This window comes from Heterocephalus glaber, unplaced genomic scaffold, assembly GCF_053883595.1.
Source record: "Heterocephalus glaber isolate CG9 unplaced genomic scaffold, H.glaber_assembly_v1.0 deba00001550, whole genome shotgun sequence".
Lineage (NCBI taxonomy): Eukaryota > Metazoa > Chordata > Mammalia > Rodentia > Bathyergidae > Heterocephalus > Heterocephalus glaber.
In genome coordinates, this window is record NW_028258343.1 from 5,310,322 (window position 1) to 5,382,410 (window position 72,089).

The following is a 72,089-nucleotide window of genomic DNA, read 5'->3' on the forward strand; positions in this document are numbered from 1 at the left end:
TCCCATAGATTCCAATATATATTTTTTCGGTCCTGGGGATTGAACTCGGGTCCTTGTGCTTGCAGGGCAGGTGGTGGAACCACTGAGCTAAATCCCCAGCCTGAATATGTTGTATTGTCATTGTCATTTAATTGAAGGAACTGTCTGATTTCTTCTTTAATTTCCTCTCTGACCCATTGGTTATTCAGAAATTTCCATGTGTTTATGAAATTCTTGTGGTTTCTTTTGCTATGGATCTCCTATTTCATCACACTATGGTCTGATATTATACAGGGGATAACTTCAATTCCTTTGTACTTACTTAAATATGTTCTATGAGCGAGCATGTGGTCTATTTGGAGAACAACCCAGGTGCAACTGAAAAGAATGTGTATTCTGATTTTGTGGGGGTGGAACACTCTGTAAACATCTGTTAAATTCATATGTTGAAGAGTTTGAGTTCTAGTATTTTGTTGCTTATTTATTGTCTAGTTTATCTATCTATTTGTGACCGTGGGGTACTGAGGTTCCCCATTACTATTGTATTAGTGCTTATTTGATTTTTCATGTCCATTAGTATTTGTTTTATGTAGTTGGGCACACTAGTGTTTGGTGCATATATGTTTATGATTGTCAACTCTTCCTTTTGGATTGTTCCCTTTACAAGGATGTAGTGTCCTTCTTTGCCTCTCTTAATCAGTGTTGTTTTGAAATCCATTTGCTCTGCAAAGAGGATAGCTACTCCTGCTTTTTTTTCAGGTTCCTGTCACATGGTGTATTGTTTGCCACCTTTTAACTTTCAGCCTATGAGCTTCTTTTTGAATTCAGTGTGTTTCTTGTATGAAGCATATTGTTGTATCTTGCTTCTTGACCCATTCTGCCATTCTGTTTCTTTTGATTGGTGAATTGAGACCATTAACATTGATGGTTATAACTCATACATATTGACTTATCATTGTCATGACTTTTTCTTTTTGTTGGAGTCTCCCTCTTTGTGTTTAATTTCTTGTCATGCCCAATGGCTTCATTCTGCTGGGCTTCATGGGATTGTGATTCTCGTTGTCTTTTCCTAGGATATTATCTAAAATTTTTTGGAGCGGTGGTTTGGTATTCATGAAGTTCCTAAAGTGGTCTTTGTCATGCAAGTATCTTATTTCTCCATCAATTTTGAAAGATAGTTTTGCAGGGTACATCAATCTGGGTTGGAGGCTGTTTTCCTTTAGTGTTTGGAATACATTGCCTCAAGCTCTTCTTGCCTTGAGGGTTTGCATTGAGAAGTCTGCTGTGATTCTCATGGGCTTTCCTTTGTATGTGATTTGTTTCTTTTCTTTAAGTGGTTGTAGAACTTTGTTCTTCTGTTGGGTTTCTGGAATCTTAACAATTACATGTCTATGTGTAGATTTTTCTTTTGATCAAGGCTAGTTGGAGTCCTATATGTCTCACCTATCAGTATGTCAAGTTCTTTCCCCCTGCTTGGTAAGTTTTCTTTTTTTTTTTTTTTGGTAAGTTTTCTGCCATCACTTCTGTCCTCACATTGGCTCATTCTACTGTGTAGACTTTCAATAGAGTTTTTAATCTCCTGGAAATCTGTTTGCATCTGTTTTATGGATTCCATTTGTTTCCTGTGTTGGAATTCCATTGTGTTCCTCAGCTCCTCTATTTTTTATCTGTGTCCTCTCTAGATTTATTAATCATGTCTTGCACTATGGGCACAATCTCTGCTGTTACCTGAGAAATTATTTCTGATTTCATTTTTTCCAGGTCCTTTTCTTTGCCAGTTCAGGGAATCCAGGTTGTTGAATATCAGTGTGTTCCATCTCCTTTCCATTTGGGATTGCTGTAAGTGATCTGGAAGTCTGGTTTTGAGGCTTGTTTATGTGCCTTCGAACGGGGGCAGGGGGGTTCTGCTGGCACCCACGCGGCTCACCTCCTCTACAGTGGGAGTGGTGGTACGCTGGCCCTTCACCCTGTATTTTTAATACCTACTGTGATGGTTGATCCTTAGTTGAATAAGTATTTTGTTGCCAAACCTAAAAACAAAACAAAATAAAACCCACCAAAAAACCCCCAAACTGTTTTCTTGTCATTATTTTTGAAGTAAGCAACTTTAAAAAACCTGAATATTAAGCTTTCAATCAAATTGATCTCTGCATTGCATTCTTATAAATTGCAAATGGGCACCTCCATGTGCACATTACTTACCCATGACATTATCTCTGCCTGGAATTCTCTCATCAGGCCTGTTGGTGAATTCCTACTCATCCTTTGATTCTCAGCTAGAGCAGTGCTTCCCTTCCTACTATCTCCCTTGCTCTTCCTACCCACCCAACCTGAAACAACTTCCTGTAAAGTGATTACTCAGCACACCCTTTATTTCTCTTTCATGTCACTTATTAAAAGTATGGATTTTTATTTTATGGGTTGTCATTTCAACTAGACCGTAAGCTACACATGAACAATTTATATATTTGGTTCAGTATTATATTTCTAGCATCTAGCATAGTGTCTGGTTTAAATCAGAGTTGCAATAAATAGTTATGAAATTATATGAGTTTTTTGTTTTTTTATTATATAAAATATCTAGGATGAATTGTGTATAGCCTTAAGGGGTGAATAGTGTTTCTGAGGCCCTCAGAATAAAAAAGACAGTGTTAGGGATGGGAAGGCATGCAGAGGTTTAGAGTTTATGGTAATAATTTTCTTACCATAGCATATACAATAGTATTTCTATATTAAATTTTGCTTAAGATAATTCATGACAAGAAACTATGTATTTTATCAATAATGCTATTAAAGAAATTTACACATTGTTAATCAATTACATTATTTTTAGGAATAGTGGTATATATGGTAAAAAATGCAGACTATAATTTTTCTAATTTTTTTTTAATTGACAGAAAATTGTATATACTTATCATGTAAAACATGTTTTGATTTTTTTTTTTTTTTGGTACCGGGGATCGAACTTGGGAACTTGCGCTTGTGAGGCAGGTGGCAGAACCACTGAGCTAAATCGCCGGCCCCAAAACATGTTTTGAAATATGTATACATTGTGGAATGGCTAAATGAAGTTAATTAACTTTACAGATTACCTCACATACTTATTTTTTGTGGTGAATACACTTAAAGTCCACCCTCCTAGTATATATCAAGCGTATAATACATCATAATTAATTATAGTCACCACCTTACGTTTCTTGAATTTAGTCCTCATAAATGAAATTTTGCATCCTTTGACCAACAAGGATATAAGTTAGGTAGCTACATACATAAATTAAGTCTCTTATAATAACATCCACAAGGTACCCAAGCATTGGTTGTTGCATATCTAGGGCTCAGGATAAGAAAGTCATTGTTTCAAAATATTGCTAAGTAGGAGGAAAAGCTCCAAAGAGCAGTTGAAAGGATATTTCATTCAAGGAGTTACTAAATTCTGGTCCTGATGGTACTCAGGTATGCCCCTACATTTGGTCTAATTTTAGAACTATCAATTTGCAATAATAAATAAAAATGAATTTTAAAAAATTTAAATTAAAAAATCACCTTGCTCTTCAAGACTCTCTAAATTAATTTAGTGTTTAAGTAACCATCAGTTGCTCTGGCATGTGTTCAAGGATGATCATGTTTAGTCAGGAAGACAGTGTCCTTTATTTGCTTTAAGCTATAATAGGCAGTATGGATATAAACATTTGAAAGTACAACAAGCCAAAGAATTATGTAATAGGAAGAAAAGCAAACACATAAATAATCAAATGAATGCATAAATATTTACAGAGTTTAGCTGCAACGGACATCAAAATAAAAAGAAATACCTTCTTTTCCTATTTTAGCCAGGAATCCCTCAGGTAAAGAGATCTTCTAGGGAATGAAACTGATATGATAAAGTAGATCTTGAGGTAAAATATGTCAGATACATTCTAAGTTATTTCTATGTATTGATTTACCTTGTTCTTAAACTAGCTGTAATGGATGGCATGTTGGGTCACACATATTCCCTTACAGGATCAGGGCATCCACTCCCTTGTCTTCTGAGGTGTTATCTACTGACAGCTCACAGCCAAATCCCTTCCTAGACATCACACTTGGCAGGAAGGAGCTACCTGTGCAAGGATATGTCCATTTTTAGGAACAGTCTCTATCCAATGACTGGTCCATATCCCTTCAGAGCCCTGTGAGATTAGCTGAGACCTCTGTTGCAGCTGCTGCACACTTCAAAGTCTCCCTCTCCTCCATCTTTCTTCTCTTACTGGCTTCTCGTGTTCTAAGAGTACACCCTACACAAATTTCTATCTCAGAATGTTTGCTGGGGAACAGATAAATAACACTGAAATTATTATTATTATTCCCATTGTACAATTAAGGACTATGAGGCAGAGAGGAAGTGCAGTGTGCTCACAGTTAAACCATTAGGATCCAGACCACAGAGTTCTAGGTCCAGAAGACATGTGCTCCGCTATTATACTGTCTCCAACAGGACTGTGCATATGCTGGCTCTGCTGTCATCTTGAATTTAATCTTCCTCTGTGTCCTCTCACCTTATCCTGTTACAGTCACACTGGGTTTCCTTCAGTCTCCTTTGTTCATCATGAATGAGTGAGTGAATTACTAGAGGTTCAGGCAGTGGGGCTCTGATATTAGGACCTTGGATTGAGATGATTAGAATCTACTAGAGCAAGAAGAGGATGGAGAGAAAGGTAACTGATATTATGGTTAATAAATAATAATTTATGAAATATAAATCTGAGATTCTCAACATGGGAGGAAAGCATTTTGTACTCAGCACAGTATTAATTTCTTATTGTGAGGCTTATTGAAAATAATGTTTATGTCCTTTGGAAACTTATAATAATTTTAGAAAGAGAAAAAGACCACACAAGAAAAAAAAGGATAATAGAAAATAATGTAATATGTAACCAAGAGCAAGACAATGTGTCATGTTGTTAATATATTTGTGAGAGTATGTAATGAAATTAGATTTATTTCTACAAAAATATGGTGAGAAGAAATTAACCAGTAAAATTAATTGAAAGTGTTGACTTTGTATTGCATTTTTGTAATTGAAAAGGAAAGGAAAATCCTGATGGAAGAAACAGGTGGAAATCAGTGTGAAGAGAGGATTGTCCCACTCACAACATTTCTATGAGATGGGTGCTATTATCAAGATTCATAAGAAAATTGACATTTAGAGAGGTAACACTATTTGCTTGGGCTCACTAAGCTGGTGGGCCATGGAGCTAGGACCTGAGCCTCAAAAAGAACTAACTTTTGGGTCACAAGGTCTATGGTGATATGGTAGAACAGATGAGCCAGGTGTATATTAAAATTGGAGGCCAGAAGAGTTTAGATAAATCCATTAGGCAATTGAAAGCCTTCATAATCAGGAAGAAGCATGGTTTAGAAGTTAAACTGATAAGAATTTAATTTTAGCTCTAGTCATTACTGGAAAGTTGCTTACTGTCTTAGTTACTTTCTTGTTGCTGGGACAAACTACTGGACACCCACAAGTAAAATGAGGGAAGGTTTACTTTAGATCACAGTTTATGGAGGTTTCATTTCATAGTCAACTTGCTCCAAAGCAGAGTAGAATGGCAGAGGAGCACTGCAGAAGAGAAACAGTCCATGGCATGACAGGCAGGAAGCAGAGAGACTTCGTTCTTCTTTCCCTTTTTATTCCAACCAGTCTACAAGCCTATTGGTTGATGCCACCCACACCCAAGGAGGGCCTTTCCTCTTCAGTAATTCCATCATTCACACAGAACTATGCTAAACCAAACAGTGGACTAATCCACATACATGATCCAGTCACCTCCCCAAAGCTCTACCTATGAGCATGTGAGGCTTTGGGGTGACATCTAGATATAAGACATAATACTTAGTTATTCTAAGTCTCAGTTTTCTCTATTGTAAAGTGGAAATAACAAGACAACTGTTAGTCAGGATTAAATATAATGTATGTAAAGCAGTTTTGTTTGTGTAGCACCTAGTATGATTATAACAGATACTCAGCTGGTCATTGGTGTTATTTTAGTGAGATTCTTAAGCTACAGACCTGGGGATTTAGCTCAGTGGTGCTGTGCCTGCCTCGCAAGTGCAAGGTCCTGAGTTTGATTCCCAGTACCAAAAAAAATTAACTTAAGCTACACTGAAAATATCTGGTAAAGATGAGAACAGAAGGCAAAGAAAGGAAAATGGCATTTGAAGAAGGTGATAGCTATATGATATATTACGACTAAACTAGGATGGGATACGAGGACTAGAAACAGAGAAATATAACAGCAATACTTAAGATTTCCTAGTCATATAAAGAGAGGTAGTAAAGGTTGGCTAAGCTGGGCAATGGTTGTGAGACATAAAGGAAAGAGTAAGCCCAGGTGACATCACTGAGAAAGAATCAACAAGATTCTGTGCATAAAGGGCAAGAGAAGAGACAGTGAAAACCAGATTGATAAGCAGAAGACCACAAGGCTGAGAAAGAAATTACTATTGAGGGGAAAAAAATGGGGGAAGGGAGGTTCAGTACTTGTTGAGGTGAAGGTGAATAACATATGTGAGAAAAATAGAGAAGAATCTGACAAATGGAAATGAAATTTTTAAAAGTCAATGATTCCATTAATATTGATCTTAAGAAGGTGGGATTTCTGGTTGAAGATTTTCTAGCTATAGTTCTGAGGAAAAAAGAGCTCACAAGTGTGGCTTCCTGGAACAGGTGTCATCTTTGCACGAAAAGAAGCCACAGCCATAGGATTGGGCGAGGATATCACAAGTTGGATGGATTTACAATAAAGAGGACCATGGAGATCACATGATGGAAGGTTCTGTCTTCTCACAAACTAAACCCTTTTCTAGGTGGGTTCAGTGGTACACATCCTGTGGAGCATACCAATTCAAGACTGACCCAGTGATTTTCCATGTTTTCATTTTGGAAATTGTTTCAGAATAAAATTTTAAAGTCATTGCATCTCTTCTATTCTTTTGCTTTAGGAGCAGCATAGTGCAGTATCTTGCCAACACAAAGAGGTTAAAAAAATAACCCCCAACTATTTCTGTTTTTCCAAATGGCTTAATAAAGAAGCCGCTTATTCTTTTTGGAGGAAAATGACACTTCACAGGGGCCAAATATATTTCTGTAGATTGTGAAGTATAATAATATTATTCCATTTAAGTTCTTTATGCTCACAGTATAGGGGCCAACCTGACCTTATACCACCAGGGCAGTACAGGAAGAAAGATGCTGTTGCCAAAATGCTCTTACCTAGAAGAAAAATGTCACAAATAAGCAGTTTCCAAAAACTCCAAAGAAACTAGGAACATCATTTTATTTCTTTAAACTGATGAATTTGTAAATTGAGAAACTATAGGGAGCTGGAATCAGGGAATTTGCAAGTATCAGCCATGCTGAGTCAAGTGGCCTTTCTCAGAGTTTAAAATTTCTTATGTTCCAATAACAAAGCTCAAATCCCTCAGGCAACTAATACTAAAATAATTTCATTATAGGCTCATTAGAGGAAGATAACTTTGAGCTCCTGAAATGTATTTATTGTACTGAATATTGGTGATACCTACCAGAAGATTTTCCTAGAATTTGCCTGCTCTAAGAAACCCCAGATTTTAATTAAGGCCCACCTATGTCCTTTCTTTCAAACTAAGAAAGTAAGATGAAAAACAAAACCCCAGGAGAAGCTTCTCCTTAGTCCATCTGTGAGCCATAATGTTGTCTATTAATGAGTTTTTAAGTCTATAGTGAAAAAATTATTTCTGCATTCAGTAAAATATATTAGAAATGGAAGAAGGAAGAACTCAAAGGCATACTTAAAATTCAGTTAGATTGGCTGCGGGGTTGGCATAAGATTAGCTTGCATGGAGACTTTTTTCCTCCCCTTAAATGTTCAAATTTTATTCTCATCATTAATATAAATGTACATGCTGAAAGATCAATAAATGCCTGGAAGCTTTTTTCTTTAAATGCAATTTTTCCTTACTTAAGGAAACAAAAATACATTTGGGAAAGAAATAAAATACAATTTCATGCCCATTGACCAGGCATACAGTCATGCTACCTGTAACTCTCCTGGGGTACATTTCCTATATGAGGATTCCAAATTTTTATTCTGTAATAGATTCATTATGCTCTGCTTGACTCAAAAGGGCAAAATATAGCTGTATTGTTTTTTTCATTGATGATTGCAGTGCATGCTGGTCAAATTCACATTGGTATAAAACACAGGTCCAACATTGTAGAAGGCCACCTTCCCAAGTGACAGCATCACACCTTAGCAGTTTCTCACGGAGACCTGCCCCTCCAACTTTTCTGATCCTCCCAGGGGTAAAGGTCTAAGATGGCTCATTTGTCTCGATTTTCTTATGTTGAGGTTACATGAGAGTCTGTAAGTCCAATCCAGAGTCCTTTTTAAGATGATGTTTTATAGGGATAACCATGTAAGAAGAATCCCCTGGTGGTGGTGGTGTGAGGAAATAAGGAGAATAGTGTTAAATTCTTGTTGAGTATAAGGCCTTGCTGGTGCCACCGAGCACTTCTGCTATCTGTGAAAGAGGAAAAACATCACCTAAATTATTTTTACTTCATGGCCTTCTGTACATGAAACAAGAAAAACAGCATTTACCTCTTACATATTACGTGCTAAATTGTTTCTTCATTTACTTGTGCATGCCCCAAGTCTCCTTTGCCTGGAATTAATTAGCAGCAATCTTTGTCTTTACCAGTACCCAACACCGTACAAAAAATAGCTTGCTCTGAGAATAACCAAGCTAACACTGTATTTCTTCTTTGGAGAAAAAAAATTTTTTTTTTTGGTACTGGGGATCGAACTCTGAAAAAAATCTTTTTTTTTAATGGACCAATACAATGAGAAAGGTTGATAGGATGCTACTTTTAAAATCTAGTTGTTTAAATATATGATACAGAAAAGTCAAATCCCCAAAATTCCTTTGTTCTGAAACTATTTCTTTCCACCAGTGTGAACTAGATACTTTGTTTGCTTCCAGCTTTTAGTTTTGTTTTGCTTTTCTGGGTTGATTCTTTGATGACCATACTCATGCCAAACTAGAAGGCTGTCCTCTTTTTTTGCATACTCTTTTTCTTTTTTTTCCCATTAAGTTTATTGGTACATTTTAGGTATAAAATACAGTTACATTCATCATTGGATCTTGTAACTTTACATAAGTATCTTGGTTCTTATTTTTTTCCCCTTCCCCTGCCCTCCCTTCACCCCCTCCACCCTTCCCTATTTGCAAAGACTTTGTTTCCATTTTTTTCCTTTTCTCATATTTTTTCTTTTCCCTTTTTTCCTTTCCTCTACCCCCCCACTTCCCCTTCTCCTTTAGACCTTTACTTCCTATTACACAATATCAATTATACATTTTAAAATTACAATATCAATATCTAGGAGACATTACCACAGATTTTACAGAATTTAGAAAGATATAGAAAGCATATTACAAAAATCTTTTTTGAAATAAATTTGACAACTTCTAAGAAGTACCTTGGAAGATAAATTAATGAAACTAACTCTGGAGGAAATATAAAATTTGAATAGCACCTATTAAAGAAAGTATATTCCTAGCTTGAAAACCTACCTATATGACAACAACAGTCTCGTATACATTTTACCTGATAAATTATATCAAACAATTAAAGCAGAAAAAAGAAGGAACACTTCTCCCCTCATTTTAGGAACTCAACATTGTTCTAATCCTAAAACTGGATAAAGATAATAGAAGAAAAAAGTATGACCATAGGTAGAAATTTGTTGCATGCTCTTTTTCCTTTGCATTATTGCTAGCTTAAAGGCAGCCTCCTTCCCTCAGTAACTCACTATTTATTTATGTATTGTTTATTTAGCAATACGGATGAGAAGTGTTGTTATTTGCACATATTGTTTTGCCTCTCAGTCACTTATCTGGTCTATTTTTATTTTATTTCTTTATAGGTATGCACTTGCTTATTAACGTTTCTTCTAAAATATAAATATCCAAAGAGTATATGTTTTTTCTAGATTTTGCTCAAGTTTAGCTGTAAAAGCAATAAAAGAATTGTTTTAGTTTGTTGAAACAGTGGCTTGAGAAGTTAGTGAAATAGTAATTGCTCGTTGAAAAATCGTCAAAAATGCAAAAGTATAAAAAAGGGCACAAAAAAAGCTTTATATATGTTCCTACTATGTCTTACACACTCCTAGAGGTAACTATTGTTAACTGTCTGGTATTTATAGTTACTTTTCAATGTCTGTATCAATTTATATATTTATCTCTGTCTATCTCTATGTCTTTGTATCTATGTCTATCTCTATCTCTGTCATCTCTATCTCTATGTATGTGTCTCTATCATACATATATTTTGAGCCAATCTAGCATGCTCTTTATAGTTGATTCTCATTATTCACAGCAGTTATGGTTTATAAAGTTATCATAAACACTTAATAAGTGAATACCGAACCATTGCTCCCAGGGGAAATAAAGAATTAGGTTCTGTGAGCCTCTGGTTCTAACATTTTCTCCAGACAGTCAATCAATCAATCACCTTATTCTATGCATATTTATGTTTAAAAATAGTTTATTCAATGTATATTGTCAATTGTTTAACATTGAACTCACGGCCAACAACACTATAACCTATGCGTAAATGAAGCTTACCTGATACATGCGTTTTCTCCATAAGGCACATTGCAGACCTCTTACGTTTAAGAATACTAGACAATACTCTATCATATGTTTGGGGCCATTTAAAATAACAAAATTAACTACAGAAAACATGACATTAAAAAAATCATGAAAAAGACACTTGCTTACAATATATGAACTAGAACAAGAAAGCAGAATGTGGCCTTGTTCTCCAACCTCAGCTAGAATGTGCATGCCTATGAAAGACTGAGAAAGCATCATGAGTATATATGTTGGGGTTACAAATAAATTTTAGTGAGTAGGCAATCTCACAAATGCAGGATCCATGAATAATGAGAGTCAACTGTATATCTTTCTACAATGTGTTTTTTTCCCACTCAGCAATAATTTATAGACAACCTTTCATGCTAGTTCGTATGGTCTTTAATTCATTCACCTCATGCTTGCTGAGCACCTACCAGGCTCTGAGTTTAGTGGTAGGACACTGCTTAAAACAAAACAAAATAAAGTCTTTGTTCATAGACCTTAAGTTTATTATTGGTATGTAAAATAATGTTAGGTAGTGGTAAGTGCTCTGCGGAAAAAGAAAATAATGTAGGCGTAGCTAGAGAGGTTATGGAAGGCCTTTTCTGATGAGCATGTACATGAGATTTGAATGACTCAAAAGAATCAGCTGAGCAGAACAAAAAACTAATGAAGATAATGTTTCAAGACACCAAGCTCTGGCCCTGAAGCCACAGGAAGCATTCCTTGTAAAATTGCAGAGTAAGATAATTTTAACAAGACTGCTACCTTTCTCCCCTTCTGCTTTTCTTCTGGCATGCTTCCTCTTGTAATGGGGACACTATATGGTAAGAAAAAAACCAAGGGTCCAAGGAATGGTTTTTGGTGAGGGTTTTCAACCTCTGGAGTGGCCATGGGATCTCTTCTCTGGCTTTCTTTGGGGTCTTAATGCGTTTAATTTTCAGCCAAAGACACTTCAGTCTCTGAGGATCTCTGTTTTCCCTTCACCTGTACGCTCTTGTGTTGTAATTGCCTAATCTACCTATGGCTTGGGGTCTTGTTGGTAGCTCTTAAAGCAGACCATTTTTTATCCTTTGCCTTCCTCAGTTAGAATCACCACTCCCTCACTTCCATGTCTCAAAAAGTATACACAAACTAGAACATTCTCATTCCTTTGCTATCATGGATTGCTCTCTAACTTCCAATGTATAAGTCTACTCATCTAGTGTGAGGGACCTTGGATTTAATATGAAGTAGTGGTGATCAGGGGCAGTGTCTAGCTCCAAAGAATAGATATGAAAGAAATGAGAAGGAATCTGAGGAGGGTCTAGGGGAACAGGTCTGGGGTCATCCTATGTCTAGGCACAAATAGACAGTGGACAGCCAAGAGAGACTGGAAAAGTGTGACTGAGTAATCTGAGTGCTTCTTTCTTACTGACTGGAGTCAAGTTTAGGAAACTGCATGCTGATCCTATTAAAATGTTGAGGGTTCTTTCAACTTTTTGACATTTCACCAGAGGGATGTGTTTCTCCATCTCACTTATTGGTTGAGAATGTTGAGAAGAGGAGGAGAGAGCTGCGATGCTGAGTTCTGCCTTCCTGGGCTCCCAGTGGCTCTGAGGTCAGCAGAATACTTGGCATGACCACTCCTGCCAGCAGACATGAATGATAGCTTGCCCCTGCACCGATCAGTATTACCCATTGCAAAGTCAATTCTCACAAAGTCCCTAAGCTTACTCACAGCTCGACTCTATTACACTTTGAAGTATAAAGTAATTGTCAGTGTACACACTAATTATCTTCAGCATACTCACAATGGCCAGGCCAGTTGCCATCACCTCAAATTATCCTTTACTGACCATTAAGCCCAGGATCTGGAGTACATGGGATAGACATTACTGGTAGTCTGCCCAGAGCTCTTAAGAAACATTTCAATTGTCTGTGTGCTCTTCACAGGCTTCTGTGTTACTCTGCTTTGGCAAACCTGCACCTGACTCTCTTAGAGGCTGAGCCTGGGACTGTGTGAGCCTCTTTGGCAATAAGTGCAAAGAGTGGGAAGTGCCTGGGAGTGTAGATCTCTCAAGAGTAGCTGTGATCCAGGGACAGTCTTGTGTAGGAGCAGAAAAGCATGACTTTCTTGCCTTCAATTGGGACAAACTCTGAGACAAAGTATATATTCCACACTTTCTGTAGGATCCCACTGAATCTACACTCTGGGACTTTTGCTGGAAATTTCACCCTTTCTTTGTTTTTCTCTTCATCATTTTCTTTTTCTTTCCTGATCATCATCATCATCATCATCATCATCATCATCATCATCATCATCATCCTTTTTTCCCACAGTTCTTGCTTCTTCTTCCATCCCCTTCCTGGATTCTCCTGGGAGAACTTCTTAATAAATTACCTGAACATAAATTCTTGCCTCAGGGGTTGGTTATGGGAATTGTGGTTATGGGGTGGTTGAGTGTAAGGTGAGGGGTTAAACTGAATACTCAAAGAGAAGTTATGGTAGAGAATTCCATGTCCCCAACCATCATGGTGGAGGCTTCAGAACTCAGTCTAGGCACTGACCTTGATAATGCCATGGTCTTCTTGCTTCTGGATGAGACCAGTGATTCCTCAGAACCAGGGCCCTGTTGGTAGGGTTAAGTCCAAATATTCTTTCCTATACTTGCAATTTTCCCCGAGATTACAATCTTTCCTTTTATTTCTCAACTTTTTAGGAAATTTCCTCCATGAATGGACAGAGTTCCAGAAAATACTTCTGGTCATTGGCTGGTTCCCACACATTTGACTATTGTCCAGAGTCCCCATGGCTGGGACCTACTTGCTGATTTGGAACTACTAGTGTTGATGATTTCTAAAATCATGTTTTAATTGGTTATGTCCATTTCTGAATAGATGTCAGAGTATCAAATGGTAGATTTCTCTGCAGGGTTCCCATCTGACACTACTTGAGACCTTCTTCCTCCCAGTCAGCAGTGTGGTGAAATTTCTAGCATGGCCCCTGATTACTGAATTTGTGAGAAAAGGGGTTGTGTCTACTTTAAGTATTAAATACCTAGCATCTTTTGAAGATCAAAGTTTAATAAATATATATTGAAAGAATAAATGAATTAAGCATTCACCTAAGTCACTGTATAAGATTCTATCAAACCCTAATCTCTTTGTTGGCAGGTCCCAAACCTTGTTGCTGATACATAAATAAAATCTAAGATATGCTCAACAAGTTGAATGAAGTAGCTTTGACAGAGAATGGATGCGTACATGCATATGCACCCCAAATTCTCAAGGCAGCATAGTGCAAGATAATGAGTTTGGTCAGGCAAACCTAAGTTGATATCTTATTCCTGTCACTTATTTGTAACAGGCACCAGTTGTTACATTGAGCTACTACATGCAAGGAGTAACCTAAGCACTTAAGATAATTTATTGTTTAAAACTCACTACAACCCTATGAAATGGAGAATGTAATTGTCACCCCCATTTTAGAGATAAGGAAATTGAGATTAATTGGCTCCATATGGAATGGCAGAATTAGGTTTGAACCCAGGAAATTTGACACTAGAGGACATGGCTTAGTATTGGCAATACCCAGTAGGTGACGATATGACTTAGTGAGGCTTAAGTGGGATAATACAGGTAAATGGTTTAGCAAGAGGTCATCCATGCTAAGAAGCCAATAAATAAAGGGAAAAGGGCAGAGAACCCGTTGCCTTCTGTTTTTTGTTTTTGTTTTTCTCTAAGCTGATTTTATTTTTTCAGCTAATTTTTACTTCAGAAAAATTTATTTTCAAACATTTAATTATTTTCTAAAGTAAAGAGATTAATACCATGTACCCCCACATATTCCTCACCAGCCTCAGCAGTTATTAATTGTATGCCTCTTTCCATATTATTTTGAAGTAAATCTCCAGAATTATATTATTTCATCCATAAATACTTCAGGGTATATATCTAAAAAATAAGAATTATTTTTAAGAGTACATAATCAACATTTCTGAGGCAGGGGATATAGTTCATAGTAGAGTGCTTGCCTAGAATAACCCTCGCTTTGATCTCCAGCATCAGAAATAAAAACAAATAAAACAAACAACCTGCCCCAAATCCCACAGAAACCATTATTCTGTCTACAAATGATTAATAGTAATTCCTTAACATTGTCAAATATCCTAGCCCCATTTCTATATTTAACAAGTTTGTGTAAATTAGGATTATAAATAAAATTCATACATTCAAATAGGTTGCTATATTATGTTCCTTTTCAGCTATAACTGTCTTCTTCTACAATTTCTCCTATAGTATTTCATTAGGAAAGAAAAAGAGTGTTTGTCCTGTAGGTCTGTTGGGCATTTCTTACCTGACATGAATGATCTCATCCTCAGGGTGATTTTAACCTGTGCTTCTGTTCACCCTATTTCCAGTGTATTGATGGTTTTATCTAGAATCTTAGTTGTATCACTTATTTCAATTTGGCAAGATGGCTTCAATGGTATTGTCTACTTCCATCAGGAGGTATACTGGTTCTGATTATTTTCTTTTCAATAGGTTGACAGTTGATTATTATACCTAGATTAATTACTTTACTAGGATACTCTATTATACAGATGGCTTCTCTATAGACAAACTTTCCTAATTAACTATTTGGTTACCCTGAATTACAGATCTTTTAGGGAAGTCAGAATAAATTCTTGATTCCATCCTTTTATTCATTTTTAAATAATACATTTGTTCCCTATTAATTCATGGATTTAAACTTTTTTAACCACTCTTATTTTTTTCTTTTTATTTACTTATTTATTTTTTATTTTTCCTTTGGTACCAGGGATCGAATTCAGGACCTTGTGCTTGTGAGGTAGGCACAGTGTCACTGAGCTAAATCCTGGCAACCACTCTTATTTTATTTTATTTTATTTTAACCACTCTTATTTTATTTATTTATTTTTAAATTTTTTTTGTATTAAATTCTTTTATTGGTACATTGTAGGTATACAACACAATTACATTTCTCATTGGGAATTGTACCTTTACATAATGCATCTTGCTTCTTATTTTTTCCCCATTCCTAGCCCTCCCTTCACACCCTCCACCCTTCCCTATTTACAAAGACTTTATTTCCATTTTTTCCATTTCTTATCATTTTTCCTTTCCCTTCTTTCCTTTCCCCTGCCCCTCACACTACCCCTACCCCTTTGGATCTTTTCTTCCTATTTTGCATTATCGATTATTCATTCTAATCATTGGTACATTTTAGGTATACAATATAATGACATTCATCATTGGAAATTTGCACCTTTACATAGTCTCTCTTGGTTCTTATTTTTCACCCTTGCCCAGCCCTCCCTTCAACCCCTCCAGTCCTCCCTATTTATAAAGATTTTTGTTCCTATTTTTCCATTTTCTCATATTAATCCCATTCCCGTCTATCCTTTCCCCTAGCCCTCCCACTTCCTTCCCCTTTGCCCCTTTTCTTCCTGTTTCACATGACCTATTATACATTTAGTCCTTATTTACACTTTCAGTTTCTCACACCAGATAAACTATTCAGTATTTGCACATGTGTGTCCTATTTATTTCATTTAAGAGTATTGCCTTAATGTGCATCCACTTAGCTATAAATGTCTCTAATTTCTCATTTTTTATGGCTGAGTAGTGCTCCATTTTATAAAAAAACCACATTTTCTTTATCCAGTCTCCAGCTGATGGGCATTTGGGCTGTTTCCAAGTTTTAGCTATTAAGAACTGTGCTGCTAAGAACATGAAATCACTCTTATTTTAAATGTGACACTTCAAATCTTTAAGAAAATTGACAGGGTATGCCCCTTAGCTAGACTTACCAATTGTTAAAGTTTTGCTACATTTACTTTCTCTCTCATAGTATATATTTAGTATGTATGTATAACTACCTTTTAAGTAAGTTGCATCCATTTCTGATCAAGTATGTTGCAGACATTATGGTGATTTATTCCTAAATACTTCAGCATATATTTTCCAAGGACAAGGACACTTTCCTACATGATTATAATATTATTATCACAAGAAATAAATTTAACATGAAGTAATAGTATTTAATAATTAAACCATATTCAAATTGCTTCTTGTCCCAGTATTGTCTTTTGAAACTATTTTTTAAAATATTCAATGAAGGCTCATGCATAATATCTCATCACATCCTCTTTTACTCTTTTGGTTATTTCCTCTTGCTGGCATAGAAATCAAGGTTTGCCTGAGCCAGAGCTTACAATCCTACACTATGCTGCCTGAGGCATGGTGTGTTTGTATTACACAGGTGAGGCTGGTTACTTACTATTGCATCATGTTGATTTATCTTAATATTGGCGAGTTAACATAACATTCGACTCTTTGGTCAAATTGAAGTCTGCCAGATTTTACAATGGCAAGGGGAACTCTTCCCTTTGTAATTAATGAGAATATGCCATGTAATATTTTTAAGATTGTTTGGATTTTATAGCCTCATGAAGTATTAGCATCCATTTCTGATCTTGCCTGAATCAATTATTGCATTTGTAGTTGTAAAATTGTGATATTTCTAATATTAATATATTATTTATAGCTTATTCTCTTCTATGAATAGGGATTTCCATACTTTTTTTTTTGAGTAACAATGTGGACACATGGATTCTTTTTATGATTAAATGTACTGTAACCTAGTACCATCATTATTCTTTTTCACGTTCACATTATTTAAAATTTGACCACTAGGTATCCCTTCAACGCAACTACAGTATTAGTATACCCCATTAGCCTTTCAGTGTGTCCTTTTTTATGGCACAGCTAGTTGGACTCACCTTGTTCCTCAGTCCTTGAGTCAGTAGCTTTCTAAAGAGACCTAATTCCGTTTCATAAATAATGATGTTTACGTGGTTCCATCACCTGCCTCGCAAGCACAAAGACCCGAGTTCAATCCCCGGTACCAAAAACAAAAACAAAAACAAAACAAAACAAAACAAAAAAATAATGATGTTTAGAAGCTGTAGTAGCTCTGTGTAGTGCCATATGCCTAAAAACCAAACAAGCCAGGAGGCTGAGGCAGGAGGATTGCAAGTTTGAGGCCAGCTTTGGCAATTTAGTGACTTACGGAAACCCTGTCTCAAAATAAAAAAATTAAAAAGGGGTGGGGATGTAGCTGAGTGTGAAGGCCCTGTACCACAATTCCCAGTACCACAAAGAAAAAAAAAAAAGGAAAAGAAAGAAAAATAAACTGTGATCTAGTATAAAATGTGTTTATTGCTGTAAGAATATCATCATTTTGTGCCTTTTCAAGTGTAAATTCTACTAAATTAGTAATTCATACTCAGCAATCTTAGGGTTCTTCACTTTGTCTCAGTCAATATTTGTTTCTTCTTTTGCCCAAAGTGTCTCATTCTCAAAAAATTCATAAATTTGCTCATTTGCTCTCTTTTGTAATATATACATAAATTTTTCAAATTCTTACATCAGTAGCTTTCAAAACAGATCTATAGTAAAGTTAAAAAATTTCTTCATAATCATTGTGTTTTGCTCCTTGTCTATCTCTAAGATACGGGTTCTCAACCTTGGCACACTTGGCATTTTGTGCTGGATAATTCTTTGTTGTGTAGGATTGTTCTGTGTGTCATTCAATATTCTGTAGCATTCCTAGCCTCTAGAAACTAGATGCTAGTACCTCACACCCTGGTTGTGACAAACAAAATGAATACAAACATAGTTAAATGTGCACTGTTGTGTGTGTGTGTGTGTGCGTGTGTGTGTTCATGTGTACACGGGCAAAATCTCCTTGTAAGAATCATTACAAGAAAAAAAAAAAGAATCATTACAAGAGAGCACATATTTCCTGACTGCTGTTTTCAAAAGCTACTGGAATTAATTTATTTTCCTGTCCTCTTATGTCATTGATTTGATATCTAGTTTCATTTATTCATTTCTTTCTGTTTGTATTCACTCTTAGAATTTGCTTTTCTTTATTATTTTAAAATTAAATTTTATTTTCTAGGTAAAACAACTGCCTGTTTCAAAAGTAAAAATGTACATTATGAAATTATTTGTTCAGTAAAACCTGACTTCTATCCCTATCCCTGCGAATGTTCGAATCTGCCATCTAAAGGTTACTATTTTTCATGAATTTCTGGCTTATCTGTCTTACACACAACCTAGGATACTATATATTATACTCTCTTTGAACCTTGATTTCTCAACTTAGGAATATATCCTGGAAACCACTCCAAAAATTCGTAGGAATTTTCCTTACTTTTTTGTGTTGCTTGGTATTTCTTTGTGTGACTGTTTCATAGTTTATTCTGCTATCTTTTAGGAATGGGCACTTAGGTTGTTTCCAGTATTTGGCTGATACTACAAATAATTCCATAGTGGCTATCTTTATACATATGTTGTTTTGGATTTATAAAGGTCATTTCTGAGGTAAATTTTTAGAACTGGAATTGTTGGGTCAAAGGGTAAATGCATACATAGCTTTGGTAGATTTTGCTCAATTCTCCTCCATAGGGTCGGTACCCGTTTGCCCTTCTACCAGCAAGACATGAAAGAATGTGTTGTCAAGTTATGAATTTTTGCCAATCTGATAAGTGAAAAGTAGCTGTATATAGAATTAGTGTAGTTTTGACTTGTATTTCTCTTATCATGAATGAAGATGAGCATCTTTACATATATTTGTATCCCTTTTTTCCCTTTTTGGTGCTGGAGGATGAACTGTCTGTTTATGTCTTTTCTTATATTCCCATTAGAATTTTAATTATTTCCTTTCAGCTATTTTTAGAGATAAATATATTGAATAGATTAGGTCTTTATTTATGATAAATGTTTTACATATTTTCATTCTGTTTGTCATTTGTCTTTTAACTTTAATTTTGACTTTGTTTTGCTATGCCACATGATTAAAATCGTATTTTAAATATTTAGATATGCTCATTGTATTTTTTTCATATCTGGATTTGAACCACAGATGTTTTCCCTCACACCAGGATCTGAAGATATTAATCCATGTTTTCTTCTACTTCTTGAAAGATTTTATGTTTTTCATTTACATGTGTAATATATTTGAAATTTCAAATATGTAATATAATAATTTGAAATTGATTTTTGTGGATCTAGCTTTATCTGTCTTTCAAACAGTTGTATTTTCCTCAACACTATTTAATAGAGTCTTTATTTTCCCTATTGACCTATAACATTAGTTTCACCATCTATTTGGCTCTCTCTTCTGTTCCATCCCAATGCCTATCTCTCTGCTTATACTAGAACACAATGCCTTTTTTTTAATTGCGGAGGTTTTATAGTGTGCTTTCATATTTGGTGGAGCTAGTTCTTCCTTCATTACTTTTTTATTGGTAATTTGCTAGATATTCTTGCATATTTGTTTTTTCCATGAATTTTAGAGTCATCTTGGCTAAATTCCACAGAGATTTATTGCATGCTTATTGGGATTGCATTACATTTATACATTTACTGGAGGACACATGATTTATATCTTCATAATGTTGAGTCATCCTATCCAAGAGAAGTGGGAGACTTCTATTCCATGAAGTCTGTTTGGTGTCTTTCAGAAGTATTTCACAGCTTTATGATTTTCTTCATATGTTATATTTTTCTTGTTGTTTACTCCTAATTATTTTATCTTTTTATGGTCCTTGCAAAGAAATTATATCTTCTAATTGATTATGGTATGTATATTTGAAGGCTATTTTTTTCATTAATTTTATTGGTACATATTAGGTATACAATATGATGACATTCACCATTGGGAATTTGTACCTTTACATGATATATCTTGGTTCTTATTTTTTTCCCCATTCCTCTGCCCTGCCTTCAACCCCTCTATTCCTCCCTATTTCAAAGACTTTGTTTCCATTTTTTCCTTATCTCATATTTATTCCTTTCCCTTTTTTACTTTCCACTTCCCCTTCCCCTTTGGACCTTTTCTTTTCTATTTCACATGTTAATTTCATATCCTGATATCTTACTATGTTATTACTTATATTTTATCATTGACTGGCTAAGGATTTTCAGGGATTTCATCATATCATCTACAATGAGATACAAGAATGCCTTGTTTAACAACCTAACTGTTTAATGACTATTCCGACTTACGACCCACCTCTTGGACTTATGATATGATTTTTTCTTGTACAGTTTTGTATATTTTGTTTATAGAACCTCAGTGTCTTTTTATACAGTATACCTTGTTTATACAGTACTGTAATTTTTGCTGATTGGATTGTACAGTACTATACTTTTAGGTTCTATTATACATTACAGTACTGCATGTAAGAGTTATACAAATAAAAGCAAAGTCATCAAGTTGGAGTTTCCTTTGACCATTTTTCTTTTTTCAGAATATTGTAAGGTACATACTATATACAATTTCTTATAGGAACAGAACTTGGTCATTAAATGAGGATTGTCTATTTTAAGCCTTGCTTTCCAATTTTTATGTCATGTCTGTTTGGAATCTCCTCTTGACCTTTTGCATTTTCCTATGCCACCTTTGTTGTTAATATGATTCTCAAATTATCTTTAAGTTTATTTTTCCTTATGGCATCGGAATTAACACAAGTGTGATGTATTTCAGGCTTTACACCTCCCTAGACATAAAACAAAGAGTGGATCATGTGTCCCAACTGAAGTTGCCCCCTCATCTCCAAAATAGATTTTCCACTTTATTCCTAGGTGTTTCCTGGGTGTTTCTACAGCTTGGCTTTATCTCTAACTTTTCTTTCTCTTTCTGCCTTGATATCTTATCAACTGCCAATCCATGCAGATTTCACTTCTGAAAGGTTCTTCCTTTTCCCCTGTATCTCATGGGTAGTCCACTGAGTATGAAGGCTCAGACCCACTGGAGACCCCTAAGGGGCCATCCCAACTTTAAAATCTCATATAGAATTGGCTCTGTTTTCTGTTGCTGCTCTATTTCCACCTAACTTCTACCCCATCCTAACTCCCACACTGCCTGAAAGAGGTTCCTGAGAGTGCTCCTCAATAAACTTTCTGCCTCAACATCTGACTTTCAGAGTGTGTTTCTTGGTATCTCACACATGGCATCTCTTTCATGCCTACTGCTACCACTCAGACTTAGTTCTGCATTATTTCTCCCTTAGCATATTGCAAAAGCTTTATGACTGGTCTATCTGCTCACTGACTACTCTTCTATAATCACCCTACACAACTGTGGGCAAATTATTTGAGCTATAGCCTAGCTCTAATTAGGCTATTTTTCTGCTCAAAAACCTGGTGACTCCCAGCCTAGACTGTTTGACTAAGTTCTTAATCCCTATTGTAACTTTGAAGGCTCATTCCAATTTAGACCTCACTATTCTCATCTCTTTTCCTCTATTCCAGTACAAGTATTCTATACTCCCTTTAGATTTGACTACTTGTTGCCCTAGAAATCTACTGTAAATATGACTCCTTTCTACATTTGTATCACATTTTCTCTTTTATTATCTTTTCTTTATAAAATTCTAACTGTATTTCAAGGTCTGTTTCAAATACATCTTCTCCATAAAGATTTTCCTTATACTTCAATCCAGTGCCACCTCTTCTTCACTAGTCATTACAATGCATTTTGTACTTATCCTTGGTCTTCATTTGGTTATATTCATTATGTACTATTTCACTATTTTACCACTTTCCTATCCTACCTGCACTGATAAAATATATACTTCAGACATGGTTTTATCTGAATCATCTTTGTATAACTTATAGCAACAAGCATCATCCTTAATTCTGAAGTTCAACAAATTATTAATAAATCCAAATGGATTTAAACTACCAATTTGTTTGACATTTATATGAATGCCTTGTATCTTTCTAGTATCTTAAGTTTGAAGTGGGAGTGTTGGTCTAATGTAGCGCAATATTTGAGATTTTTTTAGTGAAATTATATTTAACCAATCAATTTTTCCAGTGCAATTTTCATTGGAAGAACTTAAGATTCATTCCTTTAAAAAGTCTCTAAGGCTAAGGATGGAATGTGACCCCATAGGTGATGGTCCTGTCCTGTGAGACATAGGCGGGAAGTGTCAGGAATTTCTAAGGGTGGAGAGAAAAGCCATAGGACCATGTGATTAGACGATGTCACATCAAATCCATGGTGCAACTCAAAATACAGCTGTGGGGCAGGAATCTGGAGCCAATCATAAGCTTCTTTATCTCCATTTTCCATCTTACAATGGAGGTGATATGAGTTTTAGTTTCCTTATTCTTTACAAACAACTTCACCTTTTCCTTTTTTCCATGTACCTTAGCCTTATTTTATTAACATCTCTTTTTCAGTCAAGTGAGAAAGTCAATGTGGTGACATTTTGGCACATTTTCCTAAACACTGTTGATTGATACATGACTCCAGTTAGAGCCACTGAAAATAGGGCGTTAGTTAAAAATAAACTGTTGGTATTAAAAATACTATTTATGGAGGCAATCTGTGGAGAAAAATATTAAATGGGATATCACATACCTCAGATATATTTAAAATTTTATCTGTTTATTTATGTCATATTATTTCTCAGAGTAAGCTAACTACAAATAGTACAATACTAGAAAGGTAACTTCTCATTTTTAGGGTATAAGGTGGTGTTTGCAAGAAGCAGAATGTGGTAATAGATGTATGGAAGAGTATAGGATTGTGTTTACATAGGATCTCCCATTGAAAGAACTTTGAGTGCTTCATAAGCATTGCCCTATGAATCCATGCCATATCATTTGCAGGTGAACAGTCATTAATGTCATTTAGCTAGTGAAGGAATTGGAAGAAAGATGGCTTGGGATTCACCAATCATTGTTCTATGCGACCACATAGATAAGGCCTGCCTAGCCTCCTGATTCTTGATGCTACAACAACAGTTGCATAAATGATATATTACTATTTTGATTTTATGCTGTTGTCATTTTCTCTTTTAGTATTAGACTGTTAAAGTGTTCTCACATAGAAAATTTCACAGATGTTTTGTATTATACTCATAATATTCTGTGTCATTCTTTAAACTTCTACTAGACTTCTATTATTGTAGTAATCTTTCAGGGATTTGCTTTACCCTATATATTTAGAGGTTACTTTCAGTCATCCCAAGTATACAGCCGCACTCCCGGATTTGAGCCAAAACTAGCTCTAGGTTGGAAGTAGGACACAGTATAAATTCAACCACCAAACAATATATGTAAATTAAAGTAAGTCATAACAGGACACTGACCACTGATATCAGTAAGAAATGGCAATTGACCTAGGAGGGAGGTAGGCATGCTACTTATGGTAGTTTGCTACTGGTATTAAGATATATGAAGGATTTTGAATAATTTCAAGAGAACAAAAAAGTCATTTAAATAACAGACTAATTTATTAAGTCTTATTTCTAATTCTTTGTCACAGTAGTCTGAGAGGTGCCCTCTTTCTTGGGTAACTCTAAGACAAGGAATGAAATGGCATGGGTAAATATACAAGGTCATTTTTTTTTTTCTTGGTACCAGGGATCGAACTGGGGACCTTGCACTTGGGCGGCAGGCGCCGGAACCACTGAGCTAAATCCCCGGCCCTACAAGGCCATTTTGATGTGCTCTATTTTCATTCAATTAGAATTAAGTTGTAATTGAGGACAGATTTTGTATGAGTTAAGACATTTGCAACAGTATTTTAAAGACAGCCAGAAATGTTTTTTTTTTTTTAAAGTTTCTAAATCAATATATCTCAGAAAACAAAGAACTCCTCATTCCCTGCAACAGGGAACAAATTATCTTCTGTTCGATATGTGTACGGTTCTTAGCATTTCGGCGAGGGAGATGTATGTAGGCGTGCTGACAATTGTTGGAAGGTTTTGACATTGCTGCTAATGATCTGTGGACAGGAACACCTGGTAATAGTGACCGAGGTGAGTGTCCCTGGAGAAGGAGGCATGGAGGCCTCAACGAGGCCAAGATTGGCCCAGAACATAAGAAAGGGTGCCAATGAGAGCCCTATTAATTGTCACTTGGAAAGTTTTTGGACCTACATATTTTTGGACTCTATTCGGCATGGAATCATGTTCAGTTTGTTCATCTTCTTTATGGCCATATATCAACAACTTCCAAGGAGAAAACCTAATCACACCCTTTCTGCAATCCTGTAATAGAGCCTTTAACAGCACAGAGTAATTTGGACCTGGTGTTCATTGGATCATTTTCATTGTGCTGAATAATTTTTGGCCTCATGGCACTTGAAAAACATGTTTTGGAGACTCTGTCTAATATTCTGGATGGGGTGATTTCTAAAAGACTCAATCTTAAACACAAAGCAGAGCTGTAAGGCCAGTGATTATTACTGATGCACCAACTTCACAGCTATGCTGAACATGTACAGTGATAGGAATGCTCTAAGCCCATGCTGGGTTATGCATCTTTCCCTGTATGTTAATGGAAGACAGCTAAATAGTGTGTGTTACACATTTTTTTTTTTTGGTGCTGGGGATTGAACTTGGGTCCCTGCGCTTCCGGGGCAGGCGATGGAACCACTGAGCTAAGTCTCTGGCCCTGTGTTACACATTTTTAATCTTTATCCAAATAAACAGCTTCTGCAAAAGGTATTTGATAATGACAACTTATGTCTACTTCTTCATTAGCAGCTTAAAATTATGAAATATTTTATACAAATAAAATGATAATTATAATGAGTAAAGTAACAATAAAAGTTTTACCTCTTTGTTTACTGCCTAGTTTAAGAAAGAACATTTTGTAATTTCTTTGACATTCCCTATGAGTTACTTCTTCTTCTTTTTTTTTTTTGTTTAAATTCTTTTATTGGTACATTTTAGGTATACAACACATTTACATTTATCATTGGGTGCTTGTATCTGTACATGATGTATGTTGGTTCTTATTTTTTCCCCACTACCTGTGCACCATCCACCCTTCCCTATTTACATAGACTTTGTTTCAATTTTTTTCTTTTCTCATAATTTTTCCTTTCCCTTCTTTCCTTTCCCCTTCCCCTCCCACTTCCCCTACCCCTTTGGACCTTTCCTTCCTATTTCAAATTATCAATTATTCATTTTAATCATTTTAATCCTTATTTACACTTTCAGTTTCTCACACTAGAGAAACTATTCAGTATTTACACATGTGTGCCCTATTTATTTCACTTAAGAGTATGGCCGCAATATACACCCATTTAGCTATAAATGTCTCTAGTTTCTCATTCTTTATGGCTGAGTAGAACTCCATTTTATAAAAAAAATACATCTTCTTTATCCAGTTGCCAGTAGTTGGGCACTTGGGGTGTTTCCAAGCTTTAGCTATTACAAATTGTGCCGCTATAAACATGGGTGCACATATATCGCTAGGGTATGATTCTTTTGATTCTGTTTTTCCCATTAAGTTTATTGATACATTTTAGGTATAAAATACAGTTACATTCATCATTGGGATCTTGTACGATTACATGAGTATCTTGGTTCTTATTTTTTTCCCCTTCCCCTGCCCTCCCTTCACCCCCTCCATCCTTCCCTATTTACAAAGACTTTGTTTCCGTTTTTTTCCTTATCTCATATTTTTTCTTTTCCCTTCTTTCCTTTCCCATAACCCCACTTCACCCTGATCCTTTAGACCTTTACTTCCTATTACACAATATCAATTATACATTTTAAAAATTACTATATCATGATCTAGAAGACATTACCACAGATTTTACAGAATTTAAAAGGATATAGAAAGAATATTTAAAAAATCTTTTTTTGAAATAAATTTGACAATGTCTAAGAAGTACCTTGGAAAACAAATTAATGGAACTAACTCTGGAGGAAATATAAAATTTGAATAGCACCTATTAAAGAAAGTATATTCCTAGCTTGAAAACCTACCTATATGGCAACAACAGGCTCATATACATTTTAACTGATAAATTATATCAAACAATTTAAGTGGAAAAAAGAAGGAACACTTCTCCCCTCATTTTAGGAAATCAACATTGTGTTAATCCTAAAACTGGATAAAGATAATAGAAGAAAAAAGTATGAACATAGATAGAAATTTTTGTTTCACAAAACAAACTATTAGAAGTCAGATCTGGCAGGATGTAGAAAGTGGTTTTAGTATAGGGATGGCAGTGTTGGCTCAGCACTGGAAGACCCACCCCCAAAAGTCATCATTTTAACAGAGGAAAGGAAAAAGCCATATGATCCTGTCACTAGTTGGAGAAAAAGTATTGGACTAAATTCTACAGGTGTTCATGGAAAAGCTGTCAGGAGACTAGAAGTAGAACAGAACCTTCTCAACAGATCAAAGACATGTACTCCATACTTCCAGCAAAAAAGTCTTATACGAATGGAGAGGTTACAATGCTTTCTCCTTAAGGTGGGGAACAAGGGTAGATATAACTACTCTTCATCTGTCCATTAAACTTTGAAACCTAGGCCCAAACCAAAATAGTCTGACAATAAAATGACACAATTAGCATAGGATTGGCAAGGTAGAAGCAAAATCTTTACATGTAGATGAAATGATCATCTACAGAGAAAATACTAAGAAATCTCTAGGAGCCCCTAGAACTTGTATTTGAATTTAGCAGGATTCGAAAACACAAGGTATATATAAAAATTCAGGTCTATGTATACTTGCTATAAATGAAGAATTGGATATTGAAATTTAAAAGTTATGTAGGAGTACAAAGGACCTAGAAATGTAAAAAGAAAAGGAAAAAAAAGCAGTGTTGGAAGACATTTATTACATAATTTTAAGACTTCCTCTAAAGCTATAGTAATCAAGGCAGTGTTGGTGTAAGGAAAGACATATAGATCATTGGACTAAAACAGAGAATCTAGAAATAGAGCCACACATATATGGTCCACTGATTTTTGAAAGGTTATTTAACATTAACATGTTATAGAACATGGCTTTATATGTCAAATAGGATAGGCTGTAGTATTCGGTTATTTTTTTTTTGAAAAGGAATAAACAAAACTTTATTTGTAGACAACATGATCATCTAAGTAGAAAATCTTCTAGATCTAATAAATGAGTTTAGTAAGCCATGAGCTAAAGCTCAATTAAAAATATTTCTATAGTATTAGCAATAAACAACTGGGATTAAAAATTAAAACCAAACAGGACTATTTATAATAGCAGCAAAAGAGAAGTATTTATTATGTATAAATCTAAGTTTACAGTATACCAAAAACTAGAAAAGATTGGTTTAAGAAATCAAAGAAGACCCAAATAAACAGAAAGATATAATGTTGTTGAGACAATTCTAATTGACAAACAGCTCAACACAATCTTGAATTTCAGCATAGCCACAAAGATCAATGGAATAGAACAGAGTACAGAAACAGAGCCATGGGAACATTGTCTATAACTGATTTTTTTTTTTTTACAAAACTGTAAAATACAGAAAGGATATCCTTTGTCAACAAACAATGCTGGAACTGTATATTCAGACAAAACAATACATTTTGAGCAATTCTTTACTCCTAATAAAAAATTAAGTCAAATAGATCACTAACCTTTATAAAATTCTAAAATTTCTACAAGAAAACATTAGAGCAAATCTTTGTGACTGAGGCAGAATTGTTTTTAAAGAAACATGCCAAATTAATATTTTTAAAGTGAACACTACAGGCGGCCAGCGTTCACTCACTTCGTGAAGGGGCTCACGGGTCTCAGTCACCTCCTTAGCGGCCGGGCCTCGGGCTTCCGCAGGCTGGGGGAGAAAGTGGGGAGGGAAATCAAAAACCGAACTCGCAGCTCGTGCGGCATTCCGCGTGGGCGGTGCTCGCGCTCTAAACATTCGGACCTCTGTTACTATGGAGGGGAAGATGGAGGCGGCGACTGCGGCCCTCCCCGCTGAGTGGATAAAGAACAAGGAGAAATCAGAGAGAGGTAAATTTGGGCATTTATGCCGGCTTCTCAGTGAAAATAAAAGCCATGATAGTTCAACTTACAGAGATTCACAGCAAGCTCTCTATGAATTGTCCTATCATGTCATTAACGGAAATTTATTTCTATTTATTTATTTATTTTTGTATTAAATTCTTTTATTGGTAGATTGTAGGTATACCAGACAATTACATTTCTCATTGGGAATTGTACCTTTACATAATGGATCTTGGTTCTTATTTTTTCTCCATTCCTAGCCCTCCCTTCACCCCCTCCACCCTTCCCTATTTACAAAGACTTTATTTCCATTTCTCATCATTTTTTCTTTCCCTTCTTTCCTTTCCCCTGCCCCTCACACTACCCCTACCCCTTTGGACCTTTTCTTCCTGTTTTACATTATCGATTATTCATTCTAATCATTGGTACATTTTAGGTATACAATATAATGACATTCATCATTGGAAATTTGCACCTTTACATAGTCTCTCTTGGTTCTTATTTTTCACCCTTGCCCAGCCCTCCCTTCAACCCCTCCAGTCCTCCCTATTTACAAAGATTTTGTTCCTATTTTTCCATTTTCTCATATTAATCCCATTCCCTTCTGTCCTTTCCCCTAGCCCTCCCATTTCCTTCCCCTCTGCCCCTCTTCTTCCTATTTCACATGACCTATTATACATTTAGTCCTTATTCACTCTTTCAGTTTCTCACACCAGAGAAACTATTTGGTATTTACACATGTGTGTCCTATGTATTTCACTTAAGAGTATTGCCTCAATGTGCATCCACTTAGCTATAAATGTCTCTAATTTTTCATTTTTTATGGCTGAGTAGTACTCCCTTTTATAAAAAACCCCCACATTTTCTTTATCCAGTCTCCAGTTGATGGGCATTTGGTCTGTTTCCAAGTTTTAGCTATCACAAACTGTGCTGCTATGAACATGGGTGCACATATATCACTGTGGTATGAATCTTTTAATTCTTTGGGGAAGATCCCCAGCAGTGGAATAGTGGGATCAAATGGGACTTCCAGTCCTAGTTCTTTGAGGTATCTCCATACTGATTTCCACAGTGCTTGCACCAGTCCACACTCCCACCAGCAGTGGAGCAGAGTTCCTCTTTCCCCACAGCCCCACCAGCATTTGTTTTTGGTCGATTTCATGATAGCAGCCATTCTTTCTGGAGTGAGGTGGAATCTCCTCGTTGTTTTCTTTTGCATCTCTTGAATGACCAGTGATGTTGAACATTTTTTCATGTATTTATTTGCTATTTCTACTTCTTCATCTGAGAAATGTCTGTTTATTTCAGCTGCCCATTTTTGGATTGGGTCTTTAAATTTGGGAGGTCTGATCTTTTTAAGTTCTTTATAGTTTTGAGATAGTAGACCTTTGTGTGAGGAAGAGCAGGTGAAGATTTTTTCCCACATTGTGGGTTGTCTCTTCACACTGCTGGTGGTTTCTCTTGCTGTGCAGAAACCTTTTAATAAGAAGAGATCCCACTTGTTGATTGTTTGTCCTAGTTCACGGGCAACTGAGGTTTTGTTCATAAAATCTTTTCCTACACCGATGTCTTCAAGGGTTCTACCTAACCTCTGTTCCAACTGGTTCAGAGTTTCTATTTTAATATTTAGGTCTTTAATCCATTTTGATTTTAGTTTAGTGCATGGCAAGAGATACAGGTCTAGTTTTAATCTTTGGCTAGTTGAAGCCCAATTTTTCCAGCACCATTTATTAAAGAGGCTATCTTTCCTCCAGTGAGGGTGTTTGGCTCCTTTATCAAAGATGAGATGGCTGAGTGTGTCTGGCGTTGTTTCTGGATCTTCTAATCTGTTCCACTGGTCCTCAAGTCTGCTTCTTTGCCAGTACCATGCTGTTTTTTTATCATGGTAGCTTTGTAGTATAGTTTCAGGTTGGGGATTGTGATACCCCCTGCCATGTGTCTGTTAGCTAGAATTGCTTTTGCTATTCTGTGTCACTTCTTGTTCCAAATGAATTATTGGATTGTTTTCTCAAGGTCTATGAAGTATGCTGCTGGGATCTCAATTGGAATTGCATCAAATCTATATAGCAGTTTTGAAAGTATGGCCATTTTCACTATATTAATCCTTCCTACCCACGAGCAGGGGAAGTCTGTCCATTTTCTGATATCATCTTCAATCTCTCTTTTCAGAGTGCCATAGTTTTCAGAGAAGAGGTCTTTGATTTCTTTCATTAGGATGATTCCTAGGTATGTCAGTTTTTTGGATGCTATTGTGAAAGGAATTCTTTGCCCTATTTCTCTCTCAGTGAGTCTGTCATTTGTGTAGAGGAAAGCTATTGACTTCTGTGTGTTGACCTTGTAACCAGCTACTTGGCTGAATTTGGTTATTAAGTCTAGAAGACTTTTGGTGGAGTTCTTGGGGTCTTCTATATAGAGTATCATGTCATCTGCAAATAATGACAATTTGACTTCTTCAATTCCTATCTTTATTCCTTTTATTTCTTTCTCTTGTCTAATTGCCATGGCTAATGTTTCCAGAACTATATTGAACAAGAGTGGTGATAGTGGACATCCTTGTCTTGTTCCTGATTTTAGTGTGAAGGATTTCAGTTTTTGACCACTTAGTATGATATTGGCTGTTGGTTTTTCATAGATGGCTTCTCTCAGTTTGAGGTAGAGACCATCTATTCCAATTTTTTGTAGGGGTTTTATCATAAGTGCATGTTGGATTTTGTCAAATGCTTTTTCTGCATCTATGGAGACAATCATATGGTTTTTGTCCTTGGCTCTATTGATATAGTGTATTACATTGATTGAATTTCATATATTGAACCATCCCTGCATCCCTGGGATGAATCCCACTTGATCAGGGTGTATGATCTTCTTGATGATCTTCTGCATTCTGTTTGCCAGTATCTTATTAAGGCTTTTTGCATCTATGTTCATTAGTGAGATTGGCCTATAGTTCTCTTTTTCAGATGGGTCTTTCTGTGCTTTGGGGATCAAGATGATTCTTGCTTGCATTAATGAATTTCGGAATATTGCTTCCCTTTCAATTTCATTGAAGGGTTTAAACAGTAGTGGCAGCAGTTCCTCTCTAAATGTCTTTTAGAATTCAGCAGTGAAGCCATCAGGGCCTGGGCTTTTCTTAGTTGATAAGTTTTTAATTACGTTTTCAATTTCATTTGTTGATATTGGGTAGTTCAGAGTTTTTAGGTCTTCTTCGTTCAACTTTAGTAATTCATATGTGTCTAGGAATCTGTCCATTTCTTCTGTGTTGTCCATCTTATCGGCATATAGGTTCTGGAAGTAGGTATTGATGATCCTCTGGATTTCTGCTGGGTCTGTTGTCATTTCACCCTTTTCATTCCTAATTGCATGGATTTGGGCCTTTTCTTTCCTTTTTCTGACAAGGTTGGCTAAAGGTTTGTCCATTTTGTTGATTCTTTCCAAGAACCAACTCTTGGCTTCATTGATTTTTTTGTATCATTCTCTTAGTCTCCATTGCATTGATTTCTCCTCTGACCTTTATAATTTCCTCCCTTGTATGAGCTTTGGGGTTGTCCTGCTCTTGTTTTGCTGGAAGCTTGAGGTTCAGCATCAGGTTGTTTAATTGGGCTCGTTCTGTTTTCCTAATATGCGTATTCACTGCTATGAATTTCCCTCGTAAGACTGCTTTCATTGTGTCCCATAGATTCCGATATGTTGTATTGTCATTATCATTTAATTGAAGGAACTGTCTGATTTCTTCTTTAATGTCCTCTGTGACCCATTGGTCATTCAGAAGTGTGTTGTTCAATTTCCATGTGTTTATGAAATTTTTGTGGTTCCTTTTGCTATGGATCTCTAACTACATCACACTATGGTCTGATAATGTAGAAGGGATAACTTCAATTCCTTTCCACTTACTTAAACCTGTTCTATGTGTGAGTATGTGGTCTATTTTGGAGAATGACCCATGTGCAGCTGAGAAGAATGTGTATTCTGATTTTGTGGGGTGGAAGACTCTGTAAACATCTGTTAAGTTCATTTGTTCAAGAGTTCGATTGAGTTCTAGTATTTCATTACTTATTTTTTGTCTAGTTGTTCTATCTATTTGTGACAGTGGGGTGTTGAGGTCCCTGACTACAATTGTTTTAGTGCCTATTTGACTTTTCATGTCTGTTAGTATTTGTTTTATATAGTTGGGTGCACTAGTGTTTGGGGCATAGAGATTTATGATTGTCATCTCTTCCTCTTGGATTCTTCCCTTTACAAGGATGTAGTTCCTTCTTCATCTCTCTTAATCAGTGTTGGTTTGAAATCTACTTGATCTACAAAGAGGATAGCTACTCCTGCTTTTTTTTGGGTTCCCGTCTCAGGGAGTATTGTTTTCTACCCTTTAACTTTCAGTCTATGAGTTTCCTTTTGAATTAAGTGTGTTTCTTTTATGTAGAATATTGTTCGTTTTGGTTCTTGACCCATTCTGCCAGTCTATTTCTTTTGATTGGTGAATTGAGACCATTAACCTTGATGGTTATAACTGAAACATATTGACTTGTCATTGCCATCACTTTTTCTTTTTGTTGGGTTCTCCCCTTTACATTTAATTTCTTGTCATGCCAGATGGGTTCATTCTGCTTTGCTTCATGGGGTTGTGATCCTCAATGTCTGTTCCTAGGCTATTGTGTAAAATTCTTTGCAGTGCTGGTTTGGTATTCACGAAGTTCCTAAGGTGCTCTTTGTCATGAAAGTATCTTATTTCTCCATCCATTTTGAAAGATAGTTTTGCAGGGTACATCAATCTGGGTTGGAGGCTGTTTTCTTTTAGGGCTTGGAATATGTCACTCCAAGCTCTTCTTGCCTTGATGGTTTGTGTTGAGAAGTGTGCTGTGATTCTGGTGGGCTTTCCTTTGTATGTGATTTGTTTTTCTCTGACTTCTTGTAGAACTTTGTTCTTCTGTTGTGTTTCTGGAATCTTAACAATTATATGCCTATGTGTAGATTTTTTTGATCAAGGCTATTTGGAGTCCTATATGCCTGACTTATCTGTATGTCAAGCTCTTTTCCCCTGCTTGGGAAGTTTTCTGCCATTATTTCTGGGAAGAGATTTTTTTATGTCATCTCCACTCTCTCCTGTTTCTTCACTGAGCCCAATCAGTCTTATGTTATTCTTCTTTGCATCATCTAGCAGCTGCTGGATTGATTTCTAATGTTCCCTTATAATTTTGAAGCCATTTTTCTTTTCCTGGTCACTAATTGCAATCTTATCTTCTATATCTGAAATTCTGTCCTCACATTGGCTCATTCTGCTATGTAGACTTTCAGTGGAGTTTTTCATGTCCTGGAAGTCTATTTGCATCTGTTTTATGGATTCCATTTGTTTCTTATGTTGGGATTCCATCATGTTCCTGAGCTCCTCTCTAGATTTATTAATCATGTCTTGCACTAGGGGCACAATTTCTCCTGTTATCTGAGAAATTATTTCTGATTTCATTTTTTTCCAGATCCCCTTTTGTTTCCAGTTCAGTGGGTCCAGGTGGTTGAGTATCAGAATGTTCCATCTCATTTCCCTTTGTGGTTGCTGTAGGTGATCTGGAAGTCTGGTTTTGAGACTTATTTACATGTTTTCTCATTTTGACTGTGGTGGGGGGCTGGTAGTGCCTGCAGGGATTACCTCCTCTGAGCTGGGAGAGGTGGGACAGGGGCCGGGAGCAGCAGTAGGGATGGTGACCCAAAAGCCCAATAACAGAAATGTAAAGCACAAACAGGCATCAAATGTTCTTAAGAACATTAGTGAATTTCATGAGGATGTGCCCTCTATTCTTGCTGATGTTTTCTGTATATTAGATATTGAGACAGATTGTTTAGAAGACAAAAGCAAGAGAGACTATTTTACACAGTTGGTATTAGCATGTTTGTATTTTGTTTCAGACACAGTTCTAAAGGAATGCCTAGATCCGGAAACATTGGACTCATTTGGACTCATTAAACAGTCACAGCAATTCAATCAAAAGTCAGTTAAAATCAAGACAAAACTCTTCTATAAGCAGCAAAAATTCAAGTTGTTAAGAGAAGAGAATGAAGGGTATGCCAAGCTGATTGCTGAATTGGGGCAAGATTTATCTGGAAATATTACTAGTGATTTAATCTTAGAAAATATAAAATCTTTAATAGGATGCTTTAATCTGGATCCCAATAGAGTTTTGGATGTCATTTTACAAGTGTTTGGATGCAGGCCAGAACACGATGACTTCTTTATATCTTTATTAGAATCTTACATGAGTATGTGTGAACCGCAAACACTGTGTCATATTCTTGGGTTCAAATTCAAGTTTTACCAGGAACCCAATGGCGAGACTCCATCGTCTTTATACAGAGTTGCAGCAGTACTTCTGCAATGTAATCTTATTGATTTAGATGATCTTTACGTACATCTTCTTCCAGCTGATAATTGCATTATGGATGAACACAAACGAGAAATTGTGGAAGCTAAGAAAATTGTTAGAAAACTTACAATGGTTGTATTGTCTTCTGCAAAACTTGATGAGCAAGAAAAAAGAAAGGAAAAAGAAGAGGAGAAAGTAAAGAAGCCACCTGACAACCAAAAACTTGGTTTGTTGGAAGCTTTGTTAAAGATCGGTGATTGGCAGCATGCACAAAATATTATGGATCAGATGCCTCCATACTATGCAGCTTCACATAAGCTAATAGCCCTTGCTATTTGCAATCTCATTCACATAACTATTGAGCCTCTCTACCGAAGAGTTGGCATTCCTAAAGGTGCTAAAGGCTCACCTGTTAATGCTTTGCAAAACAAGAGAGCACCAAAGCAAGCAGAGAGCTTTGAAGATTTGAGAAGAGATACATTCAGTATGTTCTGTTACCTTGGTCCTCACCTTTCTCATGATCCTATTTTATTTGCAAAAGTGGTGCGCATAGGCAGGTCATTTATGAAGGAGTCTGATGGAAGAAAACAAGATAAAGAGAAAACGGAAGTTATCCTTAGCTGTTTGCTAAGCATTACTGACCAGGTACTACTTCCATCTCTTTCTTTGATGGACTGCAATGCTTGTATGTCTGAGGAACTATGGGAAATGTTTAAAACATTTCCTTACCAGCATAGATACCGTCTGTATGGCCAGTGGAAGAATGAAACTTATAAGAGTCACCCACTTTTAGTAAAAGTTAAAGCTCAAACAATAGACAGAGCCAAATATATCATGAAGAGGCTAACCAAGGAAAATGTGAAACCTTCAGGAAGACAAATTGGGAAGTTGAGCCACAGCAATCCAACCATTTTGTTTGATTATATCCTGTCACAAATACAGAAGTATGATAACTTAATAACACCTGTAGTAGATTCATTGAAATACCTCACTTCATTGAATTATGATGTCTTGGCCTATTGTATCATTGAAGCTTTAGCTAATCCAGAAAAGGAGAGAATGAAACATGATGACACGACTATCTCCAGCTGGCTTCAGAGTTTGGCTAGTTTCTGTGGTGCAGTTTTTCGTAAATATACGATTGATCTTGAGGGTCTTCTGCAGTATGTGGCCAATCAACTAAAGGCAGGCAAAAGTTTTGACCTGCTTATATTGAAAGAAGTGGTGCAAAAAATGGCAGGAATAGAAATTACAGAGGAGGTGACAATGGAACAACTAGAGGCTATGACAGGTGGTGAGCAGTTGAAAGCTGAGGGTGGTTATTTTGGCCAGATCAGAAACACTAAAAGATCCTCTCAGAGATTAAAGGATGCACTGTTGGACCATGATCTTGCTCTTCCTCTCTGCTTACTTATGGCTCAGCAGAGGAATGGGATAATCTATCAGGAAGGTGGAGAGAAACATTTGAAACTTGTGGGAAAGCTCTATGACCAGTGTCATGATACCCTGGTACAGTTTGGTGGGTTTTTAGCATCAAATCTAAGCACAGAAGATTATATAAAGCTAGTGCCTTCCATTGATGTGCTCTGTAATGAATTTCATACACCCCATGATGCAGCATTTTTTCTGTCTAGGACAATGTACACACACCACATTTCATCAAAGTATGATGAACTTAAAAAATCAGAAAAGGGAAGTAAATGGCAACATAAAGTTCATAAATACATTACATCATGTGAGATGGTGATGGCTCCAGTCCATGAAGCAGTGGTCTCCTTACATGTTTCCAAAGTCTGGGATGACATCAGCCCTCAATTCTATGCCACATTCTGGTCACTGACAATGTATGACCTTACAGTTCCACATACCAGCTATGAACGAGAAGTCAATAAACTTAAAGTCCAGATGAAAGCAATTGATGACAATCAGGAAATGCCTCCTAATAAAAAGAAAAAAGAGAAGGAACGTTGTACTGCCCTTCAGGACAAGCTTCTTAAAGAAGAAAAGAAACAGATGGAACATGTACAGAGAGTTCTACAAAGATTGAAATTAGAAAAGAACAACTGGCTTTTAGCAAAATCTACCAAAAATGAGACCATCACAAAATTTCTACAGCTGTGTATATTTCCTCGATGTATTTTTTCAGCAATTGATGCTGTTTACTGTGCTTGTTTTGTTGAGTTGGTACATCAACAAAAAACTCCAAAGTTTTCCACAGTTCTTTGCTATGATCAAATTTTCTCTGATATAATTTACACAGTTGCAAGCTGTACTGAAAATGAAGCTAGCCGATATGGGAGATTTCTTTGCTGTATGTTAGAGACTGTAACCAGGTGGCATAGTGATAGAGCCACATATGAAAAGGAATGTGGAAACCATCCAGGATTCCTTACTATATTGCGGGCAACTGGATTTGATGGTGGAAATAAAGCTGATCAATTAGATTATGAAAATTTTCGACATGTTGTACTTAAATGGCATTACAAGCTAACCAAGGCATCAGTTCATTGCCTTGAAACAGGCGAATATACTCACATCAGGAATATCTTGATTGTGCTAACAAAAATACTTCCTTGGTATCCAAAAGTTTTGAGTTTGGGTCAGGCTTTGGAAAGAAGAGTGCATAAAATCTACCAAGAAGAAAAAGAGAAGAGGCCAGATCTATATGCATTGGCTATGGGCTACTCTGGGCAGTTGAAAAGTAGAAAGTCATACATGATACCAGAAAATGAGTTTCATCACAAAGACCCTTCTCCGAGGAGTGCTGTTGCCAGTTTACAAAATGGGCCTGGTGGTGGGTCTTCTTCATCATCAACAGGAAGGTCATCTAAGTCGTATGAGAGCAGTAATGAGAAGAATGATAAATCAAGGGAGAGATCTCAGTGTGGTGTGAAAGCTGTTAATAAAGCATCTAGGGCCACACCTAAAGGAAATTCAAATAATGGAAATAGTGGCTCTAACAGTAGCAAAGCTGTTAAAGAAAATGACAAAGCAAAAGGGAAAGGGAAAGAAAAAGAGAAAAAAGGAAAGACTCCAGCTACTACTCCAGAGGCCAGGGTACTTGGTAAAGATGGTAAAGAAAAACCAAAGGAAGAGCATCCAAAGAAAGATGAAAAAGCAAGAGAGACCAAGGAAAGAACACCTAAGTCTGACAAAGAGAAAGAAAAATTCAAGAAGGAAGAAAAAGCTAAAGATGAGAAATTCAAGACTGCTGTCCCCATCATAGAAGCAAAACTGACTCAAGAAAAGGAAAGAGAGAAAGAGCCGTCGAGAGAAAGAGATAGAGCAAAGGAAATGAAAAGAAAGGAAAATGTTAAAGGAGGAGAAAAAACACCAGTTTCTGGGTCCTTGAAGTCACCCGTTCCCCGATCAGATATTGCAGAACCTGAAAGGGAACAAAAACGTCGCAAAATTGATACCCACCCTTCTCCATCACATTCCTCCACAGTAAAGGACAGTCTCATCGAACTCAAGGAGTCTTCAGCAAAGCTCTACATTAATCATACTCCTCCACCACTGTCCAAGAGTAAGGAGAGAGAAATGGACAAGAAAGATTTGGACAAGTCAAGGGAAAGATCCCGAGAAAGAGAGAGAAAAGATGAAAAGGACAGGAAAGAACGGAAAAGGGATCATTCAAACAATGACCGTGAAGCGCCACCGGACTTAATCAAGAGGAGGAAAGAGGAAAATGGAACGATGGGGGTTTCAAAACACAAAAGTGAAAGTCCTTGTGAGTCTCCTTATCCAAATGAGAAAGACAAGGAAAAAAATAAGTCAAAATCTTCAGGCAAAGAAAAAGGCAGTGATTCATTTAAATCCGAGAAGATGGATAAAATCTCCGCCGGTGGCAAAAAGGAGTCCAGGCATGATAAAGAAAAGATAGAAAAGAAAGAGAAACGGTACTGTTCAGGAAAGGAAGAGAAGAAACATCATAAGTCCTCGGACAAGCACAGATATGGGTATGGACAGACCCCTAAGCTGAAGGTCTCCCAGAGGAAGATGCCAAAGCTCCATGCGTCATTCTCAGAATGGTATCTCCCATAATTAGGAGCTTCTGGTGCTGTCCATTTAATGGGAATCTGCTTTAAGTCAGAAGATGAATATACACCACCATCCTCTTGACAAGACATTCCAAAGTCACTGATTTTCAGAACATTATTTTCACCTCCAGGCAGTTTCTAGCAGCAAGGTCCCTGTGCATACAATTTTTACTCAAGATACTCCACGCAAAAACAGCATCTAATGAAAATTTCACTAACTGAATTTTAGTTCATCCTTCTTTCTCAGGAAGGAGAGGAAATCTCCCCCTGGAACCAGGTCCTTGATGATGTAGATAGGCTGTCTTGGTGTGCAAACTATAAGTTTTACAACATTGGGATAATTACGTTGCTTGAGGATTTTGGCTTCTTGTAAAAATTTTGATTTCGGTTCTGGGGAAAGATCTTTACTTGTTTTAACAGCAACATAATTTTATTCCTAATATCCCATTAATTGTGTCATCAAAATTTCCCCGGCCCAATAAATCTCCTAATGTTACATCTTGATTATTGAGAATGTATTTCTTATTCTAGTTATGGTCAAACAGATATTGTGATGTTCTTTATTTAGAACATCACTTTTTTCTTTTTTTTTTAATTAAATTCTTTTATTGGTACATTGTAGGTATACAACACAATTACATTTCTCATTGGGAATTGTACCTTTACATGATGCATCTTGGTTCTTATTTTTTCCCCATTCCTAGCCCTCCCTTCACCCCCTCCACCCTTCCCTATTTACAAAGACTTTATTTCCATTTTTTCCATTTCTCAGCATTTTTCCTTTCCCTTCTTTCCTTTCCCCTGCCCCTCACACTACCCCTACCCCTTTGGACCTTTTCTTCCTGTTTTACATTATCGATTATTCATTCTAATCATTGATACATTTTAGGTATACAATATAATGACATTCATCATTGGAAATTTGCACCTTTACATAGTCTCTCTTGGTTCTTATTTTTCACCCTTGCCCAGCCCTCCCTTCAACCCCTCCAGTCCTCCCTATTTACAAAGATTTTGTTTCCATTTTCTCATATTAATCCCATTCCCTTCTGTCCTTTCCCCTAGCCCTCCCACTTCCTTCCCCTTTGCCCCTTTTCTTCCAATTTCACATGACCTATTATACATTTAGCCCTTATTTGCACTTTCAGTTTCTCACACCAGAGAAACTATTTGGTATTTACACATGTGTGTCCTATGTATTTCACTTAAGAGTATTGCCTCAATGTGCATCCACTTAGCTATAAATGTCTCTAATTTTTCATTTTTTATGGCTGAGTAGTACTCCCTTTTATAAAAAAACCCACATTTTCTTTATCCAGTCTCCAGTTGATGGGCATTTGGTCTGTTTCCAAGTTTTAGCTATCACAAACTGTGCTGCTATGAACATGGGTGCACATATATCACTGTGGTATGATTCTTTTAATTCTTTGGGGAAGATCCCCAGCAGTGGAATAGTGGGGTCAAATGGGACTTCCAGTCCTAGTTCTTTGAGATATCTCCATACTGATTTCCACAGTGCTTGCACCAGTCCACACTCCCACCAGCAGTGGAGCAGAGTTCCTCTTTCCCCACAGCCCCACCAGCATTTGTTTTTGGTCGATTTCATGATAGCAGCCATTCTTTCTGGAGTGAGGTGGAATCTCCTCGTTGTTTTCTTTTGCATCTCTTGAATGACCAGTGATGTTGAACATTTTTTCATGTATTTATTTGCTATTTCTACTTCTTCATCTGAGAAATGTCTGTTTATTTCAGCTGCCCATTTTTGGATTGGGTCTTTACATTTGGGAGGTCTGATCTTTTTAAGTTCTTTATAGATTCGAGATAGTAGACCTTTGTCTGAGGAAGAGCAGGTGAAGATTTTTTCCCACATTGTGGGTTGTCTCTTCACACTGCTGGTGGTTTCTCTTGCTGTGCAGAAGCCTTTTAATAAGAAGAGATCCCACTTGTTGATTGTTTGTCCTAGTTCACGGGCAACTGAGGTTTTGTTCATAAAATCTTTTCCTACACCGATGTCTTCAAGGGTTCTACCTAACCTCTGTTCCAACTGGTTCAGAGTTTCTATTTTAATATTTAGGTCTTTAATCCATTTTGATTTTAGTTTAGTGCATGGCAAGAGATACAGGTCTAGTTTTAATCTTTGGCTAGTTGAAGCCCAATTTTTCCAGCACCATTTATTAAAGAGGCTATCTTTCCTCCAGTGAGGGTGTTTGGCTCCTTTATCAAAGATGAGATGGCTGAGTGTGTCTGGCGTTGTTTCTGGATCTTCTAATCTGCTCCACTGGTCCTCAAGTCTGCTTCTTTGCCAGTACCATGCTGTTTTTTTTATCATGGTAGCTTTGTAGTATAGTTTCAGGTTGGGGATTGTGATACCCCCTGCCATGTGTCTGTTAGCTAGAATTGCTTTTGCTATTCTGTGTCACTTCTTGTTCCAAATGAATTATTGGATTGTTTTCTCAAGGTCTATGAAGTATGCTGCTGGGATCTCAATTGGAATTGCATCAAATCTATATAGCAGTTTTGAAAGTATGGCCATTTTCACTATATTAATCCTTCCTACCCACGAGCAGGGGAAGTCTGTCCATTTTCTGATATCATCTTCAATCTCTCTTTTCAGAGTGCCATAGTTTTCAGAGAAGAGGTCTTTGATTTCTTTCATTAGGATGATTCCTAGGTATGTCAGTTTTTTGGATGCTATTGTGAAAGGAATTCTTTGCCCTATTTCTCTCTCAGTGAGTCTGTCATTTGTGTAGAGGAAAGCTATTGACTTCTGTGTGTTGACCTTGTAACCAGCTACTTGGCTGAATTTGGTTATTAAGTCTAGAAGACTTTTGGTGGAGTTCTTGGGGTCTTCTATATAGAGTATCATGTCATCTGCAAATAATGACAATTTGACTTCTTCAATTCCTATCTTTATTCCTTTTATTTCTTTCTCTTGTCTAATTGCCATGGCTAATGTTTCCAGAACTATATTGAACAAGAGTGGTGATAGTGGACATCCTTGTCTTGTTCCTGATTTTAGTGTGAAGGATTTCAGTTTTTGACCACTTAGTATGATATTGGCTGTTGGTTTTTCATAGATGGCTTCTCTCAGTTTGAGGTAGAGACCATCTATTCCAATTTTTTGTAGGGGTTTTATCATAAGTGCATGTTGGATTTTGTCAAATGCTTTTTCTGCATCTATGGAGACAATCATATGGTTTTTGTCCTTGGCTCTATTGATATAGTGTATTACATTGATTGAATTTCATATATTGAACCATCCCTGCATCCCTGGGATGAATCCCACTTGATCAGGGTGTATGATCTTCTTGATGATCTTCTGCATTCTGTTTGCCAGTATCTTATTAAGGCTTTTTGCATCTATGTTCATTAGTGAGATTGGCCTATAGTTCTCTTTTTCAGATGGGTCTTTCTGTGCTTTGGGGATCAAGATGATTCTTGCTTGCATTAATGAATTTCGGAATATTGCTTCCCTTTCAATTTCATTGAAGGGTTTAAACAGTAGTGGCAGCAGTTCCTCTCTAAATGTCTTTTAGAATTCAGCAGTGAAGCCATCAGGGCCTGGGCTTTTCTTAGTTGATAAGTTTTTAATTACGTTTTCAATTTCATTTGTTGATATTGGGTTGTTCAGAGTTTTTAGGTCTTCTTCCTTCAACTTTAGTAATTCATATGTGTCTAGGAATCTGTCCATTTCTTCTGTGTTGTCCATCTTATCGGCATATAGGTTCTGGAAGTAGGTATTGATGATCCTCTGGATTTCTGCTGGGTCTGTTGTCATTTCACCCTTTTCATTCCTAATTGCATGGATTTGGGCCTTTTCTTTCCTTTTTCTGACAAGGTTGGCTAAAGGTTTGTCCATTTTGTTGATTCTTTCCAAGAACCAACTCTTGGCTTCATTGATTTTTTTGTATCATTCTCTTAGTCTCCATTGCATTGATTTCTCCTCTGACCTTTATAATTTCCTCCCTTGTATGAGCTTTGGGGTTGTCCTGCTCTTGTTTTGCTGGAAGCTTGAGGTTCAGCATCAGGTTGTTTAATTGGGCTCGTTCTGTTTTCCTAATATGCGTATTCACTGCTATGAATTTCCCTCGTAAGACTGCTTTCATTGTGTCCCATAGATTCCGATATGTTGTATTGTCATTATCATTTAATTGAAGGAACTGTCTGATTTCTTCTTTAATGTCCTCTGTGACCCATTGGTTATTCAGAAGTGTGTTGTTCAATTTCCATGTATTTATGAAATTTTTTGAGTTTCTTTTGCTATGGATGTCCAATTTCATCACACTGTGGTCTGATAATATGCAGGGGATAACTTCAATTCCTTTGCACTTACTTAAACATGTTCTATGTGTGAGTATGTGGTCTATTTTTGAGAATGACCCATGTGCAGCTGAGAAGAATGTGTATTCTGATTTTGTGGGGTGGAAGACTCTGTAAACATCTGTTAAGTTCATTTGTTCAAGAGTTCTATTGAGTTCTAGTATTTCATTACTTATTTTTAGTCTAGTTGATCTATCTATTTGTGACAGTGGAGTGTTGAGGTCCCTCATCACAATTGTATTAGTGCATATATGACTTTTCATGTCCGTTAGTATTTGTTTTATATAGTTGGGTGCACTAATGTTTGGTGCATAGATATTTATGATTGTCATCTCTTCCTCTTGGATTCTTCCCTTTACAAGGATTTAGTGTCCTTCTTCATCTCTCTTAATCAGTGTTGGTTTGAAATCTACTTGTTCTGCAAAGAGGATAACTACTCCTGCTTTTTGTCTGGTTACTGTGGCATGGAGTATTGTTTTCCACCCTTTAACGTTCAGTGTATGAGTTTCCTTTTGAATTAAGTGTGTTTCTTGTATGCAGCATATTGTTGCATTTTGTTTCTTGACCCATTCTGCCAGTCTATTTCTTTTGATTGGTGAATTGAGACCATTAACATTGATGGTTATAACTGAAATGTATTGACTTGTCATTGCCATGACTTTTTCTTTTTGTTGGGTTCTCCCCCTTTACATTTAATTTCTTGTCATGCCAAATGGGTTCATTCTGCTTTGCTTCCTGGGGTTGTGATCCTCAATGTCTGTTCCTAGGATATTGTGTAAAATTCTTTGGAGTTCTGGTTTGGTATTCACGAAGTTCCTAAGGTGCTCTTTGTCATGAAAGTATCTTATTTCTCCATCCATTTTGAAAGATAGTTTTGCAGGGTACATCAATCTGGGTTGGAGGCTGTTTTCTTTTAGGGCTTGGAATATGTCACTCCAAGCTCTTCTTGCCTTGATGGTTTGTGTTGAGAAGTGTGCTGTGATTCTGGTGGGCTTTCCTTTGTATGTGATTTGTTTCTTTTCTCTGACTTCTTGTAGAACTTTGTTTTTCTGTTGTGTTTCTGGAATCTTAACAATTATATGCCTATGTGTAGATTTTTTTTGATCAAGGCTATTTGGAGTCCTATATGCCTGACTTATCTGTATGTCAAGCTCTTTTCCCCTGCTTGGGAAGTTTTCTGCCATTATTTCTGGTAAGAGATTTTTTATGTCATCTGCACTCTCTCTTGTTTCTTCATTGAGCCCAATCAGTCTTATGTTATTCTTCTTTGCATCATCTAGCAGCTGCTGGATTGATTTCTAATGTTCCCTTATAATTTTGAAGCCATTTTTCTTTTCCTGGTCACTAATTGCAATCTTATCTTCTGTATCTGAAATTCTATCCTCACGTTGGCTCATTCTGCTGTGTAGACTTTCAGTGGAGTTTTTCATGTCCTGGAAGTCTATTTGCATCTGTTTTATGGATTCCATTTGTTTCTTATGTTGGGATTCCATCATGTTCCTGAACTGCTCTCTAGATTTATTAATCATGTCTTGCACTAGGGGCACAATTTCTCTTGTTATCTGAGAAATTATTTCTGATTTCATTTTTTCCAGATCCCCTTTTGTTTCCAGTTCAGTGGGTCCAGGTGGTTGAGTATCAGAATGTTCCATCTCATTTCCCTTTGTGGTTGCTGTAGGTGATCTGGAAGTCTGGTTTTGAGACTTATTTACTTGTTTTCTCATTTTGACTGGGGCGGGGGGCTGTTAGCACCTGCACGGATTACCTCTTCTGAGCTGGTGAGGTGGGACAGGGGCTGGGAGCAGCAGTAGGGATGGTGACCCAAAAGCCCTTTCCTCTGTGCTTGGAGCAGCTGGAGGGATGGTGACTGGGAAGCCCCTTCCTCTGGACCAGGAGCAGTGGGACGGCAGCTCAGAATCCCCTACCTCTGGACCAGGAGCAGTGGGATGGTGGCTCAGAAGGCCCTGCCTCTGGCCTGGGAGCAGTGGGAGGGATGGTGGCCCAAAAGCCCTTTCCTCTGGGCCAGTAGCAGCGGGACTCAGTACCTGGGTCTGGTAGTCTGGTGTCCTCTGCATCTTTGTTGTGTGGAACCAGGTGGCTGCCTGTCTGCAGTGGGGTGATTTGGTGTCTTCCATGTGACTCAGGACCTTGGTAGGGCATGCACAGACCTGTCTGTCTGCAGCAGGCTGATTCAGCATGTTCTGCATGACTGGGGACCTCCACAAAAATCTTTTTGCAAATAAATTTGACAACTTTTAAGAAGTACCTTGGAAGACAAATTAATGAAAGTAAGTCTTGAGGAAATATAAATTTGAATAGCACTTATTAAAGAAAGTATATTTCTAGCTTGAAAACCTACCTATATGACAACAACAGACTCATATACATTTTAACTGATAAGTTATATGAAATATTTAAAGCAGAAAAAAGAAGGAACACTTCTCCCCTCATTTTAGGAAATCAACATTGTGTTAATCCTAAAACTGGATAAAGATAATAGAAGAAAAAATATGAACATGGAAATTTGTTCTATAAAACAAACTATTAGAAGTCAGATCTGGCAGTATGTAGGAAGGAAGTGGTTTTATTACAGGGATGGCATTGTTGGTTCGGCACTGGAAGATTCACCCCCAAAAGTCATCATTTTAACAGAGGAAAGGAAAAAGCCATATGATCCTAACAGTAGTTGGAGAAAAAGGATTGGACTAAATTCTACAGCTGTTCATGGTAAAAGCTATCAGGAGACTAGAAGTAGAACAGAACCTTCTCAACAGATTAAAGACATGTACTCCACACCTACAGCAAAAACACCTTATATGAATGGAGAAGATACAATGGTTTCTCCCTAAGGTGGGGAGCAGGGGCAGATATGCCTACTCTTCATCTGTCCATTAAACTTTGAAACCTAGGCCAAACCAAAATAGTCTGGCAATAAAATGACCCAATTAGGATTGGATTGGCAAGGTAGAAGTAAAATCTTTGTATGTAGATGAAATGATCATCGACAGAGAAAATACTAAGAAATCTCTAGGAGCCCCTAGAACTTGTATTTGAATTTAGCAGGATTCGAAAACACAAGGTATATATAAAAATTCAGGTCTATGTATACTTGTTAAAATGAAGAATTGGAAATTGAAATTTAAAAATTATGTAGGAGTACAAAGGACCTAGAAAAGTAAAAAGAAAAAAACATTGTTGGAAGACATTTAGTACCTAATTTTAAGACTTCCTCTACAGCTACTGTAATCAAGGCAGTGTTGGTGTAAGGAAAGACATATAGATCATTGGACTAAAACAGAGAATCTAGAAATAGAACCACACATATATGGTCCACTGAGTTTTGAAAGATTATTTAACATTAACCTTTTATAGAACATAAACTCAATTCAAGAGGAGAGGAAAAGATAGTGTTTTCAGCAAATGGCACTAGAACCCCTGGTATCTGTATATAAAAAATTAACCTCTACCCTTTATTTTTATACTAAAAATAACTTGAAAGGATCTATGAACCTAAATATGAAAGACTAAAACTATAAAACTTTAAGAAGAAATTATACAGGAAAATGTTTATGAATTTAAGGCAGGCAAGAATTTTCTAGCATACAAAAACCATGATGTATAAAAGAAAAAAATTGATAAATGAGATTCCATCAAAATTTAGAACTAGAAAGGACATCATTAAGAAAATGAAAAGTAGTCCTTAAACAGAACATATTTATAATACATATAACCTATGCCCAGAATATATAAAGAACTCCTACAGCTGATTAATAGACAACTCAATTAAAAAGTAGACACAAGAAGATGATAAACAGCCAGTATAGCACAAGGAAAGTTGTGCAACACTAGAATCAGAAAAATACTAATCAGTACAATAACAAGATTGAATTATATACTCATTAGAGAGATGAAGTTAAAAGTTTTAAAAGAAGAAATGTCAGCTTAGGTGTGAACCAGTTAGAACTTTCTAATACTGCTAATGTGAATGTAAAATGATAAAAGCAATTTGGAAAACAATATAGAAATTTCTTCTATTATTGTGAAGAACCAACAGTCCTGTTCTTAAGTTTTTACTTGAGAGGAATGGAAACACATGTTCACAATAGATTTGTACATACAAGCTGACTATCCCTTATCTGAAATTCTTGTGACCAGAGTGTTTCAGATTTTGGTTTGAAATCCACTTGATCTGCAAAGAGGATAGCTACTCCCGCTATTTTTTTCAGGTTCCTGTCATATGGAGCATTGTTTTCCACCCTTTACCTTTCAGACTATCAGTTTCTTTTTGAATTAAATGTGTTTCTTGTATGCAGCATATTGATGGATCTTCCATCTTGACTCACTCTGCCAGTCTATTTCTTTTGATTGGTGAATTGAGACCATTAACATTGATGGTCATAACTGATATGTATTGACTTATCATTGTCATGATTTTTTCTTTTCGTTGGATTCTCCCCCTCTGTTTTTAATTTCTTGTCATGCCTGTTGGATTCATTCTGCTGGGCTTCCTGGGGTTGTAATCCTCATTGTCTTTTCCTAGGATAGTGTCTGAAATTTTTCGGAGTGCTGGTTTGGTATTCATGAAGTTCCTAAGGTGCTCTTTGTCATGCAAGTATCTCATTTCTCTATCAATTTTGAAAGACAGTTTGCAGAGTACATCAGTCTGGGTTGGAGGCTGTTTTCCTTTAGGGCTTGAAATACATCACTCCAAGCTCTTCTTGCCTTGAGGGTTTGCATTGAGAAGTCTGCTGTGATTCTGATAGGCTTTCCTTTGTATGTGATTTGTTTCTTTTCTCTAAACGATTGTAGAACTTTGTTCTTCTATTGGATTTCTGCAATCTTAACAATTACATGCCTATGTATAGATTTTTTTTGATCAAGGCTAGTTGGAGTTCTATATGACTCCCTTATCTGTATGTCAAGTTCTTTTCCCCTGTTTGGGAAGTTTCTGCCATTACTTCTGTGAACAGTTTTTTTATCTCATCTGCACTCTCTCCTGTTTCTTCATTGACTCCAATCAGTCTTATGTTAGTCTTCTTTGCATCGTCTAGCAGCTGCTGGATTGATTTCTCATGGTCCCTTACAATTTTGTTTTGTTTTGTTTTTTTGGTACTGGGGATTGACCTGGGGACCTTGCGCTTATGAGGCAGGCAGCGGAACCACTGAGCTAAATCCCCAGCCTGGTCCCTTACAATTTTAAAGCAATTTTTCTTTTCCTGGTCACTAATTGCAATCTTATTTTCTATATCTGAAATTCTGTCATCACATTGGCTCATTCTGCTGTGTAGACTTTCAATGGAGTTTTTAATCTCATGGAAATCTGTTTGCATCTGTTTTATGGATTCCATTTGTTTCCTATGTTGGGATTCCATCATGTTCCTGAACTCCTCTCTAGATTTATTAATCATTTCTTGCACTATGGACACAATCTCTGCTGTTATCTGAGAAATTACTTCTGATTTCATTTTTTCCAGATCCTCTTTTGTTGCCAGTTCAGGGAGTCCAGGTTGTTGAGTATCAGAGTGTTCCATTTCATTTCCCTTTGGGGTTGCTGTAAGTGATCTGAAATTCTGGTTTTGAGACTTGTTTACGTGTCTTCTCATTTTGATAGGTGGAGCAGTAGGGGAGGATATGCCGCTGGTGCCTGTGGTGCTCACCTCCTGTGTGCTGGCAAGGGTGGTACGGCAGCCTGGAATCCTCCTCTTGTGTGCTGGGAGCGGCTCACCTCCTGTTTTCTCCCCTATGAGTTACTTCTTACTTTTCCTCATTTCAGAGGTAACTGCTATCTTTACTTTTGTGTTTATACTTTCTTTTCTTTAATGTTATTGTAAATACATTCACACACACAATACTCCTTTCATATATATGTATATATGCTGTACATAGCACATGCATATATATCCCTAACAAAATAATGTTTGCTTTACAAGTCTTCAAACTTTATAAATGAAAAGTATATGTTTTATGACTTCTTTTGTGAGTTACTTATTTATTCAGAATTTTATTTGTGGGATTCATTCATATCTGTTACACAGAGAAAATTACAGTTGTCCCTCAGTATCCTTAGGAGACTGGTTCTCGGATCCCTGAGGATACCAAAATCTGTGAATGGACAAATTTTTTATATAAAATGGAGTAACATTTGCATATATTTTATATACATCCTACTGTATACTTTAAATCATCTGTAGATTACTTATATACCTGAAGCAATGTAAATAGATTGTTTAGGGAATAATAATAAGAAAATGTCTGTACATGTTCAATACAATTTTTTCCTAGTATTTTCTGTCCTCAGTGGGTAACATCTATGGATATGGGACCCGCAGATACACAGGGCTGACTGTCCTCAATTGTACAAATTTACCATAAATTACCTACTTATTCTCCTTTTGATGGACAGCCAAGTTTTTTCTAGGCCATCAGGGACATTCTTGTGCAATATGCACATCTGCAACTTCACTAGATAATGCCAAATTGTTATCCAAAATCAGTAACCAGTTCACATTTCTACCAACAGTGGGTGATAGTTCCCATTGCTCTACATCTTATCCAAACTTTGGAATAGACTTTCAAATTCTTGCTAATTTAGTAGACATGGAAAGTTATCTTGTTGACTTAGTGTTAATTTCTCTAGTTATTAAAAAGATTGAGCTTCAGATTATGTGTTTTGATCATTCATTTTTTTTTCTTTAAATGTCTTTTCACTTGCCTGTTCTGTTATTGAACTATTGACTTTTTCTTGTCTGTTTTGGCCAGTTCTTTATATATTTTGAATATAAGTGCTTTTTATGTTTATGTACATTTTAAACCTTTCACCTGTTTAATTTCTTTTGATATAGTCTGTTATTTTTTAAAAAATGTTTAAGCAGGTAGACAAATATTCTCTAGTTAATATTTAAAGAAGTAAAACTAGGTTAGTTAAACTATTCAGAATGTTTTTATTGTCATTTGTTTGTTTGTTTGTTTGTTTTTTGAGACAAGGTCTCTTTGTAGTCCAGGCTATCCCTGAACTCACTGTCTAGCCCAAACTGCCCTTGAACTTGTCATTTTCCTGCTTCAGCCTCCCAGGTACTGGGATTACAGGTTTGTACCACCTAACCTGGACTTATTCCTCAGAATTTTCTTCAAACTTAAGAATCAGAAATGGTACAACAGATTTGTATTTTAAAAGGCAAAGATACATTTCCTGACAGATTCACAATCTATTGAGATAATGATATCTAGTCCTAAACAAAAGGATTCCTCTATTTAACTTAATCTTTTCATCATTACAGACATATCAAAAAAGTCTGTAAAAAAATCAAATAGCAATCTCTCTTTTTTCTTTCAGCATTTAAGCTCTTGGAAAAATAGTTTCCACTTGTCTTCCCTTTCTTACAATCACTTATTCCTTTCTTGGTGATTAGTCCTTCCCTGCTATTCATTTAGAAGCTTTCAAAGGATGTCCCAGATATTCCAATATATATCCCAAATATTTGCCTCTCAATTCCTCTCTTCATTTGAGCACAACGTGCTGTCAGTGTCTTAATGATTTACATTAATAATTCCCTTGTGATTGTAATTTCAGAATGAATCAATGATATGGAAAATTTTGGCATTTTTTTGTGTGAAACATTTATAGAAAAGTGAGCTTTGCTGACATTTCTTTCTAATCAAATGCTTTTCCACCAGGCCCAAAGTTTCCCTTCCTTTTGCTATGTTCTCCTAAGCAATATGATTGGGAAGAAGGTGACAACTGACATAAATTATCCTGCTGGGAAGAATCAGAATCTCAGAGAATGGTTCTGACCAAGAGAATTTACTCTGAGGGAAGAGAAGACCATGCTCTGGGAGAAAAAGCTTTGAAGTAGGGCTGGGTTTGTTCTTATCTTGGCTATAGTCACATTTTTATCTTTCCTCCTCAACTTCTGCAATATACTCCTGCATCTCCCCAACTCCTATTGTCTGTAGAAGTAAATGTAAGAGACTCAAGAGCAAAGCATTCATTCATTTTGCTCAGTGGGCCAAACATAGTTCAGGTAGAAAAATAAGTTATATATATAGGAATAAAATAAATTGATAATGTACTTTACCTTCAAAATTATATTTTGATAGTCTTTCTTTGAGTATATACACTTTCAAGTTTGAGAAAATACATAAAAATTTCAAGAAGGACTCATATATTTGAACTATAAAGACACATTTAGAATGAAAGAGCCTAGCCAAGTATGGTGGTGGATACCTGTAATCCCAGCTACTCTGGAGGCTGTGGTAGAAGAGGATTGTAAGTTTGAGGTCAGCCCGGACAACTTAGTGAGGCCCTGTATTAATAAATAAAAATGGGCTGATAATGTAGCTCAGTGTGAGTTCAATCCCTAGTACTGAAAAAATAAAACTAAGGTCCTAGGAAAGTTTTTACCCCCTATCCTCACTAAACAAAGAGGGTCATTTTAAAATAATGGTACTTTATCCTCTCTGAAAAGTAAGAGACAGGTGCCTGTGAGGAAAGAGTTTGAGAAACAAGGAATGTGGCCTTTCCTCTGGAGACCTGAGATATATATTATAATGGATCCCAGTTTATACATGAGGACGTTAAGCAATTTGCCTAAAGGGACTCACTGACTCGGGCTGGGAAAAATCTCCAGCTTGCGTTGTAACTAGACTGTGTTGACAGAAGTCAGGCTCTGCAGACTGTCTTGTGAGTGTAATGTTAGCATAATGTTAGCAAACAATAAAGCAACATCTGCTACAGACACAGCCGGAGAAATCAGGTTAAGAGCACAAAATGACCTGGGAGAAAGGAGGTAAATCTGAGAAAGATAAGCCCTCTGGCTGCTCACATTTGTATTAGAGATTTGCAGAAATGAATGTTCTCCTTTCGAGAGTTACTCAGAGAGCATCTGAGCTACCCCAGCTATTCCTGCACAAGACCTCCCTTTTCCTTGACTCTTGATAATGCTCCTTTTCTTTTTGTCTACTGGGGACACAACTTTGTTGAAAAGAGGGGAAGAAAGTGAAGGGGATGCAATGCTGTGGGGGGAAAGTATGAGGAAATAGACTCTGAAATAAACACTAACATGGCATCAAAGTAATGGTTTAAGGAGTGTTTCCCCATAATGCTCTTGTGAACAAAGTAAGCATGTTGTTTAGATCATTGCTAGCATATTGAATTGCTACCATTGACTTTTCACAGCTTGGATAAAAAAAATGTAACCAAATCCTAACATGTATTGTGAAAACACATATGGAAAATCCTTTTTCATTCAGAGCAGCTGACCTAGAAACACTGTGTCAGCCACAAGAATGTGTCCCCACGAACATGACACCAGAACCCCAGCCTGTGTTGCTGCTGGAGTGTGCCCTACAGGAGCTGGGGCCTTCATTTTGCCCCACATTCTTTACAAGGATACTTTAAATCTCTTAGGAAAGAGGTGATGTGGAGACAGGATTGTACCCATAAAGATTTCCAAAATGAGGGGATTCCCACTGTTTGACCCATTTTGCCACTGATGCCTTATATAATGCAGAAAGCCTCCTGCATACAGTGGACCCACTAATGTTAATATGTTCTTATGTACATGCACTGATATGCCTGTGTGTATGCATCATCTGCATGTTTTTGGTGCAAAGGCACATTTTTTTCTAGGGGGCAAGATAAATAATTTGAATTTTTATCAATTATTAATGTACTTTGATATAAGATTATGGTCAGATACCCTTAAGAAATTACTTTTCAAATAGAAATTCTTTAGGGAAAGAGCATTTAATTTAAAGTCCAAGAAGACAACAGGAGTTAATTGTGTAAAACACAGGGTGCTAAATTCTATCATCAGCAACTTGATAGAACTCATGAGAAAGGGACTCCAGAAAGTTTGTCAGTTCTTTCAGGCCACTGATGGATTAATGCACTAATAGCTGAAGAATTGATGCAACTATTAAAAGTGCCTAATTTATAACTTGGAGCAGGTTTTGTATGGTTGAACCTAATGCAATACAGTGTCACTGCTTGGAAAAGAATCAAATACATGTTTTCTTGAGGAATTTAAGACAGTAATAATAAAAAGAAATAATAATAAAGCCACTCATCTCTCAGTCATTTGTTGATCCCTTTATTTGATGCATTTTTTATTAAATGGCTACTCTGGGCTGTGTACTGTTTTATGTGCTGGTATGGATTATTGCTTAGACATGTTCTTCTTTTAAGAGCCTATTTTTTAGTGAGGAAGACTGAACAGTAAACAATTACATAGATAAACAGAAGATAATGTCTTCAAGTAAGACTGATATAAAGAAAATAAAATGGGGAAACTTGTAGGGAGGGCTTAGGGAAGCTTCCTGAGGAGGGAATATTGGAGCTTTGGCCTGAACACAAAAGTCAGCAGCACAGGGAAGGACTGGGAATTGGGAGTATTCCAGGCAGTGGGATGGTAAGGCTAAGGCCTGGGGCAAGAATCTTCTGGGAGAGACAGCTAGGCCTGAGGGGTGGGGGGCCAGGCAGGGGCACCCCATAGAAAGGGTGAGGGCAGAGAGAAGGGCAGGGACTCAGCTTATGAATCAAGGCACAGAGGTGAACTTCTGAGACAAAAAGTCATTGGAGGGTTTCAAGTAGGCCGCTGGCCTGTGATTATTGTGTGGCTAAAGCATTGTTAGACAGAATTGGAAACAAGGATGCTAGAAGCCTACACCAGGGCAACAGCAAGGGACATGGAAAGAAAAGCAGAATCTTAGGTGCTTGTCCATGCAGGTGCTATTAGTGCCATGGGAGGCATCAGAGGGGGTGACAGGAACTCAGATTTCCAAGGTAAGTTGCATTTGAGAAGCTGGTGAAACACAAGTTGAGGCTACTGATCTGGGGATACTGCAGGGCAGGGCTGTTTGCTGATCAGCTGATCAATGAACAGAACACTGGTGAAAGCTGGTTGAGAATGTCCTTACCCAAGCTTTGAAAGGCTGAGTCAACTTCTTATACTGCCTCAGCTTTCAAATCCTCTCTGGTTTGTCTCCTCTGTCCCAAGGAGAAGAGAGCCTGGGGCCAAAGAATTAGAGACAATTTGAACATACTTGTAGGCTCCACAGTTTCAATACAAATACAATTTCAACACAACACCCACTCACCCCTTCTAGTGTGCTTCTCTATCAGTATGGTTTTTTTCAAATCCATTTTGAACTAAATTCCGGTGGTAACTGCAAGAAGAGAGCTAGTTGTACTTGTATTGCTCATTCCCCTCATCCTTCCAGGCAAACAGGTTTTATGTGTGTAACAAACCAGTAGAACTTTGGGTGGTAAATGTTTTTTTTCCCTCCCTAGTTATCAGAATGTAGCCAGACCTAAAGAAGACTGGTTATCTATTAGTCATTTGGTATTCTAAGCATGCTGGTGTGGACTCCCCCACCTAGCTAATGCTTGGCAGAATTGTAACTAAGCTTGTCCCCAAGTGCCAAAGAGAGTATTTTTTTTTTTGTCAACTTAACCAAAAATCTAATATTTAGGCCAGAATATGAATAATATTGTAAATTCATAGAGGATAGAATTGACATCTAAGAATGTAACATTGAAGTAAAGTGAGCACTTTAAAAAGGAATATAGCAAAATATAAAATCAGAAATGAACTTGATTCTTTAAAGAATCATTTAGGGAAACTGCAAATTTAAGGCATATTTTAACTCTTAAAAAATATTTCAGGAGTAGTTTTGATTGCATGTGAAAATTCTTTTTTATTGATATTTCTCATTTTCCTTCAACATTAATTTAAATTAGTGGGAAAATTACAGTCTTGGGTCTTCTCCAGCCTCTGCTACATTTTGCATTTATAACCTTGGAAAGTACTTTGAGTTTTCATTTCCTCATCAAAAAATGCCAAAATTATAACAGTCTCTAGAATTATCCAGGCCCTGGATGCAGCAATTCTAGAAAATGATCTCAGGAAATGATCATAGAAATCCACCAAGACACATCTATGAAGAATGTGCCTTTGCAGCATTAAAATACTGAAATGGAGTAGATCATGCTACTGCCACACACAGAGAGATGCCAAGGGTTGGGAAAAGATTTTGCAGAAGAAATTTAGAGACACAAAAAATGATTCAGAATTTTAAGTGAAAAGTTATAAATTTATACACACTGTGATTAGTTTGGTGGGAAAACCATACTTATAGACTTACAGAAGAAAGACTAGACAGAGAAGCTTAGCATTATCAGCAGTGATCAGGTCTGCATGGTAACACCCTGAAGGAAGTTCATAGTCTTCGTACTCTTAGATTTTTCCAAAAGCCCTCCGGTGATGTGTACTAATTTTTTAATGATTAAAGAAATATTAAATGGAACATTAATATTGACCTTATAAAGCTTACTGAGAACTTAGCAAGACCTTGCATCAAAATAAAAAATAAAAAGGGCTGAGAATGTAGCTCCTCAGAGAACACTTGCCTGGCATATGCGATTCCCTGGGTTCAATGCCTAATACTGCAAAAAGAAAAAAAAATTGACCTAATTTGTTGTGAGAATTATATTAGATGAGATGATTTATAAAAATCACTTAGCTTAGTGCTTGGCAATTAATTGTTATTTTCAGTTATTTATACCTAGTTTGATTATTTTATCATAAGAGAGGTCCAAAATAATTTTTTTACCTAAAAACAAAAATATTAGCATTTAGTGGGTGAAAATTTTTCATCATTAAGGACATTCAAAGAATACATGGTAGGTTCTAAGCACAATTTCAAAAGAAATGTATGGGTGACCACTCTGGGGCATTTCTTTGGACCTATATGGTTTGGCTTCTTTGTTTAGGAACCTGTCATTATTATATAGCCACATTGGACACATAGATACATGGGGCAACATCTAACTGAAGAAGATCAATTAATCTGTCACGATAAAATAATGCCCCTCTTCTTCAAGCAGATGAAGAGTGTCTTGTCACAGCCTCATGTCATTTCTGAAACACTGCACACATGCCCTGTTGCTTTCTCTTTGTAACCTTTGTTGTGAGGAAAGGAAGAGGGAAACTTTGTGGTATGAGTGAAAGACACATCATATTACCCCTTTTTCTTCTAGGATGGCTTCTCTTCAGTGGGCTGAGCCCGCTCTCTCTTCCCCGGACACACACAGATGCACACACACATTACAGACAGATCTACCTCCTCATACTCATAGACACAGACACACATACACACACAGACACACACAGATGTTGGTACACAGATATACCCACCCACACAGAGAAACAGACACATACACAGATATACAACCCCCCTTCCATACTCAAGGATGTATACACACAGCCACAGAGGCACTGACATAGACACACAAACAGTCATATCCACCCCTACACCTACATTCCTTCCACTTGCTCTATCCTCCTTTCTCCCTTTCCCTAGCTGATCTGGCACCCTGCCTGTTCTTCTGTCATCTGTTTTAGCAATTCCATAGAATATTGCACACCTTAGTTCACTTATCTCACTCTCTCACTCCCTCACTGGTGTTCTTTGAAAGATGCACCACATTTTAGACCTGTCATTTCTTCATCTTAGTTTTTCATCTGCATATGGGAACACAACGTCTCTTTTAGAAGTTTATTGTGCACATTCCATTGTGTAATGGGAGTAGAGTTCCTGGCACATACAAGACACCCAATAATGGAAGCTATTATTATGATTAATTATGTTATTTATTCACTTTTGTGTCCTCAGGGCCTGGCATAGTGCCTGATGTGTGATGAGGGAAAAATAAATTTCTGATGAATTAATGAATTAACTTACAAGCTTACAGAATGTGCCTTACAGTAAAAGAAAAATGTTGTTTTGTAGTGTTTATAGGGGACTTAGGTAACAAACCCACACACTTCCTGTTGTTACCACTTTCCCCAAACAACCTGTCTGGTACTCATCCTTGGGCATTACCTTTCCTTGGTCAATGCAACTGTTATATAGATATAGAAAGTCAATTGACGGTCAACACCATGTACATGTGGCTTAGTAGGGATAGGTGGAATGTTTCTCTCTTGACTGTCATTTTAATCTACCATGTTCATTGTCCACATACCAGTTTTTCTTGGTCTTGTGAAGCTCTACATGCTCTCTAAATCCAAAAAGCAATTTGTGATCTAAATGATCCAAACCTCACTGTTAACTCTAGACTCCATCTGATCTGTTAGTTCCAATCTATTTATCTCTCTCCATGTTCACAAATACTGGTTGGTTAATTTTGATTCCACCTCCATATTTTTCCTACTTCCTTTTAGGAAGTTTGTGAATTATTATAAGCCAGTTGAATCACTCGGAGAGTTAAGTGCCATTTTTAAGCTTTTGAGGAACAGTTGAGAAGCAATGATTTGGGGATGTGAAGTATTTCACAATCATATCCCACAGAAACTTCAACTTACCAAGTTTGTGGTCAGTTGCAGCATATTAAGACACTGGAGGTAAATGGGTCACTGTTCTCAGATACCAACTTCTAAGCTGTTCAGTGGCAAGATGCCTTATGGAAGGGGTGGTGTATGGTTCACAATGCCTTCCTTTCCAATGTTTTTGGGATTTGCTGCTCTCTCTTGTTAGTCTTTTGCAGGGTGCAGAAATTTGGGCTTTTAAATCACTGTCTTGAGTCCGCATCAGATTTCTTGTTTTCTACTGAGATCTTGTTCTCCAGAGATTTTGTGACAGATCCAGGGCCCCATGGGTGAGCAGACTTCCCTAAGAGCACACTAGGTGAGAGTCCTTCTGATTAATCATCCCACTTATTTTTATGAGCCTTTTCTGAGCTCCCAGCTCACCAAGCAATGTACGTTTTCCTAACAAAGCAAAGCGAAGCAAGCAAACAAGCAAACAAAGAAACAAACAAAAAGCCCTGCCAGTTCCAAGAAGTCTTTCCAGATTGGTAAGAACACAGATGTTTTCTCATGCCAGCTTCTGTAGACCTGTAATTGATTGTTCTCATCTCAGTCGTGTATCTCATGTTGCCCCACTCCTTTCTTTTTGCTCACCCTTGTATGGAAATCTACACATTCCACAGATACTTCTGTTCTGATACTGAGTAACTTCATCGCACAGGTTCAGAACATTATTTTTGGTAATAGCTCAGTTAGAATGGAAAAATCAAGTATAACTATTGCTTAACACATTTTTTGTTGTCGTTGATGATTATGAAATGTCTCATAGACTGTACCTTCCTATAATCCAGGTACTGTAGGTCATAGGAAGACAATAGTGGGATGTTAGAGTTGATGAAGTCTGGAGTCAGATCTTTTCTTTTCCTTGAACTTAGTTTCCATTTATTCAAAGAATAAATGACAGTTTAAAATTTGTTTTACAAACTAGTTTCAGAAATTACAATAGGCATTTCTTATTTTCAAAGTCCAACCTCCATAGTGAAAATAAGAACTTCCTGGGGCTGGGGATGTAGCTCAGTGGTGCCGCCACCTGCCTCGCAAGCGCAAGGTCCCAAATTCCATCCCCGGTACAAAAAAAAAACAACCCCCAAAACCCAAAAACTTTCTGAAGTCCATCTTTGGATTGTTTGGGGGTTCACTTTGACTAAGCAACATTTTTAATTGAGAGAAGCATTTCTTTTTTTTGTTGTTGTTCGTACTCTCTGAGAAGCAAATGGGGTTGACTGCCAGAGGTAGGTGTTTTGAAAAAATCAATGCTGGGCTCTTGCCTTTGGAACCAGATATATCATGATTTGTATTGGTGGGACTTGAAGTCTTTTTCTCTGGTTCCTTCAGGATGAGTTTACTTACTTGTAGGACTGGTAGGGATTCTCTTCACTGCAGATAGAAATCATCTACTTCTCCCATGATATTTAATTGTCCTGTTTCAAGTTTTACAAGTAATCGACAATATATTTTTGGAATCTTTGTACTTTCACACAATTTTAGCTTCTTTAAAACAGTGTGTATGATTTCTAGCTTCTCGATGAAAAAGTTTCTGTATTTTAGGTGTCAATTTGGCCTTTGAGACGCACTCCACTTTTACCCAGAATCAACAATGTGTTCCGAAGAGTAGGGCCAAAGGAGATGGTGGGTTCGGCCCTGGCAGCTGTCTTACAAGCTTCATGCCAAAGGCTCCAGATAGTGCCTCATCACTGCAGTGTCTACTTTTTTGCCACTGAAACCTGGATAGGAAAAAGCAGATCTTTCTTATTAACAATCTCAAAGCTTGGATATGATGTTTAAACAATTTCTTAATAGATATTTGACCAGCTACCTATCATGGATTAGGGGTGAAAAGAAGTCCAGTTTTCATCATGGGTTATGGAGTTTGGATAAAAGTAAAAATATATTCTATAATGCAAAATTCAAACTTCAGGGAAATCACCATTCTATGTATAAGATAACATACTTTGATTTTTTCCAGTGAGTCTATGAAATTCCATTCTCTCTCTCTCGCTCTTCTCTCTTCTCTCTCCCCATAATTACTTTTGACATGTAGAATACTGAGAAAATCTAACACTAAATCTTGGAGACATTGCCATAGTCACTTATTACACTGGGAATAAAGATGATCACAGTAATACTTTTGTCTCTTTGTTGCTGTCATCTCTGGAAATAATTGACGGCACAGACAATGTAGACATTTATATTTTATTCAGACTTATCAATGTAAGTATGGAAAATTTCAAGCCGAGAGCTAGGAGGAAACTGAAAATTTTTTTGTATTTTAAATAAAGAGACAGATCCTTAGAGAGGTGACTTATTAAAGACTAGATGACTAAGGTAGTGCAAACCATTGGTGTCCCAGGCTTGTGCCATTTCCAGCGAAAGATGTTATGTCTATGAGCTGTTGGTACTGGAAATAACGTTGGGCTTGGAGATGTTGAGGAACTGCTCTCAAGTTTTACTTATTTGTGTAGATATCTTCATGTTGCTTTGCTGATGCCTTCACATTTACAGCTGTATTTTGCGGGGAGAATCCACATGGGCTTGTGTATATGGGTTTGTGAAACACTGTAATGAAAATTTTTTGTTTTAAATAGTTCTGAACCATCACTTACCTGAACATTAGGCTCCAGTGTGTAACTAAAATTAAATGTGATGTCAACAAATACTGGATGTTGGGGCAAAGCATTGGAGATTGGAGGAAGGCAGCGAGGACAGATCTCCAATTTCTGTGCCTTTGTTAGGCCATGCATATCTAGCAGTTGTGCTCTCGGTTAATTGTCAGAGAAAGGTTGTCCACTCTTCTCTATCTTTTTATTCCCATTCCCTCTACCCCTAGGAGAGTTCCAGAATTTCCTGTCTCTAGACTAGGGGAACAGATAATACCTATCCTCCTGACAGAAAAATTTAAAAGAAAAAAAGATTGTGTATGATATTTTTGCGATCTTGTGTCCTATTTCCTATATCTTTTAGGTACTAGGATGTGGAGATGGTTGACCAGTCTATAGATTAACAGTGACAACAAACAAAAGTTAAGCTCCTTAAATCTTTGTTACTCCCTTCACTCTTTGCATGTCCCTTTCAGTGAGTCCCAGTAGGATTTGGTTATATTCCTCAGACACACTGTGGTTCATTGAGCTTCTCTTTTGAACCACCACAGAATGGTAAAGGGAGGATGGCCTCATCTCCCACTCACAGAATTATCACAAGTCTTTTTTTTCTCATTCCTTTTTTAAGGGCAGTTCATTCCTCTGAAGCACATGTATTCCCTTCCTGAGAAACCTTAGACGTGTACGTCTCTTTTTCAAAATTATAGGAATCTTAATTTGTAATAAAATCATTTGAATGAGTTGTGGTAAGTTTTTGGCAAGATCTGGAAAATAATGGTTTCATTTCAACATGAATCATTAAAATGTTGCTTCCTTAGCACGATTAAATCAATGCAGTCCTTACTGTTAGAATTAAGAGATTTCCTCCATAAAGCTCTCTGCTTTACACAGACTTCCGGTAAGGAAGCCTAGGCACTGTGAGCACAGAAAATTGGATTAAATAGCATTTTCTTTCCTCTAAAAAATTACAAAAAAGTGTATTCAATCTCATTATCTTTCTGAAGAAATCGTCTCAGGTTTCCAGAGCATTAAGAGACTCATTGAGACATGTAGAAGTAAATATACCAAAAGGCAAAACAAGGAAAAGTTAAAGAATGTCGCTTCTCCCAAGGGAGATTTTTCAGTAAGCAGCTGAGCATTATGCAAGGCACTGTAGTTGGGCACTTTGCTAGGGCAGGTGCTTAGGAAGTGCACTAAAGTCATCTTGTGGTAAACAGACCTGCATTAGGTTATGTGATGCCTGGGACATGTGGTGGGAGCCCAGAGATGCATCAATAGGGTAAGAGGTCAACAAAATAAGAATGAGAGCTCTGCTCAGCTGCAAAATCAAATAACACAAAGTGTTGCTTCCAAGTCACAGAAATGAAAATGGTTATTATCAAACAATGTTTATTTTTAAGCATAGGTAGACTTGATATAATTATGTGATGAAGACAATTAAAATGCTTTCCCCTCAGAGAATTCAAAGTCTAAAAGACAATATGATTGGCAACACAAATAGTAACTTTTATTTTGCTTTTCCAAACAAAAGAAGTTAAAAGTTTACATTTTCATCCTTTGTCCTTGAATAGTGATTCTGTATTTTTGTTCAAAGTTAGTGTTTGGTGATGAGAAAAGATAAGGAGGTAGGTGACTGTACTTGCATTGTGGAGAAAACTGGGCAGCTGATTAAACAAAGCTAATTGGAAAAAAGAGATGGAAAAATTCATAAGTTAAATATTTTTTCTTTTAGGATATGATAAGCCAATTATAAAACACAGTAGTTCTCCTTTATCTGTGGTTTTGCATTCTGCAGTTTCAATTACTTCTGGTCAACCGCCATCTTAAAATATTAAATGGAAAATTTCAAAAGTAAACAATTCATAAGTTTTAAGTTACATGCTGTTCTGAGTAACATGATGGACTATTGTACTACCTGGCTTGATCTAGTCCAGGAGGTGAATCTTCCCTTTATCAAGTATATCCATGCTTTATATGCTACCTGTCCACTAGTCACCTGGTAGCCATCTCAATTGTCAGATTGACTGCCATGGTAACACAGTGCTTGTGTTCACGTAACCCTTACATAGTAGCCTAATGCAACCTCACAATGCCTGTGTCATTCACCTCCCTTCATCTCATCAGGTAGCCATTGTATCATCTTATATCATCACAAGAACAAGGATGTATACAGTACAATAATCAGGAGACCACATTCATAAAACCTTTATTACCATATATTGCTGTAATTGTTCTATTTTATTATTGTTATTAATCTCTTACTGTATTTGACATAAACTTTATCAAAATATATATATATGAAAAAAGATTAAAAAATAAAAAAACATAATATATAGTATATATAGGTTTAGATATTCACTGGGGGTCTTGGAATATATCCCATTCATATAAAGGGGGTTACTATTTCAGGATTTCACATGTTAATGTATTTCATATTTTGATTAAGAAAAATATGAATTTGATGAATTTGATTCCTTCCTTCAAGTAGGAATCTATCATCTTCCAATGTTCATATGGGACATTTTTCACATTGAATGATGCCCAAGGAGTAGAGTAAATCTGTTCCCCTATAATAAGGATTGACACAGAAAGTGGGGATGGATTTTGAATGCTGTTTTAGAAAGTTACCTTTTACTTTCGTTGTCTAGGTTACACATACATGTGGTACACAGTTCAAAAAACTATACAGTGAGAGGCCAGTTTCCCGTCAACTCCCTTCCTGTGACCACCTAGCTTTGTTCCTCAAAGACAATCATCCTTATTGTTTTATTTTATTATTCCAGGGACAATATATCATAGGCTTCATTGAAAAAAATACTCTTTTAATCCTTCTACAACATCAGGTCATGAAGCTCAAACTTTTCCCACCAGGGAAAGTTGTTTGGCCTTGTTTTGGCAATAAGAAAGAAGATATGCTCAAATTTTTTTTATAACGTGACACTGCTTCGCAGCAGCTCTGGAAAGCGGCTAGAGTCATCTCCATTCTTCTGGTGAGGAAACTGTGATTCCTGAAGATTGTGCAATTTGGCTTGTCAAACAGGTTATTCCTGGTGGAGCCAGTATTTCCACCCAGGATTCAGAGCCCCTGTCTCGCTCTCCACCTCTCAGTGGTGCTCAACTAACCCCTAGGGACTCTCTGGGACCAGCCAGATGGTTCCAGTATAGGTGCATTTTAGTTTTCCTGTTTTGAAATCATGCTCCAAAATAGCTCATAAAGAGCTAGCCAAAAAACATCAGTATTGTTTTGGTGCTTGAATACAGGCCCACAACGCTTTATGTCTTCTTCATGTCCTCCTGCCCAGCTCTGACAACAAGCTTAAGGGTTGTCACAATTCACAGACACATAAGCCATAGCAGATGATTTAAGGTAGACTTGCTGGAAGAGTCTGGTGGTTGTTCACGATCTTTGGCAGTTTATATCTGAAAACGTTTTGCTGTCTTTGTCTTCCAACTCCCAGCGTACCCCACTTCATCCTTGAGATAGTGCCCTTGACAACCACAACCCTGGACCATCTGAGCTTGTCATGTGATCTACCAATTCCCATTTGCATTTTATTTATTTTTTGATTGATTTTATTGGTACACTTGTGATATGCATAATGATCACATTCATCATGGGGAATTTGTACCTGTACATAATATATCTTGATTCTTCTTTTTTTTTCCATTCCCCTCCCCTCCCTTCAAACCTCCTTCCCCTCCTTATTTGCAAAAGCTGTGTTTCAATTTTTTGTGCTCATCTGATTTGGCTATACACAGCCCAGTTTCTTTCAAGTATGACCATGATGGATTTGCAGCATATATTTTAGTATCACTTTTCAAATAAGGATCATCAGTAGTTTCTGAAGCATTAAGCAAGAAGACGTGTTGTTCCCCATTTGTTGTACCATGTCACACTGGATTGTCATTAATAATTGGTCTGCATCATCCACATGCTACTCTTCCCCCACTGTCTAAGGGTAATAATTTCAGCATTATTTTTAGTCCCTGTATATACTTCTGACAATGACCAAAAAGAGGAAAAGTATTTTTTTTAAGGGCACTCTTTCTGAGCATGGGCTTGTCATCCATCAATGTTCACAAGGAATCAAGCGATCTGTTGTTTATACCTGATCCAGAAACACTAAAACATTCCATAGCTCTGTAAGCACCTGAAAATCAGAGCCAATTAATAGTAAGCTATGTAGGATGTGCTATTTTTCTTTGTTTTATTAGCACAGTGACATGCTGACCCAGAGTACTGTTTCTTAGGACTAAATTGGATAGGCTTTTGAATTGCTTTGTGGCCATATCAAAGTTTATTGAAATATACTATTAAACATTTTGATTATTCAGTTATGTAATAATCATGAGAATAATGTTCCTTATTTGAAAATTAAAAAAGAAATTATGCGTAGCTCTTCAATTCCTGCCTCTTACTCTTCTCTCAGGAAACATGTCTAAAGGAGACAAAACATTTGTCTAGAAACTTGGGATTGTAGTATGTTGGCAGTCAGGCTGCACAGCACTAGAGACACATCTGCATTCTTTGATTAGAGTGAAGTTTGGTGGGAAAAGCAGCAAAGACTACTCTTCACCATTGGAAGCCAGGCCATTGACTGCAGTACAAAATCTCTGACCTCTGTACACAGGTCAAAACAATTCTAAGCATGTTCCTGCAGGATGTTCACATCTGGCATTATGGATGGAATGTTTGTGTCTCTTCAAAACTCATATGTGGAAATGCTAACCTGCAATGAAATCATATTTGAAGGTGGGCCTTTGGGAGGAAAGCAGACCAGAATGAGGTCACAAGAGTTGACCTGCTCATGATGGGATTAATGTCCTTTTAAGACGAGGAAGAGCTGTCATTGTTTCTATCACATGAAGACATAGCAAGCAGGCAGCCATTCACAAGTTAGGAAAAGAACCTTATCAAAGAACTAAGTTATCAGCCACCTTGATATTGGACTCACCAGCCTCCAGAACTATGAAATACATTACTGTTGTTTAAGCCACTGAGGTTATGGAATTTTGATATGGGAGCTAAAATCCCTTTATTCTGTAATGCTACTCCGTCACTGGAAGTGTTAGCTATTATTTAAGCTTTTTACTCAGTGTTTCTGTTCGCTTTGATCTGGGCCTTGTCTTGCTTATGATCTAGAGAGTCTACCAGGTCAAAAGCCCTTTGCTGTTTAGTAGAAAGTTACTTCTCCAATATTTCCGGGTTTAAGAATAATGGTAGATTTCCCTAACAAGGAATATTTAGTTTTCCTTATTATATTTCCCTATAATTAATCATAGTCTTAATCACCAATATTGTCTTAAAATGATTTCTTCTCCCTTGTCTGTGCTTCTCCACTGAAATCTGAGCTCTCTGAAAGTTAGGACTTGTTTTCTTTTCCTTTGGCATCTTTAGTCCCTGATGCTGTACCCAGACCCAACAGAGGCTGGATAGATGATTGAATAAGGAACATTCCTGGACTGTGATAAAGGTTAATAGGCAAGAGGACCTTAAATTCATTGCTAGCTGGGTCCCTGAAAAGAACAAATCAATGCCCACATAGAAATCTGCAAACTGGAGTTTTCATAGCAGCTTTTCTTTTAATTGCCAAACTTGGAAGTAACCAATATATAAACTGTGGTGCTTCTAGACAATAGAATATTTTTCAGTGCTGGAAAGAAATTGAGCTATCAAGCCACAGAAAAATATGAAGAAAATGAAAATGATTACTACCAGGTAAAAAAGGAAATCTAAAAGGCTCCATACCATGTGATTCTAACTATATTACATTCTGGAAAGAGTAAATTACAGAGAAATAAAAAGGTCAGTTGTTACCAGTGCTTAGCGGAGAGAAAGCAATAAATAGACGAAGCACAGAGGATTAGTGAAAATACTCTGTGTGATACTGCAGTGAAGGATATATGTCATTATACATTAGCCCAAACCCACAGAACGTATAACACCAAGAGTAAGTGCTAAAGTGATCTATGGATTCTGCACCATAATGATGCACCAGCATATGTCCATCAATTGCAAAAAATGTACCAATTGGGTGGGGGATGCTGATAATGGACTGTGGGGGAGGTGATACATGTGTGAGAATGGGGTGTATGGGAAATCTCTGTATTTTTCTCTGTTTTGCTGTGAACCAAAAATTGCTCTAAAAACAGTCTTTAAAAAGTTAAGAAATCCTTTGGATGATGTTTTTCTGAGGGTGTTATTTCCATCCCCCTTTCTATTTATTGTCTAGATGATATCACACTTATTTCCTTGCTCTGCCTTAATCTGGATGTTGTAAAATGGCCAGTGATGGCCAGGGTATTGGGGAACTGCTTGACTAGTTCTGTAATGTCAACTAAATTATAATTTATACCAAGAATTTAGATTCAAAACCAAGAAAAATCTAACACAGACAGAAATTCTTAGACTTTTCTTTGTTTAGACAGACTATAACACGAGGATCCTTAAACACATATCCAGGAAAGAGGGAAGAAAATATTTCTTTAATAGGCAAATCTGAGACCTAAATAATTGTCTTGTATTATGATATAAATTTATATGTGGATACAGAGCATGGGGAGAGAATTTACACATTTTCATAAGGTATTTAATAATTCATTTTTTCTATGTAGTATCCCAGTAATTGTCTCACCGGGTAAGAACAATTAGCTACAGTTGGGGGAAACCAACTTAAAACAGGAAGTGTTTTAGATGATTTTAATATGAAGAATTATAAAAGGCATAATGTTTAAGCTCTTGTTTTAATCAAATTCTTTGTGAATTACTTTTGGTCAAGGATAAAATTTACAGCAAAATCTCCACATTTGCAAATGATACAGAACTTTTTTGGGGGTTGGGAGGCAAGCCAAAAAGGTAAATGCAAGAAATTTATAAATCTGTTATAAATGGGGATAAAATGGCAACTGTAACACTTGAGAGGTGGTAGGTAGCAGCAAAAACTAATATTTAGCAAAAGCTTACCATGTACTGGCTGCTGTTCTAAGCACTTGCATTTATTATTTTACTTGGCCTCATAGCCACTGTAGTAATTGGTAGCATTATTATTGTCATTTCACTAATGATGAAACTGAGATAGGGAGAGGTTAATATGCCCAAACTATAAATGGAGCTGGATTTGAATCTGGGGAACCTGACTCAGAACTTGTGTACCTTACCACTCCTTATGAGGCCTCATCAAAGGCATAAAAGATGAAAAGAACAGAAACCAAGAGACACTCAAGATCCAGAACATTGCTTAATGAGGGAACATTCTTCAGTGAGGAAACTCTTCCAGGAAAGAACAAAACAAAGTAAACTAAAATTGAGCACCAGGAAGGGTGTAGAAAAACAAAATTTAGTGTCATTCCATTGGTTTATAATTAGGATACATATATACCTGCACCATTATGGACAGTTCTGGTCAAATTAATTTTAGAAAGAATCAGTAGATAGGGATGGACAGTCAAAAATGGCAAAAAGGATGATAATGGAAGTTTGAGAAAAGACTATTGTAAGAATAATGGTTGAGAATTAATAAATATGAAATCATAACTAACATGACTAAAGGGTATATAAAATTTATTCAGGAAATATCTGACAAAGTAAATCAGGATGTAAAAAGAGATAGTTCTGAACTCATTTAGTAATAAACCCGTGGCTTTATTATTTCAAGGGTGAGTATGGGCAGTATATATAATACCTTTATCAGTGTATAGCAAATTATTAGGAATAATTATAAACAACTAAATAGAGAGATGGAGCCAACCCCCAAAAGCTATTTAAGGGAAGGTGGAAATGGGCCTAAACCAGCCTAGTTTTTCTTTTTAATAAAGAGAAAAAAATACTGAAGTAGTTCAATGTGCCTTTGAAGTTGGACCCAGCTCTATAGTTCACTGAACAGTTACTTAATCCACCCAGAGCTGTAGTTTTGTCACTTGCCAATTGTAGATAATCATACTTCACTGGGCAATTGGGCCTGGGATGTAATTGGCACTCCAAAAATGTTGGCTGCTGTTATAATTAAGATGACTCCATGAATGTCTGCCTGATGTGCTCGAAAAAGTGTCTCTCTTCCATTAGGCTGAATGCTATTGAGGGTTTCAATTTTATTTTACTCTGAACTGCAATTCTTTGGCTCAACTTTGAATTTATGTTTACATCTTTATGCACAGGATGAGAAAGTTCTGTGAATTCTCTTAATCTTCAGTAAACATCCACCTTTGCAGTAGCTTATTTGTTATTTGATTACCTTTTCTTAATAGCTCACAAGTATGTAGTGATCACTTGTATATTTCTTTTGAATTGTGTTTTTGGTTGCCTGATTTGTTTATGATGATCGTTTTGTGCCTACGATGGGAAAGAAGAGAGGTATTGTGCGCTTCTGAGAGTGAGTTTTTTCTGGCCATTTCTTATCTTCTATGTTGAGAACCCTTGAGTGCAGGGACCAAACATACTGTAAATATCAACTGCTGCGCAACAACTCTCAAGTAAGCCTTCTGCAATGGAAATGACAGCTGAACGAAAGACAAAGTAGAATGAGTTTGTTATGACTCACATGTTGCCTAGAACTTTAGAGTCCCTGTCTGTTTGGCTCAAATCAAACATGTCAGGTGATCTGGCCACAAGGGCTGAGTGTGACACTGATGTACGCTTTGGTGAAACAAGGTCAGCAGTCAGAGCTGGAGAACTACATCTTGGTGAATTTAGCTGTGACAGTTGCCTAGAAAATTATAATTTAAGAAATTATTTCCTAAATCTCAACATTTCTCATTTCTGGGCAATGACATTTTGAAAAATATTCTTTTTTTTAGTTGCCTTATAACTAGGTGACTCTTTTAGAGACTATAGCAGGAAAAGATGGAAGATAGGCTTAAGGGAAAGACAGGAAGAAAAAAATTGCTTAGGACTTTAAAATTACATATTTCCATTTCCAATATATTTATAGTTTTAGAGAATAATTTTTAAAAGGGAGCACCAGCCAAAAACAATTTACAATGGAAAGGAAATAGTTGATGAAAATCTGTGATTATGAGTATTACTGTTATTTTTATAAACTGACATCCACCTGAAAGATGTGGCTTTGGAGAAATTTATAAACTTGAAAACATGTTTACAATAAAGCATGCTCGCCTCATTCTATTTTCTTAAACTTCAGCTTCAAATTTACTGGCTAGTCACAATAAGGAATGAAAGGTCTATGAAGTACAGCAGCATCTAATTTAATCTTTAAGATTTGGTGAGGTGCATTAGCTGGCATTTCACTGGAGCTCTGGCCCTGGGGAAGGGACTCTTTTGAACTGCTGTTTCCGCATGTCTCTCAACAGTGGTTGATAAGGTGGAATCCACTTGGAAATGCAGTCAACTTCCATGTGTGCTTTTTAGATTAAAAAAGGAAAAAACATTTTTAAATCAACCAGATAAATAAATCAGAGAATTTCAGGTACAAATTAAAATGTACTTTAAGAAACTGAGGCAACTGAGATGTCTATATTCAAGCCATGAGCCTTTCAGACAGATATCTTACACGACCATTCACAACTATCAATGACAAAAATCACCCTTTGGCACTCTATTCCTTCCATCTATCCCTGTCTTATAAAGGTTGGTTTGAAAGAAAAGGTCCAAAGGGGTAGGGGTAGTGGGAGAGGCAGGGGAAAGGAAAGAAGGGAAAGGAAAAATGATGAGAAATGGAAAAAATGGAAATAAAGTCTTTGTAAATAGGGAAGGGTGGAGGGGGTGAAGGGAGGGCTAGGAATGGGGAAAAAATAAGAACCAAGATCCATTATGTAAAGGTACAATTCCCAATGAGAAATGTAATTGTGTTGTATACCTACAATGTACCAATAAAAGAATTTAATAAAGAAAAAAAATTAAGTTCCAAATTCAAAAAAAAAAAAGAAAAAAAGCAGATCTGCACAAGAAAGGGGGAAAATTTAAGGACTCTTTCATTCAGAGCAGCCAGTCTAGACTTTGATAAATAATCTAGGCCCTACAGTATGAGTGAAACTTTTGTAAACTGAGGCAAATTCACAATAGACAAATGCCTGAATGTTTTTCTTGGACATTTTATGTTCATTTAAAAAAATTAACTTCAACTTGAAGAAGATATAGTTGTTCACAAATACTCCAGCAAGGAAAGAAAGGATCCAGAATGGCCCCTGGCTGCTCCCTCAGAAAGTGTACCTGGTTTGGAATGAGCCACACTGGTCCCTGCAAATTAAATTCAAATTCTAGTTTTCTCACTTCAATTTAACAACACCAAAAGTTGGCTGTTAAAAAGTTTTTTTCCTCTCTGCTTTGTTTTCAACCATCTAATTTAAAACTTCTGTATACAGATGAACTTCTCACTGGCTCCACCTTTACTCTTCTTGGATTTAACTGATAAAGGCTAAGTATCACAGTGCTTTGAAGGATATGCTATTTTAATGGTAAAAATCTTGGTTTTTTCCCAAAAACATTTTCTCTGTTTCTGATAAGGCTCTAATCTTGTCTTTCTGACTCCTGAGTCCTTGTATACTTTCCTTCAATTTCAGGAAGAAACAATTAAGCAATCTTGCCATGTTTCTTCTGAAAGTAGCCAAAAAAAAAAAAAAAAAAAGCAGCTTCAGAGCCCTTATGCTGAGTCACACTGCACAGATACTTTTTCTACTCTTCCCAGAACACTGAATTGAGGTAGAAAGCCTGAGGCTAACCCTTGGAAAGAAAAAGCTGTGGGAGAAGGGAAGAAGGTTGAAGGAAAATAACTTTTTCTGAGAAAACACTCCAACTTTCTTCTAGTATAGACTTTAAAAGTGTGGACTCATTGGAGAGATTTTAGGGTTAGGTTGCAATTTGCTTATAGCAGATGTTTTGATTAGACTCATTGAATGACCCCCTTTTAACCGAAGTGGTTTATACCTGGGATTAAGCAGGATGAAATTCTGAGCCTTCACAGTCCACTCCCCTGCTGCCATCAAAACTATTGCTACCTGGTCTCCCCTTCTGCACAGGCTCCTCAAAACACATTTGCTTTTAAGCTCTGGGGCAGCTGTGGGAGTTGAATGTTCCCATGTCCTTAGGTGACCTGGAATGGGCAGCTGGGTATGTCCAGGGAAAACTGCATTCCACTGAATATAGAACCCACACCCAGACTGCAGCAAGTCCTGTGAAGCTGGAGGGAGGCAGATATAAGGTACAGTGAAGTGAAAAAGAGACCTCTCTTCTCTCCCCATGGGATCTCTTTCCTCAGATGGGCAATCCAGTGTTCCATGAAAAGAACATGGCACCTGATCTCCTTCTGCCTCCTTCAGGAACCAGTAAAACAGTTCGAGCAATTTCTTCCTCAAGGGATTCCCCGACACTGACTCCTGCTCAACTCAGACTTTCTGACTAACCCCTCAATGGGCTGCTTTTTTTGTCTTCTCCTGTAGCCCGCTAATGTTCTGTTGTACCACTTACTGATACCTCTTTGGATTGGGGGAGTTTTCTTTCAGATACTGGACCCCAGAAGCCTTGAACATCTTTCTGTCTTCATGCCTAGCTTTTAGATGCACAATTGTTAAGTGCATGAGCAAGAACTGTGGGAACCCACAAAGCTTTTCTGACTTCCTGATTGCCCTAGTAAGCTACATTTATGTTGCTTCAGATAGGCTAAGCCTAACACCTCTTAAAGTATGATATGCTTTGAAGGGCTTGGGGGTTAGGTGGGGGAGGAAAACAGTGATAGAAATCATGTTCTGGTAAACAAAACTAGGCTTTGAAAAGATCAACAAATTAAAAACAAGCTGGCAATTTCTCTTTTGCTGCACATTGAGCATTGTAAGCCCCGGTCCAGTGCTGCTGAGCTTTTATCAATGTGGGTAGTCACAAATCCAGTTGGGTCAGTTTCTGAATGTATTTTTCTTCAAGTCTGGAATACTTGAAGCCATGGAAATGCTAGTGTGATTGATCTGTACCAGTCGTCTTGACAATTGTAGATTTTGTTGTTTGTG

General features: G+C 36.9%; 1 protein-coding gene and 1 pseudogene across 1 annotated transcript; one reads left to right on the top strand and one right to left on the bottom strand.

The window, feature by feature from the left end:
* The first annotated feature begins 28,386 nt into the window (after nucleotides 1-28,386).
* On the top strand, nucleotides 28,387-39,339 carry LOC147824219 (THO complex subunit 2-like). Its single transcript, XM_087190031.1, has 2 exons — nucleotides 28,387-28,470; nucleotides 34,357-39,339. Exons 1-2 carry the CDS (start codon nucleotides 28,395-28,397, stop codon nucleotides 38,853-38,855), a joined length of 4,575 nt encoding a protein of 1,524 aa, XP_087046157.1. The 5' UTR covers nucleotides 28,387-28,394; the 3' UTR covers nucleotides 38,856-39,339.
* A 16,019-nt stretch (nucleotides 39,340-55,358) lies between these two features.
* On the bottom strand, nucleotides 55,359-59,232 carry LOC101712355 (ribonuclease MRP subunit p24 pseudogene; annotated as a pseudogene).
* Between the last annotated feature and the right edge of the window lie 12,857 nt (nucleotides 59,233-72,089).

Coding starts and splice junctions, on each gene's coding strand:
- LOC147824219 (XM_087190031.1), top strand. CDS start 28,395: ATGGAGGGGAAGATGGAGGCGGCGACTGCGGCCCTCCCCGCTGAGTGG. Junction 28,471..34,356: donor CAAGGAGAAATCAGAGAGAG/GTAAATTTGGGC, acceptor ATTTTGTTTCAG/ACACAGTTCTAAAGGAATGC.